General features: G+C 42.2%; 1 protein-coding gene across 1 annotated transcript; it reads left to right on the top strand.

Moving 5' to 3' along the window:
• Window positions 1–24,112: 24,112 nt before the first annotated feature.
• GRPR (gastrin releasing peptide receptor) lies at window positions 24,113–59,797 on the top strand. The gene is made up of 3 exons (XM_005287778.4): window positions 24,113–25,138; window positions 53,113–53,464; window positions 58,593–59,797. Exons 1-3 carry the CDS (start codon window positions 24,720–24,722, stop codon window positions 58,983–58,985), a joined length of 1,164 nt encoding a protein of 387 aa, XP_005287835.1. The 5' UTR covers window positions 24,113–24,719; the 3' UTR covers window positions 58,986–59,797.
• The last annotated feature ends 12,292 nt before the right edge of the window (window positions 59,798–72,089 follow it).

The raw sequence follows: 72,089 nt of genomic DNA, 5'->3' as shown, positions 1-72,089 counted from the left end.
AGAGCACACCTACTGGATCAGCCTCTGTGGGCAAGATAGGCACAGCAATGCCTATTTTCCCCTGGTTTGAGGATCGCGCTGAGGCTTAGGCATGAGAAAGGCATCCCGGTATTTGCCTGAGGCAGCAGTGCACATGCCCAGAGGCAGAAACTTAGGTGCCTAGGGGATTTTTATATCAAAAAATTAGGTGCCAAGTGAGTTTAGGCACCTACAGGGTTAGGTGACAGCTGAGTGGCAGCTTTGCGGATTGCAGTGGTGCCTAAATATGGGCTTCAGGCTTCTTATTCGCTTTGGGGATTTGCGCCTTCTTTCCTTATCAAAGCTGATCTGTCAGCCACCACTTTCAGGACAGCTTGTCTAATCCTGTAGGTACTTTCCCGAACTTAGAAGACTTGTTATCCCTTCCTCCCCTAGCTGGGACTTGGTACATTCACCCTATGATTCTACTATAGAAACAGGGAATGCAGCAAGAATGTATGCAACAGTTTTATCAAAAGTGAGTGGGGTGCCAGGAAATTCTCTAAAAATATACAGTGGGCAAAACAGCTGTCCATGCTGACAATGAAGTGGCTCTGAGGTCAGTGCTGGGACAGAGAGGAGATGGCCCACATCTACATTGTTCAGGGATTGTCTAAGGCCAGTAGAAGCTGCCTTAACTTTCATCCCTCTTCCGTGGTCCCTGAATGCCGTTCAGGGATGCAGAATTGATAGGCCACAAGATCACCATGCCTCCTCCGGCTCCTGATGTATACTATCGCTCTTCTGGCCTAGCTAGCCTCTGCTCGACCCCCAAAAGCCCCAGGTTAGTAGGGGTTCTTATAGAGGGAGTGCAGAGCTGATGAAGGTATCTGCACAGAGGACATTCGGAGGGGGGAGGATGGGGAGGACTCCACAAAAGACATAGGACTTATGTGGGTGTAGTTAGGATGATGCAGTATCCCTGTAGACACTGCATTACTTACATCTATTGGCTGTCCTTATTGTCAATTTCATGGCTCCGCTGGTCTCCTCTCCAGGCTGGGCTGCCACTCAGGCTCCAGGCTCAGGTTGCTGCCCCAGCTCCCCGCCCCCTTGTGGGGAGTCCTGCTGCCCACTGAGGTCCCAGCTCCCCACTCCCAGCTGGGTTGCCACCGGGGCTCTCAGCTCCCCAACGGGAGTACAACAACTGACCAGACTCCTGACATAAATATCCCCGCCAGGAGCCTGGCTGCCCACCTAGGGTCTCAGCGCCCCACTCCCTGGACTCTGGGTGCAGATCTCCCCACCAGAAGCCTGGCTGCCCACTCTGGGCTCACCATTCCCCACTGGGAGCATGGCTGCCATGCTCCTGATGGGGAGTGAGGAGCCAAGAAGCCCAGTGCGGTTGCCCCATTCCCAGCGGGGATCAGGGAGCCGGGGTGGGGGGCACCTGGGCTCCCAGCAGGGAGCGGAAAACCGGGATAACGGTGGGGAGCTGCGTGCAGAGCTGAGAGCCCCCCTCCCCACACACACACTGCCCCTCTTAAGTCGGTGGAAGCACTCCTGCTCGATGCGCACCACCAAAGAAGCCGGGCAGTGTAGGCATGCCCTAAGACAGGGAAAGATTAATAGTCTGATTTCACTGCTCTACAGCCAAAATGCTTCCGAAATAAATGTAGTAAAACTTTACTAATTCTGGGTCACTGAGAATGAAAATGATGCTTAAAATTGTTGATTGGCTCTAGTTTTCAAGATATGCTATTGGGTCAGTATATACGACCCTTGACTTGGGAATGGCGGAGGATAAGTGAGTTATAAAGGGAAGGGATCTCAATTTCAACCAGAAATGACTAAAATACATCTTTGACTGGATCTATGAATAAATCTATGACTGGGTTTGGACAGTACTTGCTTTTTAGGCAAAACAATGAATGATGCAATCTGAAGCTGGTATTGCGTCATACAGGATATGAATTGCATCATGTTATTCCTAGAAGTCATGGATGATGCAATCATAACGAAGCTTACATCACTCTGCTGAACAAATTGCCCTATATCAGCTCTAGAAATCATACAGTGTCGTGCTCTCTTATTTGTCAGTGTTTGATTTTGCAAAGGGACACATTTCTGTTTAGCCAAAGTGAGCAGAGATGCCTCATACTTGTGTGAACAGTGCAGATAACTTCTGCTATGTTTGTGGTGAAGTGACTTTTGCATCACAAAAGTGCAGTATAACCACTAAGGTTAAGAAAGCCTATCGCCTTTATTTTGGCTGCAAAATTGGAGATCAGGACAAGAGGTGGGCCCCACACATATGCTGCAACGCTTGTGCAACAAATCTTCGCCAGTGGTTGAACAGGAAAAGGAAATCTATACCTTTTGCAGTGCCAATGATTTGGAGAGAGCCAACAGATCATACCAGCAATTGTTACTTCTGCATGGTGCCTCCAGTTGGGAAAGGTGTGTCAAAGAAGAAAAAGTGGACTGTGCATTATCCAAACATTCCATCAGCTATACGCCCAGTACCCCACGGAGAAGGACTGCCGGTTCCTGATGCACCAGAATCATTCTCACTTGAGTCAGACGAGGAAGAGGAAGAGGATGAAACTTCTGGTCCTGAACCATCAATGTCACAGGACCCACATTTTCTCCCATCCTCCTCCTCTGAACCACACCTCAGAACACAAGGTGAACTGAATGACCTTGTCAGGGATTTGGAACTACCCAAGGGTAAGGCAGAGCTGTTGGGCTCCAGACTACAGCAGTGGAATCTCCTGGCAGGTGATGTTAGGGTTTCCATGTTCCATAACCGTCAAAAGGATCTTGTCCCATTCTTCTTCATGGAAGGTGATCTTGTAGCCTGCAACAACATCGATGGTGTGATGGCAGCCCTCAACATCGTTCACGATCCAGATGAGTGGAGACTGTTCATTGATTCATCGAAGACGAGTCTTAAAGCTGTTTTACTGCATAATTGCAATGTTTTGCCATCAATTCCAGTTGGTCATGCAGTCCATATGAAGGAAACCTATGACAACATGAAACAACTTTTGAGGTGCATAAACTATGACCAACATCAGTGGCAGCTTTGTGGCGATTTGAAGGTTGTTGCTCTCTTGCTTGGTCTGCAGACTGGATACACAAAGTACTGCTGTTTTCTCTGCGAATGGGATAGTCGTGCAAGAGATTCCCACTACATCAAGAAAGATTGGCCACTCCGACAGTCATTGGAGCCTGGGAGGAAAAGTGTTTAGCATCCACCACTTGTTGAATCAAGGAAGATTTTGTTACCACCCTTACACATCAAGCTGGGTCTGATGAAGAACTTTGTCAAGGCCATTGACAAAACACAAGCAGCTTTCAAGTACCTCCATGGAAAATTTCCAAGGTGAAGTGAAGCTAAGATAAAGGAAGGTGTCTTTGTTGGTCCTCAGATTCGTGAACTTCTTCGAGATTATGCATTTGACCATGCACTGCGTGGCAAGGAAAAGATGGCATGGAAAGCCTTCCAGTTAGTGGCAATAAATGTTCTCAGAAACAACAAGGCAGACAACTACAGGTTGTTGGTGGAAAACCTCCTCAAGGCATACAAAAGCCTTGGTTGCAACATGTCAGTAAAGATACATTTTTTGTACTCTCATCTAGATTTTTTTCCACCGAACTGCAGAGCAGTGAGCGACGAGCACGGTGAGTGATTTCACCAGGACATTGCAACAATGGAGAAACGCTATCAGGGCAAATGGAGCCCATCAATGCTTACAGACTATTGCTGGACAGTGACAAGAGATGCTCCATTTAATGAATACAAGAGACAAGCCAAGAAGCGCCGAGTAGACACTGAATAGGACTAAACATGTACATAATAGTTTTTTGCCTTTTGTTTCATAATAAATTTTATTTATATAACCCTTTTGCTGATTTTTAAAGTGTTACATAAACAGGACAGGTGAAATATTATCATGTAAAGCAACCATAAACACATGAAAAAACCTAGGTTTACAATTTATGATTAAAACTCTACTATCTACACAATATACATAGACATAAAATATAAAAACTTAAATATCTTAGAAACAGTTGCCCATCAGTTGTTTTAATTGTCATATTTGAATTCAGCACATCAAAATACATAATAAATAGTACATTTTATCTCTGAAGCAGACGACTTCTCAAAAATTGTAGACCAGTGTTTTCAGAGGTGCTGAGCATCTGTAGCTCCCATGAATAACGTGCTCCGGAGGTTACACAGAAACTGCCATAACTTGAAATGTTTTTTTAGAGCTTGTCTAGGTGTCATCTGATTCCTCTACAACCCCTCAGTTTTGTGAAATTTGCTTATTAAAGTTTTATAAATGTAATGTGACCACAGTCAAAACTTGGGGCACTTTTGTGACAAGAAATTTTTTAGGGTTGCGAAACAGTCATAGAAAAGACACAAGTACACTTTTGTTGTTAAGTGTTTGTTGGCATTGCTACTGGAAGCTTGTAATTCAGTAATGATATGTGCATATTACTTGGAGTGGAGGATTGTTACATGTAGTGTTGTGAAGGAGTTTGTCATGGAATGCTGAATAAGCATTATTATTATTCACTTTCAGCTAAAGAACAGCTTGGATAGTGAAATGAGATGCCCTTACATGCTGTGTTACGCAGGATATAATGAAATCTCCATATGGCCTTTAAATATACAGTGGTGTGGTCACACTCAAAAAGTGTCTTTGCTTTTTAGAGATATCATTTCTCATGAAGACATCACATTTATTCTTTCTAGTTTTGCTGTTTCCCTTAATCCGAAATAAAAATCATTCAGCCTGTAATTATAGAGTTTTTCTTTGTGTATAACAGTCATTTGCTACTGGTTTTAGTTTCTGATATGGGCAAAGATTTCTTTTTAGATAATTGCAATAGCAGAAAATGTTCCATAAATTAGCCTATTGAAGTAAATTGAAAGACTCCTATTTGACTTCAGTGAGCTTTCATCAGTCCCAGAAAGTTGATAGCATGGTTCTGAAACATAGTGTTAGATGTGGGAACAGATTTATTACAATGCTTAGTAGTAATTGTCTTTGAAAACTGTTTCAGACAACATTGTGGACATGGTCTAATTACACCAGCATCTAAGCAACTCACTTCAAGTGGGTAATTTGCATTAGAAATTACAGTATTTTGTCATAGAGATGCTGTAAAACATAAATTCTCTGCTCTATCCATTCTTTCTTCCAGGTGATTGAATGGGTTTCAGACACTGAGGAGAAACATGTAACTATTTTCAGATCAAATAGTCGCTTCCTAGCCTTCCAAAGTATTTGATCACATTTGGCAGTTCTCTACATTCTGGCAAGATCATGAGATCAAACTGGATTTGACTAAAGCTTTTAACCGCATACTAGAAGAATAAAAAATGCCCCTCTCTTTGTCAATCACACTTGAAGTTCCTAGCAAGGATTTGACTAAGTGTGGCAACATGATAACAAGTACATTGGAAATTTTGGCAACCCAGATTCCCCTGGCTTGCTTTCTTCCTGATGGATGTCTCTAATGGTACGTCTTCACTACCCACCGTATCGGCGGGTAGCAATCGATCGAATGCTTGTTAAGAAGCGATATATCGATCCCCGAAAGCGCTCACCGTCGACTCCGGAACTCCACTAGAGCAAGCGGCGGTAGCGCAGTCAATGGGGGAGCCGCGGCCATCGATCCCGTGCCGTCTGGACCCCAGGTAATTCGATCCAAGATACTTCGACTTCAGCTACGCTATTCGCGTAGCTGAAGTTGCGTATCTTGGATCGATCCTCCCCCCCCCCCCCCCCCAGTGTAGACCAGCCCTAATAGAATAAATGTTATGTCTAGGGTGGCTATACTTTCTAGTGACTTTGGATCATTTCCTTGATGGTTTCCTTGAAAAACTAGGCAATAATTTTTTTCCAGGTGTAGGCACTATACCTAGCAGATCTCATATTTATGGTAAGATACGTCAAAAGGAGGCAGTTAGGAGTTAAAATGCTCTTCGTGATCTTTGTATCATTCTGGAAAGTTCCATGTTGTTCATTAGAATTGGATTTAATCTCCTTTGAAACCCAGATGCTTGAGGGTGAGCTTTGCCTAATTACGAGCGAATATATAACACCTCTAGCAAATCAGTCAACCAATGATAGTTTGGTTGTGTCAGTCAAGGATATCTGCCTTTATTTATTTTATTTAAAAAACCCTCTTTTAGCCATCAGGAACCTTCAAATTATGTAGCTGGTAATCTACCATATGTGACCATATGATCTTATTTTTGTTTCCCTCACTTTTCTCTCCTTCTGTTATACTCGTGTCTTGTCTTGGTTTAAAAGGTGAACTTTGTGGCACAGAACATGTGAGGTGAGGGGAATTTCCATACACCCTCCCATGCCCTGTTGAAGGACAATCTGGATAGCAACAGGTTTCCAAGTCATTAGTATAATTAGTGAGGACGTCTTATTTTATATGAAATTGTTGAGCCAGGAAATGGATCCTGGAGATCCCCTAGCACCTTGAGGCCCTGTATTGTGTGTGTTGATAATAGCTATTGTAACTCCTTTATGGCTGCTAAAAGGAACAGATCTTTTAGAGTGATATACTTTTAAACACCTGGCAGCAAATTGAGATCAGAGCAGTAAAATTCAGTTGGAGGCACTTTCTGTATTCACTGATTTATGGACAGCTATTAACACTGCTTTGTAGTTTTTGGGCACATTACATGACATCCCATTTAACCAAGAAGGCAAACTATAAATATGGCAAAAACCAGATTAACTGGTATATGAAAAAATATACCCCAATGTTTCCTGCTTAAGTAAACGTCCCATGTGTACGCATCCCAAATAAGATGGTCATACTGTTGTGTTATAGCAATAACCAAGGCTTATGCACAATGCTTTAATTGTATCTCTCTTTCTAGAGAACCCACAAAGCATTTTGTTGAGAGCTATGGTCCATCTCTTTATTCTGAGTTCTTCTGAAACCCTGAAGACAAAATCTAAAAGCTTTTATCTGAGCCGTTGTCTCTCTTGAAGCTGAGAGAAAATGATTATTCTAGCAGTTATTAGAATTAGTTTCTAATCAGTTTTTGTGCTATGGTAGAATCCACTCATTTGCGATTTGTATGAATGGGATGCTTCATTAAGCATGATAATACGCTGGAAAAAATTTAGAATAAGTTATTTCATATACCACGTTGTCTGTTTATTGGCAAACTTCTAGCTTTCCTACTCAGCTAAATGAGATGTGTTGTAGTGTGGCTGAAAACTAGGAAGAGCTGTTATCAGCTGTCAATAAACCTGTGAACTCAGAAATTGCTTTCATCTGAGGTTAATTGATTGGATTTTGAATGCTTCTGCTTGATGACTGTGCATATACTGAACGATCCTTTTTCATTTTAATAGCCATAATGAAGGAGTCACAACAACTATTCCATGAGACAAAATTTTGGTTCTTGAAGCTCTAGAGATCTCATATCTTGGTTGCTTAATATATAAAGTATCCCCAAGCTGGGAAGTTAAGCCTAATGAAGGCCTATATCATGGTGGAATGACATAATTTAAACCTTGGGTAAACCACATTTGAGAAGAGATGGTTGGGCAGATTTGAGGTTGATCTTTCCCAAAGTTTCCAGAGTCTCAGACAAACTGGTCTTATTCATTAAACCTAATTCATATGCACTTTCTCCACAGACCTGTTTTTATCTCTTTTCCCATAGAAACTAGGAATTTTTGTTATTAATGAATTCCTATATTGATGATCTCTTATCCCCTTTTAGTGGATATACCATGTTTTTCCTTATTTGCAAAGTACGACCTTTATTATTCACTTTCAAGGCCAGGTTTTCAAAGTTCATACATAACTGCAGATCTAATTTGTCTCTGCAGTTCCTGTGCTTGTGCTTGGAGTTGCTGCAATTATACATCGAATAGGGGAATATACTTGTCTATATGTTTTTCTGAAAATCTGACCCACAGATTTAATTTGTGTCTCCTCACCTCCTAAAGCAAGAGATATCGACTGATCTTCATATAATGGACCAGATTACAGGCTTATTTACACCACAGTACACCAGGAGGTGGGGGGAGGGATAGCTCAGTGGTTTGAGCATTGGCCTGTTAAACCCATCATTGTGAGTTCAATCCTTGAGGGGGCCACTTGGGGATCTGGGGCAAAATCAGTACTTGGTCCTGCTAGTGAAGGCAGGGGGCTGAACTCAATGACCTTTCAAGGTCCCTTCCAGTTCTAGGAGATGCAATAGCTCCATTAATTATTATAGGAGTGATTCCATTGAGGTCCATGAAGTTACATTATGATAAAATTGATGTCCTCTCAGGATCCTACTGTCTCAATGTTAATGAAGCCACATTCCAAATAGGGACAACAAAGTTTCTTCACCTGGCCTACATCCCATTTAATTTCTCATTTCATTTTCTGCCTCTCTTCTGTGGTGTATCTGTTCTGTGGATAAAAACTCTTATATCTAGGGCCCTACCAAATTAACGATTCATTTTGGTCAATTTCACAGTCACAGGATTTTAAAAATCATAAACTTCATGATTTTAAATATAAAATGTCATGGTGTTGTAACTGTAGGAGTCCTGACCCAAAAAGGAGTTGTGGGGGGGGGGGGTCACAAGATTATTGTAGGGGGGGTTGCAGTACTGCTACTCTTACTTCTGCGCTGCTGCTGGCAGCGGTGCTGCCTTCAGAGCTGGGCAGCTGGAGAGTGGCAGCTGCTGGGCCGGGATCCCAGCTCTAAAGACAGAGCGGCCACCAGCAGCAGCGCAGAAGTGAGGATGGCATGGAATGGTATTGCCACCCTTACTTCTGTGCTGCTGCCTGCAGAGCTGGGCCCTCAGTCGGCAGCCACCACTCTCCAGCCATCCAGCTCTGAAGGCAGCAGTGCAGAAGTAAGAGTGGCATGGTATGGTATTGACACTCTTACTTCTGCACTGCTGCTGATGGGGCGCTGTCTTCAGAGCTGGGTGCCCGGCCAACAGCCACCATTCTGCAGCTGCCCAGCTCTGAAGACAGCACAGAAGTAAGGGTGGCAATACCGTGACCTCCCTAAAATAACCTTGCAACCCCTTACAACTCCCTTTTGGGTCAGGACCCCCAATTTGATAAATGCTGTTCTCCCTTGTGAAATCTGTATAGGGCAAAAGACACAGATTTCACAGCAGGAGACCAGATTTCATGGTCCGCGACGCATTTTTCATGGCCTTGAATTTGGTAGGGCCCTACTTATATCCCTTGTAACTTTTATTTCACAACCTTTATTCACCCTTTTTCACGCTTTACCAATTCTGATCAAAATATTTGTTGCAAACAATTTATATTTCTCTTTCTTCCACTCTTCATTAACTGATCATGTGTTTTATACATTTGTTGGTTATTCATAATTGATCAATGAACAGTTTCTGTGGACATCGTGGAGCCCATAGATTTTCACAAACTGTTCATAGGGAGCACTCCTCTGAGTATATGATATCTGTAATTTGGGATTCAGTCCCTTAAATTGGTAATGTTTTCTTTTTCCCGATTGGATGGCCTAATCTTTATAAAGAGGAGAAGCACCTGAAGTAATGACACATAGGGTGCTGAATCTCTTATAGATAGAGTGGGAAGAATTTTAAAGAAAGCAAAACACAGGAAATAAAGAGGCCTAGATAATTTTTGGACTTAAAATATTTCCCTTTTCTCTCTTGCTTAAGAAAGGACATTATATGTGATTATAAAATGTTACCTTAGGTTGTAAATGATCTCATCTACCGGCCATGGTTTTGTCAGCTTGCTTCTACACAGGAACTTTCTACAATGAATGCTTCATAAACTGAAGCTCTTGTTTTGGGTTAAGTCCTCTTGCCTTGCCTCCATTCCCTCCAATATGGCTTACTTTGCCATTACTCTCCTCTGGCAGAGTTTATGTTTGCTTATAAGACCAGAAATCTTGCCTCCATCCTTGCTTGTAACCTTTCTTTTCTCTCTCACATCTCCTTTAGTTTCAAGTTATCCAGGGGCCAGGGCTCTAAGGTGGCACTGTGCATTCTTTTCTCTCAGGTTCTTAGCTGGCTGGGTTCTTGCTCACATGTTCAGGGTCTAACTGATCACCCTATGTAGGCCTGGGAAGGAATTTTCTCCCAGGTCAGATTGGCAGTGGCCTAGGGTGGGGTATTGTCTTCCACTGCAGCCTGGGACATGGGGTCACTTGTCCGGATTATCTGGGTATATCTCACTTAATTCCCTGCCATTACAGGGGCCTCAGGCACTGGTGCACCTCAGTCCCTCCTATTCTCTGTCTGCGGCACATAACAGCATAATCTCCTTTGGTCATAATAGCTTAATACTTTGGTCTAATGTCAGTTGTGGGTTTAGTGTGCAGGTGCTAAATGGAATTTGTTGCCCTGTGATGTACAGGAGGTCAGACTAGATGAAATGGTTCTGGCCTTAAACTCTATGATTCTATGATTTTTTGACACATATGAAAAAATTAATCATTATCTTGAAATCCTTGTTCACATGTTCATCATTTCCATCCCTCATGGCCTTCTTAGCACACAACTCTGTAAAAGCTGTAGGATATAGAATGCTGTGAGTAGGTTAGAAAATTACATCAGAAAGCAAGACATTATCATTCCCATCCTGTCCCCTTCACCTGCTGCCCATTTATCTCTACATCCAGCGTAAAATTATTCTCCGATTATCAAAAAACTCCATGGACTTGTGCCATCATAACTCTCTACCTTGCTTCCCTCAATGTTTTTTCAGTCTCCCCTTTTTACCTTTCCAGTCCCATTAGCAAGTCATTTTTCCACTCGTACTACCTCATCAATCTAGAATTTTCTGCTGCCTGCCTCCAAGCCACTGAATCCCTCCCTCCCTTTACATCTCCCTTTAAAACTTGTTTTTCTCGTTAGCATTTGAACTGACTTTCTGCACAGTAGTTTGGGATTCCCTGAATGATGTTATATACAAATAAATTGTACACTAGAATCTGAACTTCCTCATGGGACCCCATCTGAACTCAAGTCGAGACCATTTACTTTGCAGAAAAAAAATCGTTCTGCTGTCTTCTGTTAGTTTATGGTCCTCATCAGTTCAGGTAGCCATCTGAAGCCAAGTACTCTTCAGCTGTAAATTCCTTTTGAGGTTTTGCTCTCAGATCCATTGTGGCTCAGACAGGGATGATTTAGCCATCACTAAGCATCTCTTCCTATTGCTGCTGAAGTGATAAAAAAGTAATTAATTGCTGCACACATTCAACTCAATGATAATAACAATTTTTCAAAGGCCTGTGCATTTAATTTAAACGTTTCCATTTAGCTGCCCCTCCTCCCCCCACAGGAAGCTAATTACATCATTTGGCTTTCCTTCATTTCTGGATCTGCCCCTTTTGCCCCTCACAGACTGCAGTGATGATTCTGCAATATGCAGAGAAGAGAAATGCTATACTGTGTGCAGCGGTTGCTATTAGAAGGTCAGTATTTGCTACATTACCACACAGTGCTATCTGAGATTCCCATTGTCTTTTTGTGTCACTAGGAGATGTGGTACCGATGTAGTAATGACTGGTAGATGTTGACTTTTAACTGTTGACTTTTCTAATGTATATAGCCTTTTTGACTGTGATCTGTTTAGCAGCCAATTTGGATTTAACTGAACTGCAGAAACTATAGTTAGTTCCTCTAGATGTCATTAGGAGACTGATTACAAAGTCAAAAGGCATCTGTGTCTCTGGCTTCTGATTTTCAGTGTGAATATTGACAGAATAAGCATAACTTTAAATTAAGCATGGATTATAATTTATCCAACTATATCTGGGTGCTCTTGATAAGTAAGTAAAATCCACTTATTCATGTATGAATATTGGTGACATCATAGCAGAATTTTCAGATGCCTTCTCAATCCACTGCTAGCTTCAAGCTCTCAGCAGCTGACCTCCCATCTATCCATCCTCTCACATGTTGTCCCCTACTCTGATGACTTGCCACCATTCCTTCCACGATAATTTTCTTGAGGTTACTTCCATTTCTACGCCTGATGTGACCAAAGTACATAAGGTTGCACCTTTTGATTTCAGTCAGCTAGGTCCACTTCTCCCCAGTAATGTTTCTAACAGAAGCATTAATCTTCTTCTCCACTCAGGGGATACACAAGAATCTTTGCTTGCACTCCCTCTCAAAGGCTTCAATTTTCTTCTGAATTTTCAAAATTCACTTCCCACAATTCACATCCATATGTTGCTATGGGGAAAAAAATCAAGCTTTTCACTAGTTGAGCATGCATACATTTTGAAATGCCATGTTTTTTCCAAACTTTTATCAGGCCATGGCTGAGTGAGTCATTACTAGTCTTCTTCTGATTTTTTTTGAAACAGCCACCTTAGTTGGATATGGATGATCCCAGATAATTGAATTGATCTACTGCCTCTACAGCTTGACCATTGATTGTGATGTCTGCTTGCATCCTGTTTTTGTTGATCATGTCAACGTACATGTATTTTATTTTCACCACAATCAGGGACAGTCCATATCCCTCACTCTCCATTTTTACAGACTCCAACATTATTTAATTGCATCAGTGGTAGCAGCAAAGAGCATTGTGCCATCTGCACAACTGAAGTCAGTTATGAGGTGTCGACCAATGGAAATCCCACCATCATCCACTTTTTCAAAACCTTCCAGGGCTTATCTCATAATAATTTCTGCATACATGTTGAAAAGGCTTGGGGACAGAATACACCCTTTTCTCATACCCTGCCCAGTGGAAAACCACTCGCTGTTGCCTGCTGCTCTTTGTGTCGTGGTCTGTTGTTGATGGCAGAGAGTCGCAATGAGTCCAGTGAGGTGTCTTGGAATCCCCATGTCTGTCAGTATCCTCCAAAGCTGGTCAGATTGGAAAGTACTGAACGCTTTTGAGTGGTCAATGAAAACATAATCAGAGGGTGATTATACTCTAGCATTTTTCAGTGATGTGATGGATGTTTGCACTTTAATCACTTGCGCCTCATCCCTCTCTGAAGCCAGCTTGTTGTAGTGGTAGTTCTGCTCCTATCATTCCCTTCATGCAGTCCTAGATTACGTAGAGCAAAACTTTGCTCATACGTAGTATCAGGGAGAAGATACGATTGGTATATCTCCTTTTAAAGTCTTTAAAACCATAAGAATGACCCTCAATTAGCACACTTATTCAGGGAAATTGGTTCACAGGAAGTGAGTTACAATGATTATTCAAGAAGTAATTCATTGTCTGAAAAAGAGTTTATGGTTATTATACAATATAGTTTCCCTTTTTTAGTTTTGCTGAAAACAAAAACTCTTTAGCTAGACCATAAAAATTCAGCAATATTTTAATGCACACAATATGTAAGTTTAGGCATTACTGCATATCTCTGAGCTGTTAAGAATATCACTTAAATGAAAATAATCATTGGTCAACTAAAATTTTGTTCTATAGAGAGTTAATATTGTTAATATAGACATTTCTGATGCTTCACCTTAAATAGAACACTCTCTCCACATGTTCAGTAACAATTCTTGATAAATATGGCGCGTTTATATAGAGTTAATGTTTGTGCAAACAAGAAGAAATGTATTCCAACATAAATACAAGAGGAGGGCTAGAACTGAATTGAATCAAAACAAATAATCTGAGACTGGCTGCCAATTTTGATAAATATTATGGTGCCTTTGATACAATACAAATATTTTTCTGTTTGTAATGTGATATTTCATTCCGTATTTTTAACCTGTGAACATGTCCTTTTGCAGTAGCATAACCTGATCACTGTGCATATTTGTCTTCAGTAAAAACCTTTTGAAACTATAAAGGATCTTTGAATAATGCTTTTAGCTTGTTTATTTGTTTTAGTGTTAAACCTTGGTCCAAACATTTAATGCTTTGTAGGATATATCTAGAGATTTATGTTTTCATAGTATATGGCATTATATGAGAACAGAGTTGTCAACTGATGTCCACTACTTCTCCAGAAGCCTTCTTCTTTATTTATATCATTTGCAGAATTTGCCAGGATTTTAAAAAAAGATTTACTCTTTCAATTTAACTGCTAGATATTTGTTCCATTCAGACTGCATAGTCCATGAGTTTCTGGAAACCTTCAGCTTCTAGAAATGAAGAGATCTGTAAGTCTGCAATAAATGTTTTGCCACTTTTGTACTTTTTGCACATGCATCTTAGGATAATTATTATTGTATTTTATTAGCCTTTCAAATGTTTCTTTGGTACTAACATGTACTATCCAGCCGGCAGTTTCAACTGTGTGATGTCACCGCTTTAATTAATTAATTAATTAATTCACATTAATTAAAATCACTCAGATGAATTCCCTTCCTTGATAAGTTGAAAATGTACCCTGTTAAGTACAGTTGGCAAGCATGTGGTCTCTTATATTATGAAATAGAACAACATATAGAATATTAAAATAACCCAGAAACATAATGAAAATGCTATGCACACACATGTGTTGTGCATTATAATAGACTGTAAATCCTTAACACTAGATGATAGGACAAAACTGGATCCTTTGATTTCTAAGGAATTTGAATTCGGAACTGGGGGAATCCTATTTTCTGGTTCAGATTGGCCCAACTCTCACAAGAAGAACTGAACTCATGAGATTTCCACTGTTATTGACTTAAATGTCTCAAACATCATCAAAGCCAACCCTTAACTCTTTCTTAAACCTAATCTCTACCTGGTTATACCACATTTTTGGTCAATTTGTATATATTTCTACCTCTTTTCGACCTTTTGAGAGCACTGTGCCCACATCGATAAAGAGAAATGACAAGATAGGTCCTGGTGGGACTTTGTGTGTGAGGGTCCCTGTGATGAGGCAGAGAGCCCCCACACTAGGGTTAAGGAAAGCCTATGGGCCCAGCTAGACTTGCTCCACTATATCTGGACCAACTGCCAAGCCTGAAGGGGGAATAAAAAGAGAGAGGAGGGCTCAGTTCAGGACTGACTGGCCAGAGCTCTGCCTCTCAGCTTGAAGGGAGCTTCACCTGCCGAGCTGCAGAAAGATGGGCCTGCTAGCCAGAGCAACCACTGGAGAGGAGCAGTTAGTCCCCAAGGAGCAAGCAACGCATGAATCAGAGACTGATTGAGAACAAACCTGAAGGAAAGGATAGGAATGCCTCCAGAAGACTTGGGAACAGCCCACCACTGAGTTAAATTTGCTTTTTGTTGTAGAACATTTCAGAGCTAGCCCCTCAAAACTCCCAGAAGCGGCTAAGACTGAAGGGACAATTAGCTGGTGGGCCGGAGCCTGCCTCAGTGAACACCAGCAACAAACTTCTGTTTGTGAGAGAGACAAGCTTTTGAGGTACACAGAGCTCTTCTTTGAGTCTGGGAAAGGTACTCAGAGTGTAACAGCTAAATACAAGGTGGAATAGATTGTTTAGCATAAGTAGATGGGATTACATAAGGACTCAAAACACGGCTGACATCCAGTGTCTACTAAGACATAAGCGTGGCCATACGGGGCCAGACCAAAGGTCCATCTAGCCCAGTATCCTGTCTTCTGACAGTGGCCAATGCCAGGTGCTTCAGAGGGAATGAACAGAACAGGTAATCATCAAGTGATCCATCCCCTGTCACCCATTCCCAGCTTTTGTCAAACAGAGGGTAGGGACATTATCCCTGCCTCTGAGAACTTATGCCAAATTATTTATAGGCAGTAGACAGCAGTCTGTTGCACTTTACTGGGACAGCAACACATAAGTAATTCAGAAGGCAGCTGTTACACACTGCAAGTGTTTCTACACTCATCTTATAAGACAAATTGTTTCCTTTATACAGGATTTGTTCTCACTCAAACATAAGAGAAAATAATAGAAAACAAACTGCGATAGTAGGTATAGAACAAAATGATTTGTTCAAAATTAGTATATTGAAAACCTCTGCTATATTACATGATTTCCACCCCCTCAAAAACAATATGAAAACCCATAAAGGCTAATGTGACATCGTGGTGTTTCTTTAACACATTTCTCTGTGACTTGTGTCAGCTAGTTTTGTAATTGCATATTTTTATTTAAAAATGGGTTAAACAGCCCAGCTGACAATGTACCATACATTTATTTTTCTTAAAATATATGTATTTGACAAATGAATGTATGTAACTGCCTTGTTTCCCCCCAATTTAAGTGCTATCATTATTAATCATATTGCCATTTTTGTCTGCCTTTGCATTACTTGGGGAATTGTGGAGGGCCATGATGATTGACTCTGAAGAAGAAAAAGTAAATTTAACGCTGAAGAAAAGGATTTATAAACTTATTTCTGCAACATTTTATTGCAACAATTGTCTGTCACTGGCAGCCAGGAGAGAAACAGTTCCAGCCTTGGCAAAACTGGCACCCACAGGAGTACACTGCAATCTCATGGAAGGGACAAATATCTGACAACAAAGGCATCAGCACCACCAGAGACTGGACAGAGCTCAGCCTGCTCCTGTGTTCTCACTGAACACCCCACAGTCTCTGGCAACATCTACACTAGTAACTGTCCATGTGCCCGTAAGCAGGGGTGTGCTATAAACTCCCTATTGTCCACATCTAAATCCTGAAAGCATGTCTCCGAAGTTACAGAGTGAGTAAGCTGGGAGGGGATGTGTGTGGGTCAGAACATGCCTCAGGCTGTGGCACGGCCCCATGCTCATGCCAGCGTGAACTGTGATCAGGAGCAAAGTTTATGTACCAAATCTCAAGTTGCAATAGTCCTGCAACCCACGTTCCCACAATGCACTGAACCCTTTTCTGCCAGACCCTTACCCAGGCTACAGACTTCCCAGTCCCCGCATTTTTCACCGGTAGTAGCGAAAGTCAGAACAGCTTTCTGATGCACTCTTTTGATCAATACAGGGGAACGTGGATCCTGCTCTGAGAGCAGCCGCCTGGTCTGCTGACCACACCTGGGTGCTGATCAATGTGTGGTTGGAGTACAGTGTCCTCCACATTATACCCATATCCAGTACACCATATGTGGGCATGCAGTGTGGGTATGGGGAACATGTGTGAGCATGTACACAGTCAAGTAATTGAGTATGCACTCCAGTTCAGACATAGCCTCTGTTTGACAAGGCAGAGGAATCACTCTGACTTCTGTGTCCTTGTGCTCCAGGCTGAAGAAGGTGAGACAGGACAGAGAAAACCTGAGGCCATGATCCTTAATGAGCCACAGAGCTGACCGTGCAGGAGGAGGAGCAGGAATCTCAAGGAATCCTGTGCCCTGTGCACGCCCTCTGCATGCTAGGGACATGGAGGAGAGATAGTGCTACTTGAAATGCAGTCTCTGCCGTCTCACCTGGATTGATGCTGCTCTGACCTTGTTATATTTAACAGCTTCTTCTTGTCTTCTGCGCTCAAAAGAGCACACACCCGGCTGCCATTAACAAAGCTAGCAAGTGAAACAATACTTCAGGTGACCCCCCACATACCAGTTTTCCCTCCTCACTTATTAATATTGTTAATTAGCATGGAGGTAGCCACTACAGGCCCCAGTCAATTTCATGGCTCCATTGTGCTAGGCACTGCAAAGACTTAAGAGGAGAAAGTCCTGGTTCCAAAGAGCCTAGAGATTGTTTTTACTGGCCTGAGCCCCGTAACATTAGAACATATATGCTACATGTCACACTGTACTGGGCTTGGCTGGTAGCATCTTCAGTTAAATACATTCAAATTTAAATCCGACACCAGCAGCCAACAATTGTTAAATTTTGCTACTCTGTCTATGACCAAGAGCAGTAGCAGGATTGAATTGATTAAAGTGCAAGGTCTCAAGCATGCTCCTTGTGAGTTAGCGAGCCCATCTGATGTGTGTGTTTTCCTGACCCTCACCAACGCTGCTCTCCCCTACTTCCTATACATCTAGGCTCAGATCCTTCCCTTCCTGTGTAAAAAGACATGTAAGGGAAGAACATATGTGAAAATAGTTCACAGATTCTGGACTTTTCAGGGGTCTTTTCATCACTGTCCCCTCTGGAAACTAGGGCTTGAGTGATAAGGTTCTAGGAGAAGAAACAGTGTAAAATAAGCAGATTCTAGGATCCACAGGATTAACAGAGGACAAACCCCAAATGCCTGGCTTTCTATGCATATGGACTCTGGCTCACACCCCAGTACCAGTGGCTCATGGCTAAGAACACAGGCATCACATACTGGCTCTGACCAATAGTCCATCTAGTGTAGGCTTCCATCTTATCCCCCAGAGGAAGGTGTGAGAAATCCCATGAGGCCACATTTTCAAAAGAGCTCAGCATGTTGGATATTGAGCTCTTTTTGAAAATCTGGCTGTGACAGTTTGGGGAATATCTCTGTCTCTGTCAACTCATGAAATCTTTTTTGTATGTGAAATATGATTTATGGTTGTAACACTCACTGTGAATTTACTCAGCCATTTGGTAGCAGTGACCTGGCACATAGTGAACAGAACAGACTATACCTGGGGAGCTGGCCATCAAGGACCATCAACAATTGAATAGCTCTACCCTAGTAGAACAATTGAATTTCTGTCCGCAGAAGCAATGACTTGTAAGGGCTCTCTGCCAGCAGTCCCACACTGGTGCATGAAAAATCCCAGCATAAAGGAGCAACAGTCAAGGTGTCTCAGACTACTTTTAAAAAGAGACGTGCTCTCTGAGTAAGGTCAGCCATCCCAATCCAGAAACACAAGAGATAGCTAGAGGGTTGGGTGGGAGGAGAGAAGGGAGCTTTGCCTTACCAAAGAGACACTGACCAAGGCCCAGGGACTATCAGGAGCTGGGAGGACTGAGGATTTGCATTCAGGTTCTATTGTCTTGCCTAGATCTGTAACTTTCTTGTGCTGTCTAAGAGTGAAGTATGTGTTTGTTTAAGAACTCCCTGTGCAAAGCCCGTGTTCCCTGCTTTACCTGCTGTGCGTCTCTGAAGAGTTAAACTATAACCCATAGTGCCTACAAGGGTGGAGCTCTGGGGGAGCGTGCCTAAGCAACTGGTGAGGCTTGGGAGATTCACCACTGGTCTTGGGGCTTAGGACAATTGGACTGCAGAGTGTTGTGTCCCAAGGAAGGATTTCAGACAGAGAGATGGCACTCAGGAGTATGCTCTAGAGACCTAGAGCCAGAGATAGTGCTTGAACTCTGCCCAGATCCAGTTGGCTTGGATGCACATATGATCCAAAGGTTGGTATGATTATGAGTCTGGTGGCCATCCATCATGGGGCTCTGCCAGGGCTGTTGTGCTGGCCCTAGCTGTCCCAGTGGGACTGCTGAGCTCATATGAAAATCCGTCTCCATTTGTGGAAGTTTTTTAAAGGGCCTAAGTGAATTAGGTTTCTATGTCCCGCTGCCTTTCAATGGGATTTAGACACTTTTGAAAATTCTATACACTGAGCTCTTGACTATCTGGCTCTGAGCTCTCCTGACAGTCTGGCCCATTGTGGCCATTCATGGAATAAGGAGGAGTTTGTTCCTTATAGCTGTCTATTAGTGGTTGGCTTTATGACCCTTTTTAAAAAAAAGTCCTATATGTGACTTTGGCTAGTCTCATTATCCAATGGAGAGACACTGTAATGCAGTTGATAGGAACAGGGTTAGGACGCAGGAGACCCGGATTCTATTCCCAGCTCTGCCAATGGCCTGCTGGGTAACTTTGTGCAAGTCACTTCACTTTTCTGTGCCTGAGTTTCCCCATCTGTATAACAGAGGTAATGGTACTTCCCTTCCTTTGTAAAGAGACTTGACATCTATAGATGAAAAGTACTATCTAGGAGCTAGCTATTGTATAAATGTGCAATCCCTTTACCTGCCCATGGTGAGTAAATACTACAGTGAGTGAGTGTTGTTAGTGATGAAAGGAAATATCCCAACCATATACAATTTATGTTAAGAATGAAAAGACCTCTGGGAAATGTCTTCATTGTTGTTGCTGAATTTACAAAGGCCAGATGTTGATATTTAGATAAGGTCTATCAGTGAATGTTCTATGCATTGGTGCACTGAAATGGCAAACTAAGTTTGATGTCAACTGTGACGTTGCAGTCTATATGCTAATGAGTGAATATAATATAACTGGAATATGCTTCATGCAAAAGGTCTCTTGTAAGGTATCATTACAAAGCTTATAATCTACTGAGTGTGATCATCCTATTTGTATAAATGTACCACTCTTGTGTCTGAAACTAGAAATATGAAATATAACTTTGAGGGCCTATTGTAATTATGCAAAGTGTGGGCCATTAATGGTGGTTTGGAATCTTGATGACTCCCATTAACCAGGACCATTGTCTGCAGATGGCTGTGTTTTACCTGTAAGTCTTCCTGTATACGTGTGTGCTGGCAAGTGGGCAATGAAGTCTTGCAGTGACATGTGATCATGTCACCTGAACTGGAATCCATCTTGAACCTGGTGTCTTTCCATTGAGAAGGAGGGGGTGGGAACCCAGAGAGGGACAAAGGATTCCCAGCTTATGCAAAAGATGTATAAAGGGGTGGAACAGAACAAAGAAGGAGAGAGGAGCCATCATGAAGAATCCCCTACTACCACCTGAGCTGGAACAAGAGCTGTACCAGGGGAAAGAATTGTGCCCAGACCTGGAAGGTGTCCAATCTGAGGAAAAAACTTACTGAAGCATCTCTGAGGGTGAGATTATCTCTATTCAGTTTGATTAGACATAGATTTGCACACTTTATTTTATTTTGCTTGGTGACTTACTTTGTTCTGTTTGTTACTACTTGGAACCACTTAAATCCTACTTTCTGTATTTAATAAAATCACTTTTTTCTTATTAATTAACTCAGAGTATGTATTAATACCTGGGGGAGCAAACAACTGTGCATATCTCTCTATCAGTGTTATAGAGGGCGAACAATTTATGAATTTACCCTGTATAATAAGCTTTATACAGAGTAAAACGGATTTATTTGGGTTTAGATCCCATTAGGAATTGGGTATCTGAGTGTTAAAGACAGGAACACTTCTGTTAGCTGCTTTCAGTGAAGCCTGCAGCTTTGGGGCAAGTAATTCAGACCCTGGGTCTTTGTTGGAGCAGACGGGCATGTCTGGCTCAGCAAGACAGGGTGCTGGAGTCCTGAGCTGGCAGGGAAAGCAGGGGTAGAAGTAGTCTGGGCACATCAGGTGGCAGCTCCCAAGGGGGGTTCTGTGATCCAACCTGTCACATCAACAACTCAACATTTTTGTAACATAAATACTGTTTCAAGCTTCACAGTATTTAGCTTTTCCTTCTCTTGCTTTGTCTCTTGAACTTGCCATTCTCTGGATCTCCATTTCTAATCTTCATCTTTTCCTTTTGACAAACCATGCATAAGGCTTTCTAACAACCTCTTGTAGCCATTGAAAACATACCATGTTGCATGGCTGTTGTCCATTCTTCTTTTCTCCAGCAATGTCCCCTCTTCCGTGCGGTAGGTGCTACTATTAGAGTCTCTCTTCTCTTCTACATAGCCACATGATCCTATTTCTGTTGGACTCCCATGATTTGGCTCCCCATTACCCTCAAAGGAAACAAAGGCTGCTACAGTAACTAACAACAGAGGCTGATAAACTGTGTGTGTGTGTGTGCGCGCACACACGCGTGCATGTGTGTGTGTCTCCATTTTTCTGAGCCAAATGCATGGTATGTTCTTAAGAGTAAACTTAAACTTTGGTCATACCTTTTTGTTTCAAATGGAAACAGTGAAATTTATTTCTTTTCCTACTCTCTTCCAGTAAGCACTGGGGCCCCGCTTTGACAAAGCAGTCATTCATGTGCTTAACTTTAATCATGTAAGTAGTCCTGGTTAAAGTGGAGCATGTATTTAAGTTCATTGCTGAATTGGGGCCTGAATGGATATCAGCAAAGCTAGCATCGAGTGCTTACGTAGATCACATGGTTGAGTCAAAACCCAGTTACCGATAGGCTACAATGCTCCCTCTGACCCTTAACCCCATTTTAGCATGCAACTCATGAGTATCTGGCAATTAAAGTTTGTCCAATGATATTTGGAAATATTCATCTCAGTCTATTGGTCAGTATTTATGCTTTTTAGTAAATGTATTATTTGATTCACCCATCCCTTCTTGTGAATATTTCTGGTAATTGGTAGCTTATTGTTTTACTCGCAAAATTACCAGGGTGCAATCCAGACCAGTCGGGGACTGTATCACCACATGCCCCATAACCTTGGGTGCCACACAATGCTTTGCTCTGTAGCTCTCAACCTGGGCCACTCACAAACAGCGTGACAGCATGCAGGTCACACCCTGAGTGTCTGTGTATAGCTATAGCCCTGGTCCAGCATCTCTGATCCCAGGAGCCTGTCAGCAAACACCAGCCACATTCTGGCTTCCTGCAGCCTTGGTTATTACTTGTAGGGTGACCCCAACCCACTCCCAGTTCTGATTTCCCCCAAAATGTGTGTTTTGCACTGTCCAGCCCTCTCCTGGACAGTTTGGATAGTAGAGGTCCACTGCCCCTGTAAAGGGTCGATATTCAACAGTTTGCTACTTTAACTGGAGTTACCACACAGCCCAGTTTAACCACAACACTGGATTAGTTTAGATTAAAAATAAAACAAGTTTATTTAACTGCAAAGAGATAGATTTTAAGTGAGTACAAGTACAAGGTATTAAAGTCAGAACTGGTCACTAGACTAATAAAGATAAAACACTTTCTAGTAGCGAAAACTTAACAAGTTAGACTTGATTCAAGGTAAAATCTTTACCACAGGTTCCCAGCAACATAGCTGACCAAAGTCTCAGGACAGGATCTCCCTCAGGGTCAAAGGGCTGGTTCCTTTGTCTTCTTAGGTGAACGAGAAAGAGAGATGCCTTGGGAATTTTTTTATTTTTGCTTCTCAGTTTTGTAGTCCAGTCACCCTCTGACGTGGATGCTTCTGAGGATTACCCCTCAAATCAAAGTGTATTCAAACAGTAGAGAAGGCAACATGGAGTCTGATAGAGAAGATGGCTCCATGCTCTTTCTTCTCCCCTGTGTATGCTGAAATGCAGATTTCATTGTCTCCTGCCATTTCCCCCCTCTTGCTGTCTCAAGGGCCCTGATAGCTACTTATCTGTAAATTGAGGTAAACACATTCCTTTGTTTAGGATAGGCCTGTTTAACACCTTTCTCCTTGGCAGGGCTTTGTGGGTTTGAACATGTTCTAACAACAGCATGCAGGGAGAAGTCATAACTTTACAAATAATGTTCCTACATATATTTCACCATGATATTATTGACCAGCAAGTTATTAGTTTTCAAATGATACCTCCCAAGGCATATTTTGTACAAAGATTATTACAATACCAGGTAAAGTGTAAATATATGGGTGCTTTCAGTCACAACCAGTTGCCAGGATAACTTTCAAATTACATAACTTCATTGAATTTTTAATGTGATTTAAATTTACCCTCATTTCTTCAGAAGAAAGGGTCCTCATATTGTGAGTTGCAATTCTGTTACAAAGCAGTGAGGAATTAATCATAATGGTCCCTTGATTAATCTATAAGAAAGATCAACTGCAGTACTTGGAGTGACCTAGATACATCATCCCCATGCTTCATCTAAATGTGTATTATTGTTCTGTGTATACAATTACATTGAAAAGAAGTGTTTGGATCATTAGCATGAAAGGCACCTTATAAATAGAAATTCCCGGATTAAACAGTAAAATTTACCACTTCCCATAGTTGCCATGGAATTCCTGAATTATAGCGATGTTTCCAATAATGTGCAGATTTCAGGCTGCTTGGTTTATGGCAGTTGCTTAGTTTTCATGAGCGTCTACCGAGGCTAACTATAATATTGATTTTGTCTTAATTGGTCAAGTTCAGTGGAGTTGTCCCGGGGGATGATTTTATTTTATTTTATTGAAGCAGATTGAATGTTAGAACGCCAGCACTCTCAGTTGCAAAGGTATAATTGCTGGGCAAACCAGGGTATTTGCAGGCTAATAAAAGAGTGTTTTTAAGGCATTCCCTGAACCACATCCAAGAGTGAATTAAATGAGACAATGAAGCTCTTTTCGCTTATAATACTGAAAAAACCAAGAGGTAACAATAACACCGTTTTATTGGTTTAAAGAGTTAACAGCAGCTTCTTTTGTGATCAGGCAGTGATTAAATTGTCCAGCAGGTGGCTGGCATTCTCCAGCAGAAGCCTGCAGCTTCCATACTATTACTGTAATCATTTAAGCAAGCTTGCTATCCTCCTGCAAAGCAGGGAGCGTGTTGACGTCCAGAGGTTCCTGCCTATAGGATCAGAGTCTTTAAAAGAGCTGTTCCCTTCCCTCACGTTTAAACCCAGCCTACAGCTGCAGGTTCTGAGAACCGGAAGAGACTGGGAAATGCAGTTTGACAGCCACAATCAAAAGTTTTGCAAAATGTAGTTCATGTAATTCAGACTGAACTCTGCTCAGGAGCAGTGTGCTGATGCTGAGAATTTAACTAGCCTGGATTCTGAAAATGCCATGTGTCTATTTGTCTCTTAATTTGGTAAATGGCCTTTTAGAACTGAGTACTACTTATTCGCAAGCCAAATGAATGAGAGGGAGAAAAGTTCCAGGATCAAACTGATTCCAGATTATGGAAATAGTTCTGTTCAGTGACTTTTAAAAAAAAAATTACACAGTGATATATGACTTTCAGTCTCTTCTGTCTATTTAAAAGACACATACAGCAAGAAAACTCAACTCAAGAAGCTTTATGTGAGGATTTTTGAACAAGAAAATTATCTTCCAGTAGAACCGAATTCAGACAATGGCTTCTGAAGAGCGTTTTCTTCTAGACTTGAAAGTGGATAACTTTATTCTTTGCAACATCTCCATCAATCAAAGTGCAAATCTTTCCATCCCGAGTGATGATTGGTTCTACCCAGGTTTCCTGTATGCCATTCCAACTATTTATGGAATCATCATTTTGATAGGACTTATTGGCAATATCACTTTGATTAAGATCTTTTGTACTGTGAAGTCCATGAGAAATGTTCCTAATTTGTTCATCTCCAGTCTGGCTTTAGGAGATCTACTCCTCTTAGTGACCTGTGTCCCTGTGGATGCCAGCAGGTACCTAGCTGATGAATGGCTCTTTGGTCGAGTTGGATGTAAACTTATCCCCTTTATACAACTCACTTCAGTGGGGGTGTCAGTCTTCACACTTACAGCTCTCTCAGCAGACAGGTGAGCCTCCTACTGAAAGCCTGAAATGTGATCTAGACTTTTATGGACCCACAGGCTATATAAGGTACAAATGCAGATAGGTAAAATATCTATTGTTGCCAATCTAATATAGTAGATTAATGCAATTGCAGTTTATTTCTGGTGTTCATGCCTCCAAACACAAATGTTAGTGGGGAAGTTTTCTGAGGCTACACTGAGTCTTTGTACAGATTAGTTAACAATGTCAGTTTATTTAATGCAAAGAAAAATGATAGAAGATGAAGATAAAGTTAAAGCCTGGCGAGAAAAGTATCCATTAGTGAAGGATAATTTGTCCTAAGGCAGTATTACAAGTTTTTTAAATAAGATGATTTAGTCACAGGTCTTCACCAGGTCATATTTCAAGAAGCGTGAAGACACTGAAGTAGCAATTTACTATTGGTGAAATCATTTCTCTCTGATGGCTCAGCTTTCACAGAGCTGATTTCATCTGAGGCAACAGTTTATCATGTATGTTCAAAATATCCAAAATTAGGTGCCTGACGTTAGGGACCTAAATCCATATCAGACACCTAAGTGGCCTGATTTTCAGAGATCCTGCCCCCAAAAGATTTGCCCTGGTTCACTGATTTGCCATTAACTAACCAAAACTGATCTGTGCTATAATTTCTGGCAAACATGTTTTTCCAGTTAGTATTCAATTTAGCTATAACATTCTAATATATATATATACATTTGACTTCTTAAAACTGCCGTGGGTGTAGGAATCAAGCCATTTTAGATTCATGTAAGGTTTTTTGAATCAATTTTACAAACTTTAGTCTTCAAAAGTCAACAGACATTTGAATTGTAATATTACTTCTAAGGATACAGCCTACTTTTCTGCCATATTACAAGAATTCACTTGCAGTACAGCTCTTACATAAATGCATGCCTATTTCAAACAGCCCAGAATGTCTTATTTGCACTCTGTGCTGTAGAATTGAAGTAACAGATTAGTTACTATACCCCCTTTAAGTTTTGAATAGTTCTAGACCTGCTTTAAGTTCTGAAACCTCACAAAGGCACCAACTCTTCCAGTAAGAAAAATGGTGTCAGTTTTGTTCTGCACAGAAAGACATTGTGGATAGTATTTTCCTGTTCATAAGGAAATCAAATATAATCTTCTCTGCATAGATAGAATTAACCATGTGTCAGTCTGGTTGGGTTTTCCTTCAAAAATCACTTCAAATATTTTCACTGACTCCTAGATATGGCTTTAAAACAAAAAAATAAAGACCAGTCCATGACACTTCAGAGAGTGGTTCGATGTCAGTGGGAATGGAATACAGTTTTGTAGTCACAGTGATTCAACGACTGAATATTAGTGCACATATAAAGACACCATTATCAGTGTCAGTCCTAGATAAAGAATACACCTTAATGAAGCCAATACTTTGCAGTCAATTTGCTGTAAGAGAGGCTAGAAAACGAGCAAAGCTATACAAATGCACCAGAACAGGATCTTATCCACCTGTGCTCTTCATTTCTGTGTGACAGGCAAGTGGGCTCTTCACCTAGCACAGCTCATTTGAGAGGTTACCGAAAAGCAGGGATCTGTAATAATAGTATTTCTTTCTCTAGAAACCATTGAAAATCCTTTCTATGGGCTTAATATAAATCACTCAAAACATGTCGGGAAAAGAAGAGTTCACTGTAAAGAACAAATTACACCAAGGGAAAGATTTGTTGCTACCTGATCACATGCCAGTAAAAGCAAACAGTGCAGATGCTTTTACTGAACAATCTGTGAACACAAGCTACTGCTCGAACAAGGGAGCTGAACAGAAAACTGCAGCTGTAGCAAGCTGTTTTCCAGAGACTGAAACTCTTAATTTCAGCCCCATTTGAACCCAAAACCATTTGCCCATCATGCTGCACTGATAGTTGAAAAATGCACCACACTAAAATGTCATTTTGGGAAAATGACTTAAGGAACTAAGGCACCCTTCTTTCTAGCACAATCTGCCTACTCTCTGAGGTAGATTTTGAACTCACTGTATGAGGCTGTATCCATGAAACAGCTATTAACCTTAATTAGAGTGAAGAAACTTAAATCCGGTGCATCACACTGGAACTGTTCCTTTAAGGGTCTTTTCTGTTTAGTTCACTAAGATTTTTATTTTGGTTATTGTCAGTGCTGCTGGGACAATATAGATGCAAAAGAACAGGGGGTCCCATTGGCCAGTTTCCAGGTGCTTGGTACGATAATGTTTATTTTCTGGAGACTGTCAGCTTATGTTCCAGAATCCAATTAAAACTTACAGAATCATTAAAAAAAATCTCTCTAGACTTTAACCCTCATGGGTACAAAGAAAGCCATGCAAGTGTGAACTACCTGTAAACCAATGCAGTGATCTCTGCCTGAATCAGCAGCCAGGCTGAGATGGTAGCTTTAACGTGTATGAACTTTGTCATTCTTCTCAGTAAAGTGTTGACACTTAAACCCAGTGGTTACAATTTCATTGTTTACTATTTCAGTGTTGATCAAAGTATGTGAGGTGGGACAAGGAGGGTCATATTTCTGAGGAGCTGCTTAATCTACTTTGAGTGGCATCCAAGCCCCATTAAAAGTGAGCTTAGTCCACAGAACTCAGCTGGGCATCTGAGCCCCACCAAGGAGGATCATAGCCCAAGGATCCCAGCAGGGCATGCCATCCACACTAAAGGGAACCACGTCTGAGGGGCCCAGTAGGGCATCTGATGGTCACTAAGGGTTTGCTCAGGAGTATCTGAACCCCACTGCCCCATTATACCAAAGCTGTGGAGCCCAGGAGAGCATGAATATCTGCACAGCCCATTTGTATGTCTCCAGTGGAGGGGGCTTATCATAGCATCACAAGCTTTTTTCCCCATTCATCTTCTGCATAAGAGTAAACTCAATTCTAGTGTGCCTCAGGCACTGTTAGCAAAGTTGCACAGTGTGTTGACAGAAAAAATACTATTGTTATTGTTTATTGAAGTGGTGCCTAGAAGCCCCAATTAGGGATCAGAGCGCCATTGTATTAGCTGCTGTAAGAACATATAATAAAAATAGAGTCCCATGCCCGAACAGCTTATAGTTGTATCTTACAATCTAAGCACAAGGTGAGAAACAATAGGTAGAATCAACAAACAGATTGGGGGCAGGATTCACAAGGTAGCAGTGAGATGAGTATGATAGTATAATAAACAGTAGTTGCAGCACCCCATTGTGTAGGCATCATGGCAGAAGTGAGTTTTAAGGAGATTGGAGAGAGGAGGGTGAAGTGACTTTGTAGATTTTTCTGGGGAACTGCTCCCTGCAATCTTGCTCTGGTATTTACATTGAGCTAATTTGGTATGGAAATCAGGGAGAAGAAATAAATAGGAAAACCCAGATGTTTGACCATAATGACACTTTAACCACTGAGCCACCACACTATTTTAAGTTGCTTCTGGTAGAGAAACCAGAAGAGCTACAGAAAACATAATCAAACTGAGTGCCACAGGGAACTTTATATATTTATTTACTCTACTGATTTTCTTTTAATTGCCAAATGCACTGAATTTATCAGCCAGGAAAAGTTTAATGAAAATACAACGTACAAGGAATGCAATTTTTAAGCTCAAGATAAAATAATTCAATGAGTTGATTCAAGTCAATTTAACATACCCTGTGCTCAGAGGAAGAGAGCATCCCAATTAGCAGAGTCCATGACAAGCTTACTGCAGCACATGACAATAAATAACTCTTTAACCTAGACAGCCCTGCACACATACACACACACTCTGATTTTTTTGCTAAGTGCAAAGTGAAATGGCTATTTAATGACAGTCAGAATGATGGAAACTGCAGCAATGAAATGTGACTTTTCCTAACTTTTTTTCATTAATGAAAAATTAAAGTTTGTATTTTATGGGCAAATGTTCATGCTGCTCTGGTTTTCTGAAGTTAATTTTAACATCAGTTAATCTGTGGTTTCATTGCCTCATGTGATCGCTCTCATGTCTTTCCACGCTGTTGAAAAATCCGTTCAACCGGTCTCCAGTCAGATCTGGAATCTTTAAGAAACAACCTACTCAAAAAGATGCCACTCATGATGAGCTTTCAATGAGGTGATCTTACCCTGAAAGGTCATTTTGACGGGCTTGGAGACATTTGTATTTCCTTTACAGGACATTTTCTTTACGCTTATTCTTCCCTTTGAGCCTGTCATAAGGAAGAATGAGTTCACTGGGACAATGGTATGAAGTTTGTGATCTTTAAGCCGTTTGTTTAGCGTTCCCTAGACAAAATGAACAGAACTTCTCTGTTGAGCCACCAGTTGTGATCTCAGACCACAAAGAGACGCAGTTCAGTAGTATAAAGCCTGGTCTAGACTTGCAGGGGGGAATCAATCTAAGTTACGCAACTTCAGCGGGTATTGTAGACATACCCTTAGAAACAGAATGTTCTAGAGGAACAAGCACTGGATTAGGAGCAATGAATTCTTGCTTTCTAATCGTAGACCTGAGGTGAACTTCCTCTATTGACATAATTACGTCACTTAATCTTTCTGTTGTAGTTTTCCCATCTGTACAATAGGGATATGACCACCATCCCACCACACAGAGTGTTTGCAAACTACTGTCTGAATGCTAAACTTCACTAATATACACACAAACCCCTCCAATGATTTGCCCTGCAGGGACCTATAACTTATTTAGACAATTGAACTATCACTTACAAAACTTCTGTCATTGTTAGCAGCTATGCACAAGCACCAGGGCAAACTTCTGAGCTCTATTTCTCCTACAGTAGGAGACTAGGATGGGGGCTGAAAAGCCTCTAACCCCCCCACTGATTGGTTAAAAGTGGATGTACCCTAAAACAGGGGTTCTCAACCTTTTTCTTTTGGAGGCCCCCAACATGCTATAAAAACTCTATGACCCAGTTGGGGGAGGGCTCTGGGCTTCAGCTTTGGGAAGGGGGGCTTATGCCCCATCGGGCTGGGGGTGCTCAGGGCCTTAGGTCTGCAAGGAGGGGGGCTTGGGACTTTATCCCTAGGGGGTGGGAGGGTCCGGGTATCTGTCCTGTGGGAAGCTTCTGCTGGGCTTGGGTCTCTGGGCTCAAGGATTCTGCCCCGTGGGGCGCTGGGGCTTGGGGCTTCTGTCCTGTGGGGCGACTTCTGTCAGGGCTCAGGGTGCTGGGGCTCTGGGCTTCAGACCCACAGGGTGCTGGGGCTTGGGACTCTGGGTTTTAGCGCCGCAGGTGGGGGCTTGGGGCTTCCACCCCACAGGGTGCTGGGGCCCAGGGCTCAGAATTCTAAGCGGCCCTGCTTGGTGGACCCCCTGAAAGAGCTCGTGGTCTCCCAGTGGGTCGTGGTGCCCCGGTTGAGAACCGCTGCCCTAAAGAATCATCTCACAAACTATTCGCTAAACTCTTAAGCCCAACCTGTGAATAATAGTGTGATCATAGTAGACAGGAATCAGTTAAATTATAAGGATGAGGGAAAACTGTTTTGCTGGATGCGATGGGGCATGCTACTGACTCTTGACTGTTTATTTACTCTATGTTCCAGTAAAGCCCAGAGGCCCCAATCAGGGTCGCATCCCCATTGTGCTAGGTCTGTACAAACCAATAATAAATTCTTTAGTGTATAGACTGTTTAAAGAAAAGACACAACATTTGAATGAGACAACAAGTGAGGGAGGGGGCACAAGGAAGAGGTAACAATAATATGAATGTGTTTTCAGGTTGGCTACATTGTGCATACATCTGCTCAGCTGTGTTGGGTATGAGCAAGGAAGGTTGTATCCTGTGCAGTTTGGCTTTGTATCCACCTCGGTGGCTGCTGGCTTCCTGTGAGCTATTCAGGGGTGTGGAGGTAGATAGGAAAGTGCTAAAGGGTGTCGGGTATTTTATTTGAAGCTGTGCTCCATGGCCTATCAGGCACCATTGCTGGATATGAAAGAACAGGAAAATAAGTAGTGGCTGTGTGGTGGGAGAGAGGCTTGATGAGTCCTTGAAGAGAGAGTGTGTATGTTTTCTAAAGTTTATGGGTAAACCCTGCTGGAGGAAGGCTGTTCATCTGGGTATTGTTCTATCCTGACAAAGGACAGGAGTTTTTGTGGTAGTGTTTATTAATTCCCACACAAGGACCGACTTCGTCTGCTTGGGTGTATGCTGGACACAGCTATGTGGCGAGAGCACACACATCTGACACTAACTAACCCATCCAGAAAAGTCAAAACTGGCTGTGTAGGTGATGCTTTGTGAACTAAGAAAAAAGCCAATTCATTTAATTGTCCCTGTCACTGGAGATTTCTCTGTTGGTTTGTAACTGAGTTTTCCCTCAGAGCATGAGGCTGACAGGCATTTGATGTTTTTTTATTTAAATGAGCTGGGCTGCCATGCACTGAACACTCACTCTCAATTTTTCACGGAGATTGTTAAAACAAAGGTCAAAGTTTTCATGCAGTGATTTACAAGCCTGTCCTCTTCCCAACGTAATCTTGTTTTCACAAAACACAGGAGGAAGAAATGTAGTTTCAGTGAGTTTGCAAATGGCATATTTATTGTAAGCATTGTAGGACAATTTCAAATGTAGGTGTGGATCCCTTTGGGAATCTTAGACATAGTCTGTGGTCCCCCAGGGGTCCACAGACCACAGGTTGAAAAACACTCTTCTAGATTATCAAGGTGTTAATACTGGCAGACTGCAGGGTTGTGTGCCACTCAGCTCTTGCAGAAAGCTGCATAGTTATAGAATACAACAGCATTTGATAAACTTATGTGCAGGAGTTATGAGCATACAGTGAGGGGCTAGATCACAAATGGGACTCAGGGTCACCACTGCAACGTCTAACATTAGGTGCCCTGACACCTAGTGGAATCCACAGCCCTGAGTTAGGTGCCTAGGTTCTGTATACAATCCATGGGAGAGTTAGGCACCTAAGGCTCCGAATTCACAAAACCCAGCGTGCTAAGTGGGGAGCTGTCTAAGCTAACCAATAGGAAGGTGAGGGGTGTGGCCTAAGCCCCAACCCTCAAAGGTACTTGGGCAGCTTTCTTTGCTTGGGATTTACAGCTGTGAGCCCTCTCCTGAAGTTAGGTGCCTAAGCCATACCAGCCCTTTTTCACAAAAAATGTGGAGGTAGACCCCCTCCCTCCCCCCGCAATAGCCTAGTGATTGGACTCTATTCCAGGCTGTAAGAGACCTGGGTTCAAGTCCCTACTCTGCCTGATTCAGAGCCGAGAGCTGAACAACATGTGTATTTTGTGGTGGTGTGTCTGATCTGGTAGGCATGCTCTATGGTGGCCCCTGAGCAGTCCTCCCAGATTGGGCTCTGCAGGCAAGATAGGTGGGGAAATGGCTAGTTTTAGGAGCCTGCTGGGACTTGGGCATGCACTTGGGCATGTAGCTGTCACACTGGCAGACATGTAAGTACCTAGGGGACTTTTCTGGTAGAAACTCAGGCAGTGATGGGAGTACAGCTGCCTCCTAACCCAGGGGAATTTTGAGGAATTTTGAGGATCGAAATTTTGGACTTAGGTGCCTAAAATGGTAGTTAGGCACCTAAATCCCTGTGTGGATCTAGACCTCAACTGTAAACAACAGTTGAAGACAGTGGTAGCTGCAGTAGTTCAGGGCTTTGAAAATCAGGCTTGAGGTGTCTAAAGTTGGGTACTCAAAAATTGAGGCCAATTTTGAAAACATTGGCCCTAACATTGACTTTGTGTTGTCTTGGACAGCTGCAGAAATGGAATTAAAACTCAGACACAACTGACTCTCTGTCCTGTGCTTAGACTATGTTGTGTCCCTTACAGTAAGTGTGACTATACAAATAATGTGTGCTTCTCCTATGTACTGTTATTGCAGTGTATTGATCCTAAGAAAGCCATGGAAGGAAAAGAAATCCAAACCCTTTGGGAAGATATTTCCAAGGACTTAAAATTAGAGAAGCCAGTCTCCTTATCTGTTGAATTAACCTCTCCTGTTCCCTGTAGACATACAGCACACTTTTGTAACTATATGTATAATCCCAGAAGAAAAGGTAATGCCTGTAGATCTGTTCAGCTGTCCAATTTTATTACTAGCGGACTATAATGTCTATAGTGGGATTAAATAAAACATGCCACAGTGAAATAAAACCACAATGTGGCTTGCTTTTCTACCCAGATTGGATTTCCATGCTATTGTTTTAAAGGTTTGATTTTTTGTGGCTGACAAAAGCTTGAAATCATATTTAGCATGGGTTGTAAAACTTCAATGTGCATCTGGGTTATGAATGTATTCCAGGCAATCTAGCAATAACACTTCATAAGTTATGTATTGCTTCCAGGGCACTAAAGTACTGTTTTCAGATAATCTGCTTGTTGTGCTATAATTTTCTGTGTAGTAACGGGAAGCTTTTGAGTAAGGGCTGAGTAAACCATTTTCCGGAAAAACAAAAGATTGCCTGTTCAAGCCTATGAAAATTTACTGAATGGTTCCCTCACAATTACTTTCTGGATTCAGATACGAGAGCTCTGAACCTGAATGTTAATACTTCCAGTTCAGATAAGAAAATCTGAATGGGCTGAATGGCTTGGGTTTGATCCAACACCCATTTAATTCAATGGAAAGTCTCCATTGACTACAGTGGAAGTTGCATAGGGCCCTTAATGAATTGTTTCCTCATGATTGCTTTTGAATAGTTCTTATTGTGCTGCATGCACGGTATACATGTAGATATGCATATCTCTTTTGCTTGATGTACAAAATTTTACATCCTGTTTTGCTTTCCACTGTGTCAACACAATACAAACCCTTATAACAGCCTGAGTTTGCATTAGCTCAGCTCCCTTGTCCACCTGCACCAAGAAAAACAGTGCAAACAGCATGAACTTTCTTAATATTTTGATTACACTTCCAGTTACACCAGATGGCTTAAACATGGTGGAGCGAATTCCATTATCAGAAACACATACAAGTCCCTTTTCAGTCAATGGGACCTATGGATGAAAATCTGAGGGCAGAATTAGTGCTAATGGGCCAGTGTGTGTCAATATTTAAGCAACAGTGGGGTATAGGTGGGTTATTATTTAGTATTTGATGTTGTTAGGCATTACTGTAACAGAGTCAGGAACCCTTGCTCCATTCCACTAGGCACTGTCCAGACAATTAACAAAAAAGAGCTCTGTTTCTGTCTGAGGGATCTCACAATCTATATATCAGATGGAACACAGCAAGGGATAAAACAGAAAAATAGGATGTAAGTGAATTGGGAGGGTGAGCTTTCTGTAAAGGGAACAAGTGTCTGTGACAGATATTAGTCATGGCCATCAATTTATTACTGGAAGGCACTTATGCCTGGATCCACAAAGAGATGGAGGCATTGCAACGCTCAGCAGCGCAGCACCTAGAAAATCACAGGGACAACACTATGATCCACAAGTCTGAGCTAGGCTCCCTATACAACAAATGGGGAGAGAGAGGCACTGTAGAATGTAATCCACAGAAGCCAGCATACAAAGCAAGGCGCTACCTAAGATAGCCAATGGGAGATGCCAAGAGAAAGGGTGTGTCCTAAACCCTGCGCCTCTCTCAGAGTGATGTGCCTACGTCCAGGCTGCAGGGAGGTGCCTTTCTCTGCTTAGTGTTCCATAAACCAGAACCCCTCTCCTAGAGTCTGACAATTTCAGCACCTAAGTAGAAAGAACAGGAGTACTTGTGGCACCTTAGAGACTAACAAATTTATTAGAGCATAAGCTTTCGTGGACTACAGCCCACTTCTTCGGATGCATACAGAGTGGCACCTAAGTAGTTTCTTGTAGGAATGACTCCGGTGGCTGCTTCGCACTACACAAGACAACTGTTCCACTGTGGATAAATCCTTACAATAGTCTATGGGCCAGAAAGAGTGGGAGCGAGAGAATGAGTGATTCCATAGCTTTGTGGTTAGAGCACCCACATAGGGTCCAGTCCCTCTGCGCCAATCACTCTTTCATTATTTATCCAGCAGAACAGCTTCAAAAGAAGAGACTGAGGGAGCTCCCACATCGGAATATCTTATAGTTCAGTGGTTAGAGCACTCCCTTCAGAGGTGGGAGACCCCCTTGTTCAAATCCTTTCTTACCCCACTTCCAGAGAGGGGGGGGAACTGAATCTGGATCTCCCGCATTCCCAGAGATGGCTCTAACCACTGGGCTAAAAGTTACAAGATGGGCACCACCTCCTCCAGCTGGATTGTGAATGGGATTCTGCCTTTTCCAGACAGATTTTGAATGAGACCCAATCCAGCGGGCAGCCTCTGAGCACACCTAAAGCACAGGAGGTAGGTAGATGAGCACCTATCTTCCCCCAGTTCATGGATAACATAACTCTGGGGCTTAGGCAGGAGGTAGGCATCCAGACGCCTAGAGTGAGGCACCAGGTCACATGCACAGAGGCAGAAAGTTTGGTGCTGAGGGAGCTTTTACCCATGAAAACTTAAGTGCTGAGTGAGTGTAGGCACCTACACAGTTCAGTGGGAGTTTTGTTGCTCACAGTGGAACCGTAAACTTAGATTTAGGAACGTAAAAGTGAGACTTGTGGATCAGAGCCATAGATACTACTGTGATGAGGGAGGCATAAGAACCTACCTGAAATAGAACAGAGTTTAGCAGAAAATCATAAGCATGCAATCATGAAAAATGGACTTGCATCAAACATATTGACACATTCTGAACAATGGATGGGCACCATTGTTTTAAATTGTGTTTTCTCGCTGAAAAGTGACTTTAAAAATGGTATTATGGGGGTTCCATTGGGCTGCTTTTCACTGATTCCATATCAGATGTGCTTATTTTACAAGTAAAATGATGGGCTCTTTCTAAATGTGATCCTTGCAAACTCAGTCTGGGATTTTAAATTAACCTGTATTTTCCTTCTCATTTATCATCACTAGTAAAAAAGATTCTTCAGGCTTAATTAGGCTGTTAGCTGAACAAAAAGCTCTTTTCTCTTCTTCTTCTTCTTTTTCACATGAGGACTTTTGATTGATAATCACAAGTAAAGAAGAGGGGCACCATGTAGGGGGGACAGGGAGGGGCTTCTGTCACCCCACCCCAACCCCGAGTTTCGTACAAGAAGTGTGCTCCCAGGCAGAACTCTTAACAACAGCACTCCATGTATGTGGAATGTGAATTTGCAGAGGAGAGGTGCTGCTCCCAGCTTGTGTCCCTGGGGCAGGGAGTCAGTATTTTGTTTACAAACAGGTAGGGTGATTAAGATAAGAAAGGGCTGGTAATTAAATTAAGGATCTGGAAGTCCTTAGATGAGCCTGTAAAACAGGAATCCCTCTACAGTGGGTGGAAGATTTTGAAGACAAAGTGCAGGGGACTTTGAAGAAATGCAGCCAAGCCCTCTGCACCAAGGTTACATTCAGAAAAGAGGGAGATTTGAGAGGTGTAGGTGAAAAGAAGGGGCCAAAACTCAGAGAACAACTAGCAGTGTATAGAGAAGTTCCCACTCTACCTGTGGTACATATGTGGTCCCATCACCATAGGGTCTGAATGCTTCACAATGTCTAACCTATTTCTCCTCACAGCCCCTCTAAGGTAGAACAGTGCTGTTATCCCTATTGTTCAAATGAGCCACTGAGGCACAGAGAGACTAAGGCCCAGATTTTCAAAAGTATTTAGGCACCTAATGGGATTTTCAAAAGCACCTAGCAGGTTACGTGCTTTGTAAACCCCACTAGATGTTTAGCTTCATTTTGGGTGCCTAAAAACCTTTGAAACTCTATCCCTAAGGCACCAGCCTGAGGTCATACAGGAAGTCCCTGGGGGAAGTAGACCCCAACTCAAGTCTCTCAAGGCTAACTCCCCACAAGTGCTGACTTTCTTCTTTCCGGGGGGAGGAGGGTGCTCCACCCTCACCCCACCCTTTCCACCAAGGCCCCACCTCTTCCCATCTCTGCTCTGCCCCCACCCCACAGCACCTCTCACCTGCCACTGAACAGCTGATTGGCAGGTGACGCTGAGCACCCGCTATTTTTTTTCCGTGGGTGCTCCAGCCCCAGAGCACCCATGGAGTTGGCACCTATGTAGCTCCCTATCCACTGGACCAGCCTATCTTTCTGCTGTAGGCTGTAAAAAAAGAAGACTGATAGATGGGAGCAAAACCAAGAAGGCCAGTTCTCTGAGACCCCAGCAATCAGTCCCAAGCAATTCGGAAGGATGTCATGGTTGACACCATGAAAAGCAGCACAGAGGTCAGGAAGGTTGAAGAAAGAAAGAGAACAAGAGTCAGATGAAAGGAGATCACAACCCCCAAGGGGTGGCAGGTTCTGCCCTAGGCTGGGTTGTAGAGCAATGGTTGCTGTGCAATTTTACATTTTAACTGAAAACCATTTTGTTTTGTCATTTTTTGTTCTGAGTTTGAGAAAAGGAAGGAATGAGAAAGTGTCATATGAATATCAGATGTGTTTACGCCTCAAATTCTTAGGGTTTCAGCTGTATCCAGGCCAATTCCAGAACAAAGAACAGAAATTGCATCACAGAGTCCATAAAGTCGACGATTATTGTCATGATTTGTATTATTCGCTGAGCACCATCTGTGTGCTCAGCACTGTTCAGCATATGCCAGAAAATGTAGCCCCTGAGCCAATGCATATAAGATACGTAACTCTGGATAAGATGGCTCAGATATTTAAGTCTGAAATGTATAGTTACTGAGCACATGTTAATATCTATGAGTGGAGGCACTGATGGCAATAGTTTTACTTGATTAAGGACTAGAAGATTTGACCCTCCAACTTTCTTTCAAGAGGAAGAGCTGCCCAGAGCTCCTGTGCCTGTTTATTTTCCTTTCCTGCCTGCAGTGGTCCTGAGATGCCTCACAAGTCTCAATTTTTTTCTCAACTTTAAAATATGGAATGTTCTTGATGTTTGGTTTTAAATATTCTCCTGGGAGAACTGCATCTCAACCACTGTAGTGTTGTGTTTAAGAGCCTTCTGGAAAGTAACTAGCCTTTAAACAGAAGTGAAAGCAGTGTTGCCAACTCTCATGATTTTTTCATGAGTCTCATGATCATTATTATTTTTCTTACAGACCCAGCTTCTGGAGTTAAGTGGAGATGTGATGATTTCAGCCTCCATTCTTAAAGAAAAATGAAGTTTCTAGCCCTTGTGGCTATAGAAAAAGCTTCAAAATGTTACCCTAGTGCAACCTAAAAGCTCAAAAAGTAGAAGGGAAATAAAAAAACCACCAAATTGATTATTTTTACATAATCTCAGGTTTTAAAGCCAATCTCTTGATTTTTGGTGAGCCTGATTAATGATTTTTGAACATTTGGCATTGGCAATACCATGAAAGTGACTTGAAAGTGTCAGTTTCACTCCTATTTAAAGTCAGTATCTTGTCTATTATTTGTAGTGGGGTAAAACCCATAGAGCCCCAGGCAGTTGCAATATAAACTCATGGGGCCTTGCCCTAGTAGGATGTTTCCAAAAGTTAAATGATCTATTCCAAGCTTGGTGAACTGCAAAGAAGTGATAGAAAGTAATGGAGATTTTTCTACAATTGTTTCAATTCAATTCAATTTAGTAACAAAGTAAGAATATACATTAAAATTTTAAACCTAACCAGTGTGCCTTAAGTGACGTGAAACAAGATGTCAGAACATGTTAGTATTAGAGCTGAGTGGGTCTAATATTTATTACATTTTCTTTCTTTATGTAGGAATTAGATACTGTGATCCTGTCAGCTAGTTTCTAAGTTATTAGGAAGTAGCCGCTGGAATCACAGTTAGAGTTGCCCCCACTACCAAAATCTGAAATGGTGCCCCGGTAGAGAACTATTGAACTGTTTGCCAAGGAATAGACTGTCCCTAGAGCTGCCATTATTTCCGTGCAATAAACTACGTCACCTCTTCTACAGTTTTGTTTTCTATTTTTTAAATTAATTTGGGATAGATTTTAGGAAGGATCTATAGCAATGATGTTAGCCAGGAATAGTGCAGTCACTGTTAAACAGTCACTATTAAGCTCTCCTTCCCAAAATACCAATGGAATGTAATTCTTCTCTAATCCCTTTTGCTGTATCAATCCTGAGCCATTCCTGAACTGAAATTGCAATTCATCCAGATTGTATGGTGATTTTGTAATGGGCACAAGTGAGGAGTAGGATTTGAATTCAAGTTTCAAGAAGTACCTACTATGCTAATTCTGCCATTGAAATGTCAAGTTACTGGAAAAGGAAGAGGAAGTGATTGACATTCCAAACACTAGCTGCCTATGTATTCGCGTTTCCCAATATAGATGTACAATTTATTAAAATCAACAAGCTTCAGATATGGATTTCAACAACAAAAGTCCACCCCAGAATCAAACATCATAACCACAATCTGAAGCAAAGCCCCAGCTGGGGGGAGGAATAGCTCAGTGGTTTGAGCATTGGCCTGCTAAACCCAGGGTTGTGAGTTCAGTCCTTGAGGGGGCCACTTAGGGATCTGGGGCAAAATCAGTACTTGGTCCTGCTAGTGAAGGCAGGGGGCTGGACTTGATGACCTTTCAAGGTCCCTTCCAGTTCTAGGAGATGGGATAGCTCCATTTATTTATAAAACAGGCCCTCTATGAATGGCTGGGCAGCTGTCAGGAGTGTCTTGGTGAGTTGCACAGTCCAGCAACCTTGTGTGGAAATATATCAATTTAATAGATTTGCTGATTTACTTATCTACAGATGTATAAATATTCATACTGCTCATTCCTGAAAAAAAAAAGAAAACAAACCACAAAACCCAAGGTTTATGGCATTGTTCTGCTCACTGCTGCTGCAGATGTCCAGTCAGATTTCTTTATAATTTCTCCTATGAAATGCTACTTTACTATCAACAGGACTCCTTCTTATGTTTGGTTAATATAATAATTCACACATGTAATAAGATTAAACTTCTTTCCCCAAGGCTTAAGGGCTTTTATATATTAATTAAGGTAGCTGGAATCATGCCAATATGTTACCTTTCATGTTGTCTGGGGAACTCTTGCACTGTGACAATAGAAAACTATAGTTACAAATCTTTAATAATTTTCAAATTTTCCCTTTATTTGCCAGAGCTCAGACTGGGGTGCACATATTATGTTTGGCAAAAGGGACAGAGGAATCAGTTCAGGTGAAATTTTATAAATACATTGAACTTGAGCCTTTTTGACCTTTGGAACAGTTGATTTTTTTAAATTGTTCATGTTTTTCCGTTCTTTTCAACTGGGAGCTCAAATATGGGAAGACAGTAATAAAAGTTGTTTTTTGCTTCATTACAGCAGGACACACTAGATACTTTATGGGAGTTTGTTTTCTAGATCTGTGCAGAACTCAGCAGTTTCACTTCTCAGAAATTCACCTCAACATTTGAGAACACTTCAGTTCACCCTGAATTAATACCCTACCACCTGAGTTTTTTCTTTACATTTCAGGACGAAATGAACCCAGCATCTCAAAGTAAAACTCAAACTGTGTGAGTCAACATTAAAAAATAAAAAGACTCATGATTTCAATGCAAAACCTGACACTAGCATGAAATTGGCTCCAACTCAGCCTGAAAAGTTCACAAAGTATACAGCAAATCTGGTGTAGTCTGAATGTTGAGTTTGTATTAAAACAGAGGCCAGGCAAATTTTCTGGAATTTTGTAGTGAACATTTTGCCCAGGAGTCTGGACTTTTTCCCCACTAATGTACCTGAGTTTTCTGTCCAATTTATAAATTGTAGAGGATGGTCTAAGGTTTTGTTTTATAGATGGTCCAAAACCTAGCAGCAATAGGATTCTTTTTAGTTGATAATATTTGGGCCTTGTTCTAACACCTTCCTACAGACCCAGCCCAGAGGAATGATCTAGCAGATGTGATGCAGAGTTTTCTCCTCCTGTCTCTCCCCAAGATGCATCCAGAGCCTCAGAACCCTGCCATATTGGAGCAAGGCTTCAACCCTGTCTGTGGTGAGAGGGGAAAGGCCAGTGGAGCGGTGCTCTGATGGAAAAACCAAAGGTCTCTGGAGGCATTGGGAGACAAGAGACCAGGAGTCTGTAAGGGCACATGTGTACCCAAAATCTGGTGGAGTGTTGGAACAAGTACAGTCTGACCTAGCGGTCACACTCAGTAAGGCAGATATGTAATGCCTGAGAAGGGGGACATTACTATGCATGGCTGATAGGGGACTGTAGGAAGTAGGTGGAACAGAGGTTCTGGAAGGGGGCTGTGAAATGCAGCAGGCTAGGGGACAGTACACTACATGTTCTGATCATCTATTCTGAGTAACGATAATTTCCTGAGATAGATCTCCAAAAGCCTATCATATCAGAGGGCAGATGCAATCTTAGATACTGCCCTTTGAATAAGCAGAATGAGAAAATTCTTCTGGTTGCCACCAAGTCAGTGCATGTTAGAGGGAGATCTCCGTCTGATTGTCAAATTGAAAGTTGGTGTGACTTCTGATCAGTAAAATGCATTTTTAGTACACTAAATAGGCATCATTCTGAGATATACTGTTGAACATCTGGCTCACCTTCCATTGCATGTCCTTTATTGGAAACTACTAACTTTGGGAAATATGTGCTTTTTAAATTCATATAAAGCTTCATGACAAGTCATGTTTATCAGGGAAGCTGTTCAGTTGTTTATGGAGATAAGCCAGGGCTATGGGTAATTTGATATTTGTGAATCCATGATATCTTATACATCTATATTGGGAAGGAGGCTTTGGAATGGCTGTATGGCTCCTATGCACTCTGAGTTTTTAAACTAGGGCCTACCCAGGCCTCCATTTTTGTAAGTCGGTGTGTAAATAGTTGTAGGTCCCCTTTTGTTGCCAGGCTCATTTGTACCCACAATTTAGGTTGTTTGGAAGTCTAAGTCTTTGGTTCCATCCACAAATAAGAAATTCAGACCTAAATTGTGAACAAAAATAATTGCAGTACAAAATTACACCTTTAGTTATCTGCACACTCAGAAATGGAGAGCAGTGTCCCAAGGGACAGTGACTTTGGATAGTTTAAGATGGACTCAGGTGACTTCAGCTTCTCAGAGATGAGACAGGCAGACTCTTCAAAGAGCTGACATTGTTTAGTCAAGGGTTCCCATGGTTTGTTCTATCATTCTGTGCACATAGCCCAAAATTTCCACTTCTAGATCAGTGGGCAATCATTCTCTGTGAGAGCTGAGCCAAAATATTTTGGACAAAATTTAGTTTTTGCCCCCCCAAAATGCATTTTCAGATCAATGGAAACATTTCACAAGTTCATATCCATTTCAGCAAATTGGCTGGGTTGAAATGAATTTTTCTTTCAACATTAGCGAAAACAAAACATTTTGATTGTTTGGAGCTAGCTTCACAAAAACCAAGGAGAAGGTAGTAGTGGTCCCCTTATGCCCAATAGCTCATTGGCTAGAGTGTACACCTGGGAGGGGGAAGAGCTGTGTTCAGATCCCTGCTCCAGAAAGAGGCATTTGACCTGGTCTCCCCCACATCCTGAGTAAGTGCCCTGACCGCTGGACTATTAGATATAAGGAGGGGAACGCCTCGGCTTTTTGTAACACTAGCCCTTCATTTCCTTTGCCTCTGTTTAAAGAGGTGAAAACCGACCAAAACCAAAATGTTTCATTTGACCCAAAACAATTTTTTTAAACTTTTGATTTACCCAACATTCGGAAAAATGTCGGTTTCAGTTCAGGGCAAAACAGATTTTTTTTCCAGAACTGCCAGAAAACTGAAAAAGTCAGTTATTCACCCAGCTCCATTGTCTGCCCCATCAACATCAACTCCTCCAGGGGAGTGTGGCAATCAGAAATACCACAGGGACCCCCATCAAAGGGCCTCACAGTAAAGCAAACTTCTACACTTGCTTCAACTGATGACCTGAAAGAGGGAGAGAAAAAAAGAGAGAATATGAGTCATCAATTCAAAAGAGGCATGAAACAGAAAAGAAAGATAAGGCTGCCTGGAGCACCAGCTTCCTCACATAGTGCAGAACTACCTCCCTTTAAACAAATGACAGAAAAGGAGACAAATATGGCTAAATGGATTTAAACCTTGAGGAAAAACATCACATCTTTCCCCAGATTTAGTCCTTTTAAGTTATTTTGCAGTGGATGCAACAGTCATAGGTAGCTCCTCAGCTGTAAGTAGTGAGGAAAAAACACTAGGGACTTAGACTGCTGTAGCAGGGACAGAATGTCCCACTCTCTGCTGTGGAATAAAACCTGCCCCTCAAATCTCTACAGTTAGGGGTGACTGAGCAATAATACACGGGGGGCAGATCCTCGGCTGGTGTAAATTGTCTTAACTTTGTAGAGGAGCACAATGGAGCTAAGCCAATTTACACCAGCTGGCAAGGAACAGAGTTCCTGGTGTGGAGATTTGTTGTAACGAGTGCTTTTAGAGAATAGGTGTGCAGTTCTTTTTTCTTATGGTACAAATATTAGTCTGTTTATGTTTGTAGATGTGGCATTAGTGCTGTTTGTATGGCACTAACTAATGTTTGTGTAGCTGAAGCTGTAAAGTACATTAATGGTGGTATTATTATTGATAGTATTATTATATATAGGAATAATAATACAATTTCCCAACATTTTCCATGACATATTAACCTCAGTAGGAAAACACCTAACCATATATATCCCTTGTCTGTGGCATTTATTAGAAAGGTAGAGTGGTTTCAATGATTGTAGCAGCAGGAAATAATTATCCAATGATCACAATACAGATCCAGCCAGATCCACGTAAACAGAGGCCTGCTGGGATTCAGTCAAGACTAGGGTTGCCAACCCTCCAGGAGTCCTGAAGTCTTCAGGAATTAAAGATTCATCTTTAATTAAAGATTATGTCATGATATGAAACCTCCAGGAATATGTCCAACCAAAACTGGCAACTCTAGTGAGGAGACACATACTTAGAGAGATCTAAGTACTGTAGTGTCCTCAACAGCCTGTCTTCTATTCATCTCCAGCCATGGTTTTTAATTCTGGCAGTTATAACAAATTCACAAGAGCAAAATTTAAATCAATCAGACGGCGCATTGGAGGGAGTCAGTTAGCCACTGCTCATGAAAAGGGGTGAGACTAGGAAGTGCTCTCGGTGAAACACGACGGAGTATTGTACGTGTAGCTATTATCCGGCTTCTAAGGCTACGGCAGGGACTACACTGGGTCAGGTTTCATTAGCCAGATTCTTGCCTTGTTCAAATTTGAGAACATTTCATCGTACATAATTCAGTTGGACAGAAGTTTATTGGCCTTTAGAGGCAGTGGGCTGGGGAGAGCTGGGTGCAGTTCACAAGAGAAGATGGATCATTTGGATCTTCCCAGTGGCTAGTTCAACACTAGGCCAGTCCCCTGGTACAGATTTTAGTAGCCGTGTTCTGAACTATACTGGCTGCCTCTGACCCTCGCGGGCTGTTCTAGCAGCCAAAGCTTGCCACGGGTAGGGACATTCTGGCCAGGCCCCCTTTGAAAAGTCCAGAAAAAAGGATTAGTGTTGAAGCTGTTGTAGCAGCTCTTTGCCACCCAATGGGGTGCCCTAGGGAGGGGGAATTGGGAAATGGCTAGCTGAGCTGGCTTTAGGGCAGCTGTGTACTGCTGCAGCACTGGCTGAGCATCCAGCCCTATGTTTTTACTGCTTTCCCAGCTTAGACTACGTATGGTGCCTTAAGAATGGATTTTAAAAGAGTAATTGATTTTGTTTAAAACCTCATCTATGATTTCTTTGTCCTGGCAGAGAATAGGATCCAAGACACATAGAACTCAGGCAGGCATCCTGCATATGAGGTCATTAGTGGCGTCTCTGTGATTCTCTGTTTAATACGTACAATGGGTACAGAACAGTTCAAAGTCTGAACAGTAGCATAGGTCAGTCTCATTCATAGTTCCAATTGAATCAGCAATACAGGCTTTTTCCTCTGTGCAAATTGACAACTTGGAGTGCTTGGCACTGACAGTGGTTCTCGACTAGCATCAAATTTTATGTGATTGAGTCTTCAAAAGGCATGTTCTCCTTTCTAAATGTTGGCCTTTATTACAGCCCATGAATCATCTCTTGCTTTTTAATCCTTTGTGGGAATTTCTTTAGGCGTTTTTCAACTGAAAAATGTCAGTATCACACAATAATTAGGGATATTGAATTTGAGAGTAAACTAGGGTAGCAGCACCAGCAAGGTGGTGGCTAGGTTTGTTACTGAGAGCTGAATGGTGCCGTACGATGGACACTTCAAGCTGCCATTGAGTTGAGGGGGTTTGTGTGCTTGTGTATGTATGTATATAATGGCAGGATCAGGCCCTTAGAGAGAGAGTGTGTGTGTGTGTGTGTTTGATGACAGGATCAGGCCCTTAGTTTCACTGCATGGATAGCAGAGAGCACATTGTCTTAAGAGCTTCAGTTAGGCCCTGCTTCAGCAGGGTACTTAAGCTCATGGCTAACTGTCAGTATTACCACTGAAGTTCTATTTGAAGTGAATGAGACTACTGTGACCCAGGAATTTCTTAGTGCCAACTGGCAAGGGGCACAGAGGGGGTGCACGTGGGTTACAGGAATCTTCTGCCCTAGCCCTGAGCCCCCCGCTGCACCCCAAACCCCTCATCCCTGGCCTCACCCCAGAGTGCTCACCCCCCTGCCAAAGCCCTCACCCCCAGCACCCCAACCCTCTGCCCCAGCCCTGAGCCCCCTCCTACACTCCGAACCCCTCAGCCCCACCCCCGCCACACATCACCTCCATATTGGTACACATAACAAAAGTCATTCCGCACATGGATGTAAAAAATTAGAGGGAACATTGATCTCAACCCGGCTTGGTTGAAAATGCTGGAGAGACCTTTAGGGGAGAAACTTCTTTAGACGGGAGGTTAACCTAACGTGTTAATTAGGTTTAGTCTCTAGAAAGAAAGCATGTTATGATTTTGTTTTACAATAAACCTGGCGATCCTGAGTGTATTGTGACTTTGGGAACATGCTGACCTGGTAATTAGGCGAGTGTCCAGTGGATAAGGGGCGGAGCGCTGCAGGGAATGTTCTGAGGACTCAGAGGTTGGTGTGTGCCTATTGCTACCTGTCCAGAGAAGGCAAGGCCTGTGGAGACTGGTAGGCAGTGCTTGTGCTGCCAGAGAGTTGATCCGCAGCAGGCACAGAGAAGACTGCTCCATGCTAATCATGTCTCAGGCGCTCTCTTTCTACTACATCCCCCAAAATATGTGGTATTAGTAGCCACGGGAAGCAAATACGTTGATTCCTGTACTTTTACCCATCCATGGGTCTGATCCAATGTCTTCCCACTGATTTCAGCAGGCAGCCTCCCGTTGGCTTAATTGTGCATTAAGTTAGGGACAAAAGGAGCCCGACCGTGGTTTTCAATATTATTTCTGGACATTCAATATTGTATAAAAGTGCTTTGGGGCAGTATATCACTGGCTGCACAGAGGTCAATGTGGATGTGTCTGCAGATATTTTTGGGTAGAGACCATTTTGAACCTAGTACTCAGCTCTGAAGAATGTTTACCTGTTGAACAGGTGGCCCAACAAACAGGATGCTGTAATGGTGAGTGACAATGAAAGATTTAGAAAAAGCCTTCAAGAAACTTCACTGAATTTGTCTTTTGGGGGTAGAAATCGCATCAAAATGCTGCTACCAGTTATGCCACAAGAGGTTGGCCTTTATTACAAAATGAATGTTATTGTGATCAGTCGATGTGATGCTGATCATAGCTGATCTGCTTGTGCATCGGGAAAATTGTGATTCGCCTGGTGTAAGCTTAACTCGATTTTTCACAACTGTCTGCAAACACGATAAAATGTCCTGGCGATGATGACAAAGCCTGAGGGGATGAGTTTTGCCTGCAGGGGAGTAGCATGAGCTCTGCAGTATGTGCCATTCAGTACAATCATTAATAATACGCATCACAAGGGACTGCACATGCCAGCCTCTCGGTTAGTTGGAAAAAAGTTGATATATTTGCTACTGACAGAGGGAGGAAAAGATAAATTCATAGACTAGCAGGTGGACATTAGACAAATCCCTACCATATCTTAAATACCATTTGACCCATCCTATAAAAATGCCTAAGTAGAAGAGCAGAACTAATTGCCATTGAAGTCACAGATATCCTGAGGCAGATCTTGAGATGGAGAGAAGAGGTTTTTTAATTAATTATAAACCACATGATTGATTAAACATCCTCAGCAGAAATCTCTAAAGAAAAGTGGAGAGAGAAAGTGAGGAGGGCGGGGGGGGTGTGGAAGAGCTGATTCAAGCTCAAAATCAAATGAGAAGTCATGCTATTTCATTCTCTAAAAACTTTGTGCTCACAGACCACACAAATATCGTAACATACTCTGCATCACATTACGAATGGCGTAGTCCTAGCACAATGCACCAATTAACTACTACAACCCTGACATATAACAATATGAATACAGGCTTGTATTACCTCATGTATAGAATAGCTTCCTATATAGAACAATTCTGCTTTGAGTCCTTGCATTTGTACATGAAACTATAAGTGTATGCATGTCATACACAATGTGCTGGAGAGTTTTCCCTAGTGACACACATGGGGGTGCCCCACCCACTGGCATGCTCCTTGTGCTCTGAAATGAGGGTATAAAGGGCAGCGTCACCCTGCCCTTCCTTCTGTTCCTTCTTACCATCCATGGTCAGAGCACTGGGGTTCCTCACAAAGTTCTCTTCGATGTAGTGGGTTTTTTTTCCCATTGTTTGACATTAAAAAAAAATCATATGTTGCTTCTTTACTTTTAATTTTTTTAATTCTACTTTGTTTTTTTCTGTCAGGAGGGCCTCCGGGCCCCTCCCAGTACAGAGGGAGCCTGCCAAGGTCCCTGGGGTCTAAACCTTATCTGAGCTGCAGAGAGGCTATGCCTATTAGTGACCCTCATTCACGCTACCGCAAGTGCTTGGGTGATGCTCACTTTGGAGATAGATTCTCCATTGTCATTGTTTTAATATCAGGTCAAAAAACCAGAGAGGAATGTCTCATTATATCCTTTTGGAGGTCACCCTTAGACCAGCATCAGAACCCTTCAGTCATTGAAAGGTTGTTCCTTGGCGACTCCTTCCCATATTGCTTCCCCAGCCCTGGCAGCAGACCAGAGCCAGAGGAGATCCCCACCATCCGGACCATCTTCTTTGAGTCCCAGGACTCTGGAACAGCCCCAGACTCAGAACCTTAGGAAGAAATTGGTATCCAGTTCTTCAAAGTCCAGAAGATGGGACTCCTCTACAGAAGGTTGGTCCAGTACCTGTGGTAAAGTGCACCCTTCAGCTTTGCACTCTCCAGTTCCAACTCACATGGACACACCTGAGCCATCAACTCCAGTGTCCTCTTGGGGACTGTTGAGACTGGCTACCACATCATCTGCAATGGCTCCATCATCCCTTATTCCAGCAGGTCAGTAGCCCATGTCTATTCCAATACCAGTGGCCTGTGCTGCAGCCAGAGGCTTGTTGTGCCTGTCAGTACCACCTTCACCCTTGCTCTGGGCCCAGGACCCTTGTCAGGGCTCAGTGCAGCCATCGGTACCAGAGTACTCTAGTTGGGCACCATTGTCCTCAGGCCCAGTACTTACTCACTTGTCTGGTTCAGTACCAGTTTCTCTACACTGCATGCTGCTGGTAGCTGGGAAGCTGTCTATGCTTCCCCTGGTACCGCATGCTTGACGCAGATCCAGATGAATCACCAAGAATACCATCCTGGCCATGGACCACCCTGGCTATTAGATTACTCAGATTCCTCACTGGAATTTGAGGTAGAGTAGGATATCCCTGTACTGACAGTCTAGAGCTCAGTCCTGTTCCCATACTCACCACTGGGATTCTGAGAGGGCTTCAGCCAGGGATTGGGCCACTTCGGTCAGGCATTCTTGGGGCCCAGTGCCCGCAGTGGCTTCACTGGTTGCCCTCAGGGATGCCTCTTGCAGCTAGATCTACTTCACCACTCCCCTGTATTAATAGAACTTTCAGGAGGAAGCTTTCTCCAGCCCATACCAACAAACCAGTCATGGTCAGTACTGATCAGCCTTTGGACTTTCAAAACTCAGGACTTGCCTGAACTGGTTCTGGAGCAACAATCTGCCCTGGTACCACATAAGCAATCTTGGAAATTGTTAAGCTTTACCTTCCTGGCAGGCATCATCCTCATCTCCTGATGAGGCCCTGGTACTGGAAACATTCTCCCTGGTACCGGATTACCTTAAGGTACACCAGGAGCTCCTGGGCAATCTCCCTGGGGATTCAACTGGAGATTGTGGAAGAGAATACTCACAAACTTTTTGATATTCTCCATCCCACAACAGCAGGGAAGGTGGTCCCTGTCCATAAGTGTCACAATTGGGCAAAACAATTTGGCAATACCTTCCTCCATTCTGCTCGTGGCCAAAAAGAATGGCACATAAATATCAGATTCCATTCAGACGATTCAGGTATAGGCCACTGTTTGTCAGACGCTCTGTCTTCTCAATATCCTGGGCCTGAAACTGAGCAATCTTTAGTGCATATTCAGATGCTAGAGCTCATCAGGGCAGTCCTGGATTTGACCTTGGCCAAGGCTTTCCTGCCCCTTTCCAGATTTCACACTATATCAGATCTCTGTGCATCCCTCAAAAACCGTTCTCAGACCACTGTGAAGAATTCTCCTAGACTCAGGTCATGTGGTAGTATGTCACCCCACACACCAGGCTGTACATCAGAGCTTTGCAGGTATGGCTCAAGTAGGTTTATCACCCTCATATTCATCATCCAGACAAGCTAGTGTGCATCCTGGATAGCATACTATCATCTCTGACCTGGTGGATGAGTCAAGACAATTTGTGCAGGGGAGTTCCATTCTCTCATCCTCCACCCTCTCCCTACTATGACTGGTAATTGATGTCTCAGCTATGGGTTGGGAAGTGCATCTGGGCAACCTTTGAGCCCAGAGTTTGTGGACTATCCACGAGGCCAGATTACACATAGAAGTCCTCAAATTGAGCTCAATATTCTGTACATTCAGCAGTTCCTGCCTCACATTTGGGGCAAGACTATCCAGGGGCTGAACACCACTACCACAGTGGCATTTTAGCTGAACAAGCAAGGGGGCACCAGGTCAGACAGCCTTGTCAGGAGGCAGCCAAGTTGTAGAACTGGTGCATTCAGAGCTTGGTCAGTCTCTAGGCAACACACTGCCAAGGGTTCGAAATAGCCTGGTGGATTGTATGAGCAGGTCCTTCAGTTTGGACAATGAATGGTCCCTCAACACAAATGTTATAGCATGGTATTCAGTGTAGGGGGTTTCCCATCTGTAGATCTGGTTGCAACTTGACAGAACAGGAAGTATCCCCACTTCTGTTCCAGAGCGGGACACACCTCAGGATCAATGTCAGACACTTTCCTGTTTCCATGGAACAAAGAGCTCCCTGATTCTCAAGCTCAAGCAAGATCAGGGCAAGATGATCCTTATAGCTCCAGCCTGGCTGAGACAGATGTGGCACACAGAGTTCTGCAAATTGTCCACTCATGAACCTTTATTGTTACCAATAGCCAGAGATCTCCTGACACAGAATCTCAGCCCAGTGCTACACGTTATGGCATGGTTCATCAGTGGCTGAATACAGAGGAGTCACATTGCTCAGTAGCAGGTCAGAAAGTGCTCCTTAATAGCAGAAAGCCATCCACAAGAGCTACTTACTTGAGTAAATGGAAGTATATTTCCATCTGGGCCACCTCCCATAATTCTGGACCATTTTGTGTACCTTTAGGAGTCAGATCTAGCCCTTAGCTCCATCAAGGAGCATCTGTCAGCTATCTTGGCATTTCACCCTTGCACAGATGATTAGACTGTTTTCACTTGCCCAATCACTACCAGGTTCCTTTAGGGTCTTCATAGATTGTAGAGACCCAACACCTTCTTGGGATTTAAATCTGCTGTTTTCTGCGCTTATTGACCCTCCTTGTGAGCCTTTACCATCATACTCATTTAGAATCTGTCAGCACAGGTAGCCTTCTTAGAGGCCATTACCTCCGTCACAAGGATGAGAGAACAGAATGCATTTGTCACAGATCCACCATCCACAGTCTTCTACAAAGACAAGGTTCAGCTGAGAATATACCCCAGGTTCCTCTCAAAGGTGGTGCCAATTTCCATTTGAATCGGTTTCTTCACCTGCCAGTTTCCTTCCTGAACCACATACACATAAAGACAAGCGGAGGCTCCGTACTTTGGACATTCAGCAAACATTGGCATTTTACCTAGATAGAACAACGCCTTTTGGTGTCTCTTCCCAGCTTTGCCTCTTTTATTGAACATATGAGAGACCACCCCATTACAACTCAGACACTCGAAATGGATCACCAGCTGCATTACAATGTGCTATAATGGAGCAATGCCTCCTGAGAAACGCACAGTGCACTCAACAAGAGCTCATTCGAACTCAGCAGCATTTGTGGCACAATCCCAGTTATGGGCATCTGTAGAGCAGCGACATGGTCTTCAATTCATACACTCACCAAACACTGTATGCTGCATCATAGGAGCATGCCAATGTTGGGAAGCAGTCCCTCTTCTGATGAGACTCCCTGCCCTGCCTCTTGGGGTAATATCTTGGGAGTTACCTAAAGTATAACAGGCATATGCAAGCACTTGAAGAAAAAAATGGTTACTCATCTTCTCATAATTGTTGTTCTTCAGGATGTTTGTAGGCATGTGTCCATTACACGACCCACCCTCCTTTCCTGATGCATCAGAGCCTACAATCGGTTCTGGTGTGAAGGAACTGAAGGGGGGAGGGAGCAACTCCACCCTTTATAGCCTTGCTTCAGAGTATGAGGAGCCCAGCAGTGGGCAGAGCCACCCATATGGGTACCACTAAGGAAAACTCTCCAGCACCGGTGCATGTGATACACAGACACCTAAAGTGTAATGGACATATACAACACTCCTCGAAGAACAGTTATGAGAAAGTGAGTCGCCATTTATGTTTTATTCTATGATGACCACTTAGCCCCTAGCTCCGTAAGGATTCATTTTCCATATAATCTTTTAAAAGGGGATTGGGCAAATAAAAATATCTAGATTTTAAGTATAGAATGGGATATAAATTCCATTACCATGAGTCTGATTAATAGAATAATACTGTATAAAACCTATAGATATTATTTCCTAAATGCCATCTCTTACTTCTAATTTATACTTTAAATATATTTATGAACTGTGAATTTTTAAATGCACCGATTTCAATATGGAGTTCTTTTTACATGTGGCTATTTTGTTATATGGGTTTTTCATTCTACATATGAGCTTCAAATATATTTAGCTTGTGTGCTGAATTGGAAATTCACACTTTTAAAAAAGTTTGAAATTCTGGAAGGAAAAAGTGTACAGAAACACAAAATCTGTTATGCATATTTACATAATGTATACAATTTCTTTCATAACTTGTCTTCTATAAATCACCACATTCTATTTAATCTAGATACAATTAATTATGGACAAATGGAAATTGTGTCCTAGATCACACCTAAGTAATTAAAAGAAGTAGAATGTCTGTTACAATTTTGAAAACACAAGGTCTGAGTTTCAGAAGTGCTGTGTACCCTCAACTCCAAAAGAAGTCACCAGCAGCTTTTACAAACTCTTTAAGCAATATCTAGTCTAGTTTCCTTGAACAATACTGAATGAAGTTTTATACTTGCAGTAGTAGTATCATGGTGTTTATGCTTTAAAAGTACACTCATTTATTTTACTTCCTCTTAATGCCATTTGTACACATACATGGATTTCAGAATATCTCCGTACATGTTCAAAATCAATACACCTGAAATTGAATTAACTGGTGACAAGTTGAGCTGATTGCAAAATTTCAGAAATGTTAAAAATTTCAACCAGCACCAGTTGAAAACCGTTGTTGGGATTTTCGGAAATGAAAAGGGAAATTAGTGAAAGATTGGACAAAGATAAATTTGACCCAGTATGACCATTGTTCAACGTCATAGATAGTAACAGTTCTTTCTCTTTGCTCTTAGGTATAAAGCGATAGTGAGGCCAATGGATATCCAAGCCCCTCATGCGCTGATGAAGATTTGTATGAAAGCTGCTATGATCTGGATTTTATCCATGCTGCTTGCCATTCCTGAAGTTGTGTTTTCTGACTTGCACCCTTTCTATGACAGAGACACTAACAAAACATTCATCAGCTGTGCCCCTTACCCACATTCTGATGGGCTACATCCAAAAATTCATTCAATGGCATCATTTCTGATCTTTTACATCATTCCTCTATCGGTCATTTCAGTGTATTACTACTTCATTGCTAAAAATTTGATCCGGAGTGCTTACAACATACCTGTGGAAGGAAACATACATGTTCAGAAACAGGTATGAATTTATTTTTATTTGAAAGTACATTACCCTCGTGGATGTTGGAATGACATGAAGTTTGTACCATGTATAGAGAAACTTAGGCCTGGTCTACACTAGGGGGGGGGTGTCGATGTAAGATACGCAACTTCAGCTACGGGAATACCTTATTCCGACATATCTTATTCCGACTTACCTCCCGTCCTCACAGCGTGGGATTGACGGCCGCGGCTCTCCCGTCGACTCCGCTACTGCTGCTCGCTCCGGTGGAGTTCCAGAGTCGACGGGGAGCGCATTCGGGGATCGATATATCGCGTCTTAACGAGACGCGATATATCGATCCCCGATAAATCTATCGCTACCCGCCGATACGGCAGGTAGTCTGGACGTACCCTTACACTGGGAGAGTGTGGATCTCTGTTTCCATTTAGTGGCTGGAAATGTGTGAATCTACTATTGCTTCCAGCTAAGGTATCCACTTAAGGTATGTTTATACTGGAGATGGACTACCAGCTCAGGTAGACATACCCTTCATAGCTTTGATCAAGATAGAGGACTAAAAATAACAGTATCCATGGGGGCACAAACAGTGAGCTGGGCTAGCTGCCCCAAGAACAATTCTGTCTGAAACCCTTGACATGTACTTGGGGGACTAGTTGCTTGCACCAGTGTGGCTCCACTCCTATTTTTAGCACACTAGATTGATCAGAGCAAGCACAGGTATGTCTCCTCGAGCTGGAAATACCCTTCCAGCTCCAGTATGCTGCTACCCTTAGATATGTCTAAATGAGAAAGTTACACTTCTTTAACTTGAATTGCTTTTAAACTGTTTTAAATTAGTACAACCCCCGTGTGGACTTTCCTATTTCAGTTTACATGTGGATTATTTCAGTCTGCCTTAAACTGATTCCTGCTTGATTTCAAGTAAACTAACGTAAGCCATGATTAAACTGAAATAAGTGTCAGTACAGGGGTTTGCACCAGTTTCAATAAATCAGTTTAAATCCTCATCTTAAATTGAGCTGGTGCAACTTTCTCATGTAGGTAAGCCCGTGCTACTTTAGCCCAATCAGTAGAGGCCCACGCTTTTATGTTTTAGGCTCTAAGTCTGCTGGTAGCCTGAGTGCGGTCAGTTGTACAAACAATGACTTTACCCTCTGTCAGTAACATATTTGAACTGAATTTCTTGAACCTTTAGAAATTTTCCCATCACTAGTTATCAGGTAGCACCACATGGGTGGAAAGATGTGCTTTCAGCATATTAAAAAGAACTTCTCTTACATTACTTTTGAATGTTTATAAGTCTTTCTCCCACCACTCCCATCTTTCTGCCTGTTTGATGACTGATTTGATTACCCACTAAAGTGCACTAGAAGTATAAAGAGTCACTTCTCGTCTGTCCTTTCCCCTAAAGGTTTGTATACAGCATTATAAAGATAGCAAAAAGTAAGTCTGCTCCAGCAGTCAGTCAATGATTTCACTCCTGCAGTGCATTCAATAGTGATAGGTCTCTGTCTTAGATAAGTGATATTGATTTCTTTATTGCATTGTTTCCTTTCTTCCTAGTGCAGATGTGGGCCACAATAGCTTCAGTATCAAATTAAAGATACATTAAAAATATATATGTACAGTTCACTCATGGAGAGATTTATCCCACAGGGTTTAATTTACAGTTAGATCTTTGGGGACATTTGACTGTCATCTGGTACATGTCAATCTTTTCTGAATTCAATAGCTAATTTTCAGCTTATGCAATTAAAGGAACACAAAATAAAGTCATGACGTGCTATGCCAATGTTCTGTTGCCTGCTTCGTGCTTGCTTCTATCATGGGAAAAGATCTGCTTTTTGTGACCAGCTTAATTCTCAATTTACTTATAGTGCTTTGGGATTTGACTATCTGACTCAAATCTTCCATGTGAGTAATGAGAATATAGCATTTGCCACATTGGAACAGAGCACAGAAAGTCTCAAATCTTGCCTCAAGTAGTGGCAAACAGTACATAATGATTGTTCAGTGCTATACATAAGGGGTCTGAAAAGGAGTGGCTGATCAGACTTTGATACACTTTCTAAACATTTATACCTCAAATGAGACCTATCTAACTCTCCTTCAATTTTACAAGGATGAGAGCTGGGATTCTGAATATGACTACTCAGCAAAAACTGTGCACGGGCTAGTCTATACCAGTGTTTCTCAACCAGGGGTACGTATACCATTGGGCAGGGGAAGGCAAACTATGGCCCGTGGGCCAGATCTGGCCCATCAGGGTTTTCAATCCGGCCCACGGGATTACCAGCCCCGTGGCACAGCGGAGCTAAGGCAGGCTCCCTGCCTGCTCTGACCCCGTCCCGGTCCTGGAAGCGGCCGGCACCACGTCCCTGAGTGAGGGGGCAGAGGGCTCCGTGTGCTGCCCTCGCCTGCAGGCACCGCCCTCCGCAGCTCCCATTGGCTAGCAACGGGGAACCACGGCCAATGGGAACTTTGGGGGTGTACCTGCAGGCAAAGGCAGCACGCGGCAGAGCACCTGCCCCACCCCACCCCCAGGAGCCAATGCCGGACATGCTGGCTACTTCCAGGAGCAGCGCAGGGCCAGGACAGGCAGGGAGCCTGCCTTAGCCCCACTGCACACCACTACCACCATGGAGCCACTTGAGATAAGCGGCGCTGGGCCGGAGCCAGCACCCCAAACACCTCCTTCACCCTGCACTCTGCACCCTCCACCCTGCACCCCAACCCCCTGTCTTGAACCCCCTCCCACACTCTGCACCCCCCCTTCACCCCAACCCCCTGCCCTGAGTCCCCGCTGCACCCTGTACTCCACACCCCTCCTGCACCCAAATTCCCTGCCCTGAGTCCCTTCCTGCACACTGCACTCTCTTCCCCTACAACCTGCACTCCCTCTCGCACTCCAACCCCCTGCCCCAGCCCTACATTCATGGCCCTGCATACAATTTCCCCACCCAGATGTGGCCCTAGGGCCAAAAGGTTTGCCCTCCCCTGCCCTTGGGGGTACGCAGAGGACTTCCAGGGGGTACATCAACTCATCTAGATATTTGTCTAGTTTTACAACAGGCTACATAAAAAGCACTGGTGAAGTCAGTACAAACTAAAATTTCATACAGACAATGACTTGTTTATACTGCTCTGTATGCTATACACTGAAATGTAAGTACAATATCTATATTCTAATTGATTTATTTTAGAATTATATGGCAAAATGAGAAAGTAAGCAATTTTTCAGTAATAGTGTGCGGTGATACTTTTGTATTTTTATGTCTGATTTTGTAAGCAAGTAGTTTTAAAGTGTGGTGAAACTTGGGGGTACGCAAGACAAATCAGACGCCTGAAAAGGGTACAGTAGTCTAGAAAGATTGAGGACCACTAGTCTATCCAAGCTAGCAGGTAACAAAAGCAGTGAGGACACCTCAGCAACAATTCGAGAGCAGGTAGTGAGAGCCCAGCATGGACCCTGGGTATGTAACCAGCTTGCTAGCCCGTGCTGTGCTGTCTTGATTGATATTGTTGCCTACGCCAGCTGGAGTCAGGCCTGGGTAATTGAGCCCGTGCACAGCTTTTGCTATGCAGGCATACCCACAGTTTGAGCTCTCACCCTTCTCAACTGAAGCAATCAGAACCGAGCCCATTACTCTGCAAGGGCCTGCATGTGCCCAGCTGCTGCACAAATATGGAAGAGCGGGGTGGCCACAAGTGGTGTTCACAACTTCAAGACTTACATGCAGAGCAAGTGGAGCTAGCGGCAAGAGCCACTCTAAGCAGGGTGGGGAGGAGGTAGGGCATGCCCACAAAGCAGTGTGCACACAGCAGCCTCTTAAGGCAAGTGGTAGTGCACTGTCTGTGCCAGCAAGTTCCAGGAGGCATTGCCTCTCCCATGATGCAATACTGGCTAGAGGTTCCCTGGGTGGAGCAGCTGTGTCTTCCTCTTTTGGATGGTGGGTCCCTAAGGTCTTGTCTACTCTAGGAAGATAGATATGTTTGTACAATGAGAGAGAGCGAGAGAACACATTGTATCACCCTAGTGCAGACTGGGCAGGTTGTAGCTTTACTTCGATTTAGCTGCTTGAGGTGAACCCTAGGGTCCCCCTCAGGATTTCCCCTTAAGGTTCATCTTCACTCTCTAAATCAATGTAAAACCACAGCTTGCCCTGTCTGTGTAACATGTTAACTATCATGTGGTAAAAATACAGCTTTTCCTAGTGTAGGCCAGGCCTCAGGGCATTTGTCCTTTCATCGCACCTCGGCCTTCTCCCATCATGGTCTGAGCTGGAAGATTGGGACAGTCATTTCTGAGATGGGCCCTGTGACAAGTTGTGGGTTCTGTCTGTGCAATTTACAAATGGTGGATAATATTATTAAATTGTATCATGACATTTCTGTGTCACAGAAAGCCTATATGTATGTGGATCCATCAATGTTGACAGAACGTGCATCTGGTACTCACTAGATGAAGGACAATGGGGAATACTTAACATTAATGATGGTTGTTTGAGCATACAAAAGTTAACCTAAAGAGTGACTGTAACTTAGGGGAAAGCCATTTTTATCCATCTTCTCTGAGGGGAGGGTTTTTCTGGAGAAAAGTTACCAAGCATAGAACAAAGAAACTCAGGTGAGTAGGAGGGGTTTAAATAAGGAAATATACAAAAAGCCTGGAGGAGGAGAAAGGAAGGCTACAGGAGCTGGGGAAGAAGACTCCATGAAGGAGAAACAATGATCCCGCCTGCCAGCATTATATATGTGTATGTATACCACATGGCCCCAAGTGGTAACATATTTGCACTCTGTGCAGTGTGCTAGGTAGCCCCTACCATGGCTAATAAGTTGCTGATTCTTGGACTTCTATAGATCATTCTGGGGTTAGTGATACTCAGTCACTGAGCATTAGTTGACCTGAGTTTTATCTTTAGGATAGAGGAGATAATTTAGTTGTTTGGTTTTTTACTTTTTGGGCAGCTGACTCACTCAGCTAAAGTCCCATCCAGTCCAGACTCCCCTGCATTTACTGCCTCATTCCCCCCTCCCCATCCACTCCCTTGTGACAGGAAAAGTAATTAGCTTCCAATTTCCCATCTGTTGCCAAAGTGAGGAACATTTGCTAACCTACTTTTCTCTTTGTTCTTTTCAGATCGATTCACGGAAGCGTCTGGCCAAGACAGTGCTGGTGTTTGTGTGCCTCTTTGCTTTCTGCTGGCTTCCGAATCACATCATCTATTTATACCGGTCCTACCATTATTCAGAGGTAGACACCTCAGTGCTGCACTTCATCACCAGCATCTGTGCTCGAATCCTGGCCTTTGCTAACTCTTGCGTAAACCCTTTCGCGCTCTACTTGCTCAGCAAAAGTTTTAGGAAACAGTTCAACAACCAGCTGTTGTGCTGCAGAACCCGTCTCCTCATCAGGTCCCAAAGCATGGGCAGAAGTACCACTCGAATGACCTCCCTCAAGAGCACCAACCATTCAGTGGCCACGTTCAGCCTCATCAATGGCAACCACATCTGTAACGAAGGCTGTGTATAGGGTACATGGCAGGGACAGCTTTGGAAATGGTTGCGCAGTGTAGATAGCATGGCTGCCTGCTCTGCTTTGTGGGGATAGTGAGTACCATACATGCATAGAGAAAGCAACTGCATACAAGAACTTCCAGGTACTTTAGGGCCTGACACCGTCGTAGTGAACACCTCATGTGATGTGCTGAATGCCTTTATTGTCCACCGATTTAACGACAGTTGAGTGCACTCAGCCCCTATAAGATCAGGCCTTCATTGGCTTGGAGTCAAATCTTGAGGTCCATAGTTTTGCCTCAGTTCTGACTCAGGCAGACTCCAACCACAGTCACATAAAAACGGTGTAAGGGATTCAAGATTTGTCCCATTGTTTGCAGAAACAGCTTCATGGGTTTGTTTGTTTTTCTGTCTTGTTTTTTGGCTGAAGTAAACTCATCTAAATGAGAGCGACCCTTTCAAAAAAAGTTAAGTGTTGACTATTTCCTAGAACTGTCAACTATTTATAAATGTTTTGAATACAGTATTCATAGTGTAAAAAGATTTTAACAGTGTTTACTGGGGTGTGCTGGCCCCATCTGAAATGAGTAGTATCTTGTACACTATCAATGTGAAAGCAGTAACATTTGAATAAATGTGAGTTAGAAGATGTTTACAGTTTGAGTGTGCACATTTTGCCATATTGCAGAGGAAAAAGCACAGCACTTTGAGAGTTACTGACTACTCTGCTCTTCTCTTTGGGGTGCAAAATAATGGGGAGTTACATTATTAAATGTGTAATACAGAATTTTAGTTGTGTTTGATTAAAGATGAACAACAAATGTCAAATGAAGCACAGAAGTTCTTCATGGGGATATATTGTAATATGGGGGTGTACAGTGAATGCCATTAAAAACTCAGGGCCTGGCCTCAAACCAATTACAGCAGCTTTATACCTGTATCTCCACTGAAATCATTAAACTGGTGGAGAATCAGGCTTTCAGTATTTTCCACTGCCTAGTGGTTGTGGCACCATGGCATCCATTATTCTCAGAATAGGAAGATAATGTGCCACAGTCACTGCAGATTCCAAATCCTGCTTTAACATAAGGCAAAATCCAATTCCCATTGAAATAACTGTGATACGGATTGAGCTGTACAGTTATAAACCTCTTAAAGCAAACTGGTGCAAATGAGAGCAGAATTTGACCCTTGGAACAGTGAATGCTGAGTTAATGGTGCACCTTGTTGGGGCGGGGGGTATCAAAGACAAAGAGAGAATGAAACCAGCAAAACTTGGTGGTAAATTTGTATTGAAAATGCAAAACTATAATGTATTAGTTGGGATATAATCAGACCAAAACCTCCCAGTGCCCACTGAATTCAGTAGGAGGTGCCTGCCTGCCTCCAAGGGCAGACATTGGATGTTCAGCAGTTCACGGGTTGGTTTCCTTCTGTTGGTTTCAGTAGTTTCAGTCTACGAGAGTGTGTGTCCTCTGAATTTTAGTTAGTGGGTTATATTAACTCAGCATTCACAGCTGTAGAAACTAGTTTTGCCTGGTTTAGATGTGAAACGATAGATTGTCCTGGGATCTCATGACTAGGGTCTCATGACTAGGGGCCTACCAAATTCATGGCAGTGAAAAACGCATCACAGACCATGAAATCTGATCTCCCCCCGTGAAATCTGGTCTTTTGTGTGCTTTTACCCTATACTATACAGATTTCATGGGGGAGATCAGTGTTTCTCAATTTGAGGGTCCTGACCCAAAAGGGAGTTGTAGAGAGGTCACAAGGTTAGCTTAGGGGGGTCATGGTATTGCCACCCTTATTTCTGCACTGCCTTCAGAGCTGAGCAGCCAGAGAGTGGCAGCTATTGGCTGGGCAGCCAGCTCTGAAGGCAGCTCCCCACTAGCAGCAGTGCCTAAGTAAGGGTGGCAATACCATACCATGTCATCTTTACTTCTGCGCTGCTGCTGGCGGTGGCTCTGCCTTCAGAGCTGGGCTCCTGGCCAGCAGTCGCCACTCTGATGATTAAACTGTTTAGGGCTTAACCGATGTTGAGTAGTACCTTGCAGCATAAGTAGTCCCACTGACATCAGATGGACCTACTTGTAGATCAGGGTACTACTTAGGCCTTGTCTACACTACGGGGGGGAGATTGATCTAAGTTATGCAACTTCAGCTATGTGAATAACGTAGCTAAAGTTGATGTCCTTAGATCTGCTTACTGCGATGTCGACTAGAGACGCTTTCCCATCGACTCCCTTTGCGTTTCTTGTTCAGGTGGAGAACAAGAGTTGACGGGAGAGTGATCTGGGGTTGATTTAGCAGGCCTTCACTAGACACGCTAAATTGACTGCCGATGCATCGATCGCCACGCGGCGATCGCCCGGTAAGTGTAGACAAGCCCTTAATGTGAATAACCCATTAGAGTCTGGTACTAACTGACTATTGTTAGTTTTAACCTTTCTACTGCAAGTACAGGTACTGAGATCTATGAGGGTGGCAGTGGAGAGTTTTGCTGTTCTGATTTAAAAAGTGCTTTTCTCAAACTGCAAATAGCAGCTAACAGTTTGTTCTTCAAAAGCAAATGCACTAATTTTGGTGCACAAGATAGCTGGGATAGTACAGAGAAAGAAGAGAGTTCTTTCTAGTTACAAATTCATGTATGTCAGTCTATTACTGTATTCTCCTGATGACTCAATTTTGTTCTTCACTTCTAAAGCTGGTCAAAGGTGTGTGTGTGTGTGTGTTTCTGCTGAAAATTTCAACTTTTCATCAAAAATTTGAAAACCTTAAAAAGTGTTTGGTTTTTTGCAACCGAAAACCAAAATATTTTGGCTAAAAACTGAAAAGGTTTGGTAGAAAAAAAATCAGTCTTTGGTTTTCTGCCAAAAATATTTCAGAAAGCATCTATTTTCCTCAAAATAGTCTCCTTTAGTCAAAAATCCAGTTTTCCATTGAAAAAAGCTTTGATGGAAAATTTTCAGATAGCAAAGAATTGAATTGGGCTGGCCTAGACAGATTTCTCAAATGTGTTTTCTTGGAAATTTGCAAAGAATTTTTTTTTTACAGCAGACAAAGAACAAATTTTCTCTGCAGCCTTCTTGCCAGTCTGAAACTGGCATTTGTTTTTGGTCCATCACTTCACTAAAGTAGCAGAAAAACACAGCCTAGGACATCAGGAAAGACACAGACTTTGAGAGGGTTTGTTTGTTTGTTTGTTTGTTTGTTTTTAAGGACGATGAAATATTTGGGGTTGTATTTTTTATAGTCTCATTACTTGTCTCATTACCCCAGTTTCAAAAACATGATGCAATTTGTCACAGAACTACAAAGGTTTGAATCCTGATCTCATTGAAATCAATAGCAATTTTACTATTGATTTCAGTAAGACCATGGATTTGGCCCAAGATGTAGTCTCAGGAAATTTGTTTTTGTTTTTTGTTTTGCTTCTTTAAAAACAAATGGGACTTTAGAAACAAACAGCACTAAATAGCATACAACAGGCCGAACTATTGCTTAATCAGACTGTAATGCTTTACATAGCAGAGGAGTTTTGCCTTTGACTTCAGTGGGGCCAGGGCCAGGATTTCAGCTTAAAATTGCATTGGCTTAGAATTATTCTTTTAGAATTGTTCATAAGAAAAACACCAGAAACAATCTAAAAAGTCAAGAAAACCTCTGCAATTGGAAGGTACAAATCCAGCTCTCTCATTCACCATGCAGTTCTGCACCAATAGTGCAATTGTAACCCAGTGTTTCTAAATATTGTATTAGGTCAAATATGTAATTATAGACCCTCAAATATTTATGCTGCATGGCAACAATAACTAAACAAGCATATGGTGGAATATAAATGTGATATTGTTGAACCCAAATATTTATTTTGAGCAGAAAAGATTGCCATTTACTCTGAGCAGTGACTTCTAATTTTTCATTTAAAGGAAGTTTTTTAACCTAGCAAGGAAACAGGAAATATGGCATATTGATAAACATATAGGCAATTTTCATAATTAATTTGATCAGCATGGAAGTAAAGCTATGGCCATAGAATAGAAAGATGACATTTTCCATGCATGATTTGGCAAAAGATACTTCCATTATTGCTTGTGCCTCTGTCCTTCTGACAAAAAAAATCCAATTTTAGAGCAGAAAATCTGTGTTTATTCCATGAGAAAAAACTGTCTTTCAGTCTAGCTCAGGTTTGGCCTCTAAAGGCATGAAATTCATTGCTGCCTATCTGAGCAATAAGCAAGCCATTGAATGTTGAATGTTTTGTTATTATTGCCAGTGTTATCCATCATTATCACAGTGAGGCTTAGAGTACAGGTTCTGTGGAGCCACATAAGATGTGCCTATATAATTTTTTAAAACGTTGTTTAACCCATATATAGTAATGGTCAAGAGAAAAGAGGCAACTGTTCTGGGATGCAGATGAATATACAGAGGACATCATTTAAAAACTGAATGCTTACCGCACCTCTACGGCAGTATCTGTGATAAACCCTACACTTCATCCAGTTTCTAATGGTACCACTGTATATAATCTCTCATGATAAAACACATATTACTTAGCCAAGAGAGATTTACTTATTACTTAGCCAAGAGAGCCATAAGAGATTGCAGTTAAAAAGGTAGTTGATTTGAGGGTCACTTAAATCTGTATTTAGAATCAGAAAAATACACAATTTGCCATTACTGTGAGGATGTGGTTGGCCAAGTATTTGTATTTTGGTTTATGGGTCAGTTTCTGCTTTTGGCTACACCAGTACTAGTCACACAAATGTAATTAAGGCTGGTTCAGGGCTATACACTCTAGACCACATTTTGCTTTCTGTTATGTCAATATAACTGAGCTGGCCCGGGATTTATAAGACTGACCCAGCCTCAGTTACATTAATCAGTGCCAATCATACTAACAGAAAACACATGGCCTTTAAATTACTAGAACTAGATGTGGAATCTGAGATATAGAAATTTAGTATTGTTTTAAGCCCCCAATTCTACAAAGGTGTTCACACGTTTAACTTAAGGCACATGCACAGGTGTTTGCAGGATCAGGACCTTAGAAATGATACTGTATTGAATCAGAACATATACCACCATTTGTAGAACAATTTGATAGATCAGTGTTAATCTTTCTATGTTACATTTCATAATGATTAGTTCACTGGGAATTATAAGTCTGTGTTGTGCCACAGTTAGCAAAGAGACTTTTTTACAAGTCTCTATAAAATCACATTCAAAACCTCTCATTATTTTAAAGTATATAGTTGCTTGTTTCTGGAAATAGCTACTTTATATAATGCATGTGATTAGTTTGCTTGAATATTTACAATAAGTGGAGCCATGATGGTAGAATTCCTGTGGAATTATGGATTAAATCTATTTTAGTATAAATGAATTAATTATACTTCAGGCTAATTAATGATGAATATCCTCTTGCTGAGAAGTGTTGCTGTTTGTTTGCAAGACAAGTCAGACTCTAGGGCCCGCACAGTATATTGATTTGAATGAATTTTGTATATTTGTGAGCACTTTTCCCCCTGGAGGCAGATAAGAGGGCTATTGATAACCAGACCATCACTGGACATAAGCATTCAATTACAGGGACGTGTTTTCTCTTATTGTTGCTTTTTACTGGAAAGTGAATGTGAGAAATCCATGCACCGAGAGGCAGACTGATGGCGTGTCTACACAGTGGGGTAATGTGCACGATGGGGATGTGATTTCTAAAGCTCATTAACATGATGTGCATTAATTGGTCTGTGTAGATCCTGCAGGTGCGCACTAAAGATTCCCTAGTGCACTTTAGTGGACTACATTAAAGCGTACTAAGGAGCCTTTAGTGCACACCAGCAGGGTTTATACAGACCAATGAATGTGCAACATGTTAAGGAGCTTTAGAAATCACCCCTCATGGAGTGCGCCTTTTCCAACTGTGTAGATAAGCCCTAAGAATGATCAGAATATTCAGCTCTTATGAAGCACTATTTCTCCTTAGAGCACAAAGGAAGTTTTCATTGTTCTCATTTTACACTTGGTAAAACTGAGGCACCGACAGGTGAAATCACTTGCCTAAGATTACCATTGATCTCAAAGGCCACCATCAAAGTTCAGAGACCACATGTGTAAAATGAATTTGTTAACCACAAAGCCAGCTATGCCTTGTAACTTTCCTAAAGCCATGTTGTGGCCAGTTTGTGACTGCCCCTTAACCAGGTGTGAGGAGGAGGGATTGAGCAAGGAGCTTCCCTCACCCTTCAACTGTCTATGTGAGGGCCTGTCAGGTTCAGCCTGTGCTCAAAGAGGCAACTCCTTTGCTATGGCCCTCGAGTGGAAGGCTTATGGACCCACCCCCGGTCTGCCAGGGCTGCAGCCACCTAAAAAAAGGTTGGGTAGGGGAGAACTCTGGAGTGAGCACTCATTATTCCTACAGACACATTGAGGGGATCAGAAACATGAGGCTAGACAACTCTGGTGAGTTACATGCCTACCTCAGCCCCACAGTGCTTATATCTTTGCCCTCTGCACCAAAAGCTGGGGTGAAAAGCGGGCTGCAACATCTTGCCTCAGGCCAGTGGCTAAATATGGCCCTTAATCTGGTGTATATTAGTTGTGCATGGACAAAGGAGGCTGGACCACGTTGGTGGCCTATAGGGAATGTTCTGCACTGTGGTAAATCTGAATTTATTCTCAGTCGGGGTGTCCTACTCCTGATACAGGCAGGAACTGGGATTGCTGCAAAAGCTTGGTATTTTAGCTGAGGTGTAGAGATTGTGTTGGAGGGGGGGGAGGGTCCCTCACATAGTTCAACAGCAATGTATCCCCTCTGTCCCATTTATAAGCAGCACCAATAAGCTTCAAAGGGGATTTCATCTAGTGGACACAAGGCAGGGCCTTGAGATGGTGATTGAAAGCAGGGCTCCAACAGTAATCCAGAGCCACCTTCCCATCCATAGAGGAAAAATAAATGTGTTACTATAAGTGCTCTGGATGTGCATTTGGGACCAGTTGTTTACAATATAGAATTAGTTTGGAATCTCTTCAGGAAGGGTGGCAATCCATGCACTTTAAAATTGTCTCTTAAAAAGACCATTTAGTATTTGTGTTTCTACAGAAGTATTATGGTGGTGGTGATCAGTTAGTCCTTCTAGACTGGATTTATTAACACTTCACACTTAGGTGGTTCAAAGATACAACCCTCCTTCATGTTATTTTCTGAGTTTAGATGTACAAGTGCTGAACAAAACCTGTACCAATCTCCAGGTGTGTATGATTTTAATATCTACTCTGAATATGTATTGCCTTATAAAGTAATATATGCATTATTAAACCATCTGGCTAGGATTACCTATTTTAGTTATTGTGTACAGAGATAATGAAGTTTATTTTATTTGAAACATGCATTGCTTTCTCTTTTCCAGAATGCTGTGTAGTTTAGATGTGAAATCTGTTGATCAATTATTTTTCTTATAAAATGAAAACTTGCATTAAGACTCAGAAGCCAATTTATAGGAAAAACTTCAAATGCTAAAGTATGTGTCCTTAGTTTCATTTGTACGTTTCTGAAATATTTTCTAGTTTTCAATGTGCTTTTAAATGCTCATGAACAGCCTATACATAAATGTGGACTCAAATCAAATGCACTATCAAAAGATAAATATTGAATGACATGAAGTTTTGACTGAACAGCATCCCTGTAGCTAATAAAGCATGACCGATGAAATAAAAATGTATCTTCTTGGTTTAGAACAAATCTCCTGTTTGCTAAGTGTGTATTCTGTTCAATTTGCATCAGCTGTCAAGCATTTCAGCAGCTTTTCCAGTATTGATCAAATGTGGAACTTAAAGGTGGTGTCACGTAAAATCCTTGAGCTTTTCTTTGTCACTGGGAGTTCTTACATCGGAGGTGAATTTGGTCCATTTGTCCATTTTATCTATGATGCTGATTTATAGCAGCCGAGGATCTGGCCCTTAATGTTTTACTTTGCTGGCAGTAAAAATAATATGCTGTTTTAAGAATTATAAAAACTGAGCAGGAAAGTGTTCCTTAGGTGAGGACCAGTTGGCTGCTAAATCTCTGACAGCTGTGGCCGGCATCTGTAGCCAGAAGAATGGCATTCATTAGAACAATTGAATTTCCACGATTATCAGTTACAGAGTTCAACTGAATTAGTCTGATTGATTAATGGACAAGGCATGATTCTATGTCAGGGAAATTGTCAGCTGCTATACCGATGGGAGTCTTTACATTGACTGCAGTGGGCTTTGGATCAGGTCTACTGAAAGAAATTGATCAGCCTTGGTTTAACTTTTATTCTGCTTTGACTGACCATCCATTGCATAGCAATTTCGGCTTTTGTAGTCTCAATGGCAGATTGTGTTTAAAAGAGTCCCCGTGGAGCATTTATGATCCAGGATGCAATAATGTCCTTCACTAAACATTTCCCACACCTGATACAAAACAACACTGTCAACTGGACTCAGAAATAAAGAGTGAAGGAAGCTGTATGGCAGTAGAATATCAAAGTAACAATACTGTTCGTTCAAATCCTGCATATTTCAGTCCCTTCTCTTTGACATGGTTTGATTCATGTTTATATTCCAGCTCATACTCTTTGTTCCATTTCTAACCTAGTAATTCCATTTGTATCATATACAGTATCCAGATACCAGGTCTGTTTATTGAAGGAATTCTCTTCAATGCAGTATTCATACTAACTAGTTTGCCTAATTTTTTACCTTTGAACGGTGAGCATTACTGTTGTGTGCGCTGTATTGCTACTCTCCCTGCACTGCATTTTGATACAAATCAGGGGTACTTTCAGATTAATAAGTGCTATAATAGGTAAGAAGAGTACTATATTTGGAGTGGAGTTTTCAGACAGCATATGCACCCAAACTAAGATATTTCAATGTGTGTGTGATGTGAGGGAATATGAAACTTGATAGTCACAGATTCCAGTATCTTTTTAAATGCAAATTTCATTCAGTGGATTGCACAAAACGGAAAGCCCCTTTTACTCCATGGAACACTTATTGTCTGCACAGAGGTGTGGCAAGCTTACTCATAGCACAACACTTTAAGACAGTCGATCTTTAGAACTGTAGGGGAAGATCAGATTCTAAGCTTATTCCATCCTGTTCCTTTCAACTGAGACAAGCAAAAGTTGTGTCATTATGACGGTGTTTTGGTGAACAACTATCTACTTGGAATTAAATGAACAGATATTTTCACCCAGTCACCTAGGGCTAGATTTTTAAACAGATATTTAGATGCCTAAAGGTGCAGATAGGTGCCTAGTGGGATTTTTAAAAGCATCTAGGTACCTAACATCTATTGGAGTCATTGAAAGCTGGCCCCTAGATACTACGATGATTGGTCCATTAGAAAGGTCCTGATAGACAGGGCCGGCTCCAGGGTTTTGGCCGCCCCAAGCAGCCAAAAAAAAAAAAAAAAAGCCGCGATCACGATCTGCAGCGGCAATTCGGCAGGAGGTCCTTTGTTCCGAGCGGGAGTGAGGGACCGTCCGCCGAATTGCCGCCGAATAGCTGGACGTGCCGCCCCTCTCTGGAGTGGCCACCCCAAGCACCTGCTTGCCAGGCTGGTGCCTGGAGCCGGCCCTGCTGATAGATTACAGCAGATAAAATTAGACTGACGAACAATCTCACAAAAAGTCTTTGAGCCATAACATAGGTAAATTGTTCTGGAATTAATGTATCTATATAGATAATAAATAAAATAAGAATTGCCTGAGGTCAGGTTAAATTACTTTGTGACATTAGAAATGCACAGAAGTTAGGGAATTGACACTAAAAGCGGAACACTTAATACCTTATTCACTAAGCATTACTGAACACTGATGTGCAGCTGATCTACTGGTGAATATGTTGGAGTTCAGTTAACATTAGTTAGAAGTACACATGCATTTATTTCGGTATGATAGGTGTTGTGAACTCTTTCCAGGTACCAAGGCCTGGATTCAAAGCTAAAATAATTTGTTAAATATAAGTATTTTCTGCAACAAAATTTGGGATATATTATGATTTTAGTTGATGGGATTGGATTTGATATTTAAAATGTCAATCTAGCAGCTCCGCGGATTAGATTTCTGCCAAAAGCTTAAAACAAATACTAAGTAGAGTCTAGATCTAATTATATTTATTTTTCAACACGGTTTGCATTAAGCTCTTGATTAATTAGTACTAACAGGGCCCTGATTCATGGCTACTTTAATAATGGCTGCATTAATTTTTTCCTAGGAGTTATACTACAATGCTTCAGGCTAGTTAATCAATTCTATTTCATGTATATGATCTAGATCGGATCCTTATGTTTTCCTAAATCCCCCTTAGTATAAGGCATGGTCCTGTAAAGTACTATGTCCCCTCAACTTCTGCTGAATTCTGTGTGAGCTGAGAGGAGAGCACTGGACAGCTTGCAGAACTGGGCTTCTACCTAGAGAGATTATTTTCCTCCACAAAAATATGAATTTATTAACAGACACTGTGTCTAAAACTATTGAAATCCCATGAGCAACTCCAGTAAAACTGGAATTGGGTCTTTCATCCATTGAAAGTAAAAACCTTTGGAAAAAAGCCATGGCACACAAAAATAAAATAAGCTCCTTACGGAAACAAAGCTTCTGAGAACATGAGAGGAGCAAAAAGCAAAATCCACTAACATCTTCCTGTACCAAACAAAACCACTGGATTTAGCACTTAGACATTGTGGTGACAGGCAATCTAGAAATACCTAAAGTAAATTAGATGCATAGACATGAGCTGACCCCCATTATCCAGTAACATTTTAGTTAAAATAATTATTTTTTCAAAATACAGGAAATTAGCTGTTTCTAGCCAAAATGATTAAATCAATTTTAACAGATATCACTAGAAATTTTCTCTACATTCAATTTTTCAGCCCAGAAAGATGTTATTTTAGTCTCTCCAGATAGGGTTTATAATAAAATTGCACAAAGACTGACTTATAAATAGTACTTTCTTTTGACCAACACAGTAGTCTTACATGGCAATGACTAAATGAGTGTCACTACAGCAGGTTGCAGTGTACCAGCACATTTCAGTTGTCTTAGGTATTGAACATTCACTCTTAAAAAGAGCTAATGAAAAAAACCTTCAACAATAACGAAATCTAATCTCATTTAAAATAACCCATCAATCACCTTCTTGTCAAGTCCAGAGCTGCAGCAGCAGACCAGTGATTAAAAGACTTTGGGAAAGAACAATGCACTTAATTATTTTTCAGTTCAACGTAAAATGGCGCAAGCAAAAATCTGAGTAAAAACATAAACGGAAGCACTAACCACTGTTATTGCATTGCTCACGTAGGCTCTGATCCTTGTCCCAATAGAGTCAATTGGAGCTGGGCCCGCACTTGGCAACAGGTTAGGGCCCAGATCCTCAAAGGCATTTAGGAGCCTAAATCCCTTTGATTTTAGTGGCAGTTAGGCACCTAAATACCTTTGAAGAGCTGGGCCCAGGAGCCTATAATGTACCAATGTACTTATTATTAATTTTATTATTTTATGCTTACTTTGTAGAGCAGGGCCCCATTGTGCTCTGAGCTGTCCAAACACACAAGTAGATATTGTCCCTGCCACGTAGAGCTTCCAATCTAATTTGAAACAAGTGAATAACAAATAATGGCAGGGAACAGCCAAGGGAAAATGAGCACAAAAAGATCAAGAGATTCCATGTGTGTACAGCTTGATCGCTCCAAATCATTTAAAGTTTATCTTAAAATTAAAATATCAGCTCTCCCTGGCTGCTTGTCAGTCTATCATCAGTCAGTCGTTGGCTGATTTCTTGTAGGTGCCACATAAAAAAATGGGTCTTGAGCAGAAAAGTGAAGAAGGGAAAGTAGCGGTGTCATGGGGTACTCACTCACCACAGGTGGTGCCTCCTCCTGGCTGTTCTCAGGATTACCTGTCTTCCTGGTCTAACACCTCCCCTTGCAGTCTCTTCCCTCCTCCACCCCCATCCTCCTCTTTCTCATGCTGCAGCCCCTCTCTTGCTCCAGGAGCTGCAGCTTCCTCTTTGTGACTAGGCTCTCTAGCCAGCTCTCAACTGTAGAACCTGTTATGAACTGACCAATCAACCACACACCTCATTTGGAACCGGAAGTATGCAATCAGACAGCAGAGACCAAAAAAAAAAGCAAATACAGTACAGTACTGTGTTAAACGTAAACTACTAAAAAAATAAAGGGAAAGTTAAAAATAAGATTTGACCAGGTAAGGAAACTGTTTCTGTGCTTGTTTCATTTGCATTAAGATGGTTAAAAGCAGCATTTGTCTTCTTCATAATAAAGTTTCAAAGCTGTATTAAGTCAGTGTTCAGTTGTGAACTTTTGCAAGAACAATCATAACGTTTTGTTCAGAGTTACAAACACTTCAGAGTTATGAACGATCTCCAGAATTATGAACGATCTCCATTCGTAACTCTGAGGTTCTAGTGTAATATGTGTTCCCAGGTTCAAATCTCTGTCCTTTTCAACAAATGTGTGGCGTGTATTTGTGTCTTTTTGTTCATGTTTATTGAGCAGGGGGGCAGAACTCCTGCTTAGCTACTCTGTTGTATAGTCTACACTTGACCATTTACACTGGTTAGCTACAGTTCTGCCTTTCTAATGTCCTTTACGTGCCTCTCAATATGCATTTTGCCCATGACCTGGCTTTGTAGTATATGTCCATATTGCGTCTAGAGGCTCACTACTTAGTTCCCCAGGGGCACGTATGTGCCTTGCCACATAACTTGTCCCATTTGTATGCTACTTCTTCTGTCCTGCTTGCAGCATAGCTCTCCAAGATGAATAGGCAATGGCTAATCCTAGCCTACCTCGGCACATGCCAAAGGACCCAACCCATTTGCAAAGGTGCCGGCCTCTCACTGAGCTGCTTAGCAGTCACAATGGAGCAGTCACAATGTAGCAGGGCACTTTTGAAAGATCCCTTAACTAATGAACGCATGCATCTAAGACTTATAGATAAATCCTGTTAGAGCCAGCACTGTGTGCAGGCTAAAATTCCTATGATAATACAGGTCTATTTCAACCTTAATTAACTGATCTCTCATTGCACTTTGCATAACTGTTCTTAGTGTAAACTCC

The sequence above is a fragment of the Chrysemys picta genome, chromosome 1, assembly GCF_011386835.1.
Source record: "Chrysemys picta bellii isolate R12L10 chromosome 1, ASM1138683v2, whole genome shotgun sequence".
Classification (NCBI taxonomy): domain Eukaryota; kingdom Metazoa; phylum Chordata; order Testudines; family Emydidae; genus Chrysemys; species Chrysemys picta.
The sequence above is the reverse complement of the archived record's forward strand: the minus strand, read 5'-3'. Positions and strand labels throughout refer to the sequence as shown.

Coding starts and splice junctions, on each gene's coding strand:
- GRPR (XM_005287778.4), top strand. CDS start 24,720: ATGGCTTCTGAAGAGCGTTTTCTTCTAGACTTGAAAGTGGATAACTTT. Junction 25,139..53,112: donor ACAGCTCTCTCAGCAGACAG/GTGAGCCTCCTA, acceptor CTTTGCTCTTAG/GTATAAAGCGATAGTGAGGC. Junction 53,465..58,592: donor ACATACATGTTCAGAAACAG/GTATGAATTTAT, acceptor TGTTCTTTTCAG/ATCGATTCACGGAAGCGTCT.